The sequence below is a fragment of the Onychomys torridus genome, chromosome 18 (assembly GCF_903995425.1).
Source record: "Onychomys torridus chromosome 18, mOncTor1.1, whole genome shotgun sequence".
In the NCBI taxonomy this organism is placed as follows: domain Eukaryota; kingdom Metazoa; phylum Chordata; class Mammalia; order Rodentia; family Cricetidae; genus Onychomys; species Onychomys torridus.
The window spans coordinates 64524563-64595160 of NC_050460.1; the positions used below are offsets into that span (position 1 = coordinate 64524563).

Sequence of the window (70598 nt, forward strand, 5' to 3'; positions counted from 1 at the left end):
TATTTTTTATGCAGTGCTGGGGACTGAGTCCATTGTACATGGTAGATAAATCCCCAGCCCTCTTGACTGTAGCACAAATTGGTAAAGGGTCTTATTAATAGAAAACCCAGAGCCAGATAATGGGTGAAAGGTGAAAGATCAGAGAAACAGAACAAGCCAGCCACAAAGTTCTAAACTCCACGAAATCCTCAGCCTCAAGAGAGACTTCCTGTTTACTCATGCCTTATGTACCTTTCTGTGCCCTGCCATCTTCCTTCCTAGTGCTGGGATTTAAAGGCATGTGCCACCACGCCTGCCTCTGTTCCCAGTGTGGCTTTGAACTCACAGAGATCCGCCTGGCTCTGCCTCCCGAGTGCTGGGATTAAAGGTGTGTGCCACCACTGCCGGGCCTGGCTGGCACTTACTACATAATCATCTTGTATTTACTACACTCATTAAAGTCTAGACGGTTCAGTAAATAAAGGCACTCACCACAAAGCCTGACAACCGGAGTTAGATTCTAGACCCATTCAGTGAAAACAAGGAACCATCATTTCCACATGTACTCTGACCTATGTGTCCACACTTCTCTGGGCACCAAGCACATATGTGGTGCACATATAAGCCAAGCACCTGTACGATAAGATGGATAAATCTGACTACCTTTAATCTGTAGTCAGTAAGAATGATGGTGGTGGCACCTTTAATCCTGGCACGCTAGGATTTCCAGCATTCCAAATCTACAGAGAAGCCTGGTCTCAAAAAACAAAAGCAGAGCTGGGTGTGGTCGTAGCACTTGGGAGGCAGAGGCAGGCGGATCTCTGAGTTCGAGGCCAGCCTGGGCTACAGAGCAAGTTCTAGGATAGGCTCCTAAAGCTACACAGAGAAACCCTGTCTCAAAACAAAACACCATACACACACACACACACACACACACAAAGATTTATCAGTAAGTGCCAAAGTATTTGTGTGTGTGAGTGTGTATGTTGTGTGTGTGTGTGTTTGTGCCATGATGCTTGTGTGAATTCTTTCTCTCCCACCATGTAGGACCAGGAGACTGAACTCAAGCGGTCAGGCCTGGCTGCAAATAACCTTACCGGGCCATCTGGGTGTCCTTTTTCTTTTGTTTTTTTTTTTTCCGAGACAGGGTTTCTCTGTGTAGTTTTGGTACCTGTCCTGAATCTCATTCTGTAGACCAGGCTGACTAATCTTCATATCCTGCCAGTATTTTCTAAACATTTAGTGGATGGTAATGGTGGTGGGTTTGGTGTAGGGAAGCTGAATCTCACTTTCATGTCCTCCAGGAGGGTCATCCCAATATATACCCACTGCCAAAAAGAATGTTTCATAATCGATGTACGTGTGCTGCGCACACACAGAGGGTTTCTCTTTTTCTCTTCTGCTCTTCCGGTTTACCTTAGGAGGTTGCATTTGCTTTTCCTTCCCTTTTGTAATGCTGCAGGTCGAACCCAGTCCTCAACCATGCCAGGCAAGTGGTCTGCCCCTTAAGCTTCACCCCGAACGGCTTTTGCCCTTTTTTGTACAAATAAATAACTGCAGGACGCACATACGTTATGATGGCCACCGACTGACTGCAAAAAGAGCAAACAAACGCCTCGCCCCACTCCTGATTCCCAGCAACTAAGGTTGCCGGTCTACGGCGAGACACAGCACCCAGTTTTCAGCAGACCTGCGCCGTCACATTCACTCGTGGCAGCTGAGAGGCGCGACCTTGGGTCAGGCTGGGCCGTTCACCCGTTGACCGTGTGCGCGTGTGTGTGCTTGTGCGTGTGGCGTGTGTGCTTTGCTTTCTTTCTGTTGACCGTGTGCTTGTGCGTGCGTGTGTGTGTGCGTGCATGTGTGTGTGTGCGTGCTTTGCTTTCTGTCCAGCGACACCGCGGACCATGGGGTCTCCCGCGGTGCCCACGCGCCGGGACTCTCCGGGCTTCCGCCGTCTGCGGTCCTACGCTGTCGGCGTAGCGGGCGCGCCAGCTCCCGCCGCCCCTCGGTGCAGATGCTCTGCTGCGCCCAGCGCGCGGGGCGGGCGCGATTCCCGAACGCCGCCTGCGCTGCGCACGCGCGACGGTCCCGCGGGCCCGCGTGCCCTTACGCAGCGGACGCAGCGCGCCCAAAATGGCGGCGAGGTCGTCGTCGGGGGCGGCGGCGGTAGAGGGGGCGGTGGCGGTGGCGACGGCGGCCGTGGCTGCGGCGCAGGTCCTGGGCCGGGGGCAATGAGGCTGGCCCGCCGCGGAGCCGTGTAGCGGACACACAGACCCTCCTCCCCGCCTCGGCCAGGCCGGGGACGCGCGCGCGCGCGACCGTCCGCAGCAGGCTCCCCTCTCCGGACTCCGAGGCCCCCCGCACGGCACCCCCACCCGGGCCCGGAGGATGATGAAGCTCAAGTCGAACCAGACCCGCACCTACGACGGCGACGGCTACAAGAAGCGGGCCGCGTGCCTGTGCTTCCGCAGCGAGAGCGAGGAGGAGGTGAGGCTCCGGGGCGGGGGTCGGGGAGTGCGGGGTGCGGCCCCGAGGGCTTCCGACCGGATTTCCCGAAGAGGAAAGGCACGGGGGGCGGGGGGGACGCGGGCCTGCGGCCGGGGGATGGCACTCTGCGGCCCGGGCGTCGGGGCCCGGCCGCCGTAACCCCGGGCAGCAGCGCTGACCCGGGAAGGGCGGCCCGGAGCCTGGCAGCTCGGCGCCTGGCAGCACGGCACACGTGCACGAGGCGCAGGCCGGCCTTTGTGGCGGAGCCCAGGGCCGCCGGGGCAGCTTTGGCGCTGGCCGGGGCAGCTTTGGCGCTGGCCGGGGCAGCTTTGGCGCTGGCCGGGGCGTCGTGGCTGCCGGCGAGTCCGGGCAGGGACAGGAAGGAAGATCCTGGGCGCTGTGCACCAGCCAGAGCCAGCCGTTTGATTCTAACGTTGAGCTGATGAGGCCGTATGGTGGAGCCTGAAAAGAAAGGACACTGGATCCCATTGTGCGTGTGCGTGTGCGTGTGTGTCCCGAGAAATTTCACAAACATCCAGAGCTGTATTTATTAAGATCTTTATCCCGACACTTTTCTGTTGTGCCCTATAGGATAGCCTGTAGGATATGCTAGGAAAATAGAAAATTTTAGAATCTGTTGTTTCTTTTTTCTTAAGAAACTTAAAAAATAAAAAAAATATCTCCACTTCACAAAGCCGTGTCTGTGGTGATGAAGGGAATTCAGAAAAGGCGCATGCTTTGTAAATCCACAAAGAATAGCTGCTTTGGAAATTCATAAGATGCCTGTGAGAACACATTTCTGTCGTGTGCGTGGTGGTAAAATGGCAGTTAGCTTGGTAACAATGAAGGACAGTGAAATTGGATGTGTTTTATTCCGGCCGTCAGCGGTGGGCTGTGGCGGCGGGGTTGCCGTGCAGGGAGGGAGGGAGGGCATCGTGTTGGAATTGGTCGGGGAGGAACTTGACCCGTTAGTTTTGAAAAGCTGTGATGAAAAAGACAGATGGATTGCCAGGAGACACGGTCCCGAGATATTTAGGGGGTGGAGGGAATTTAAATTACGGCCTGAAGAGAATCAGTGAAATCATTCATTGTCGTGTTGAGGGATTGCCTGTGCTATGTTTTCGGCAAAACAGTTCGGAAGTGTATAGTTTGTTCCTTTGCTTTCATTACAAAGGTCCTCAAAAGAGATGCTTTGTAAGCGGAATCCTGTTGTAAATGATGACCGCATTTTAGAATCCATTCTTACCTTAGTAAGTAAAACTGTCATTGGTGATTGTTCTAGAGGCTTTGTTCTGTCCGTTATCACATGGGGAGTCAGATGGGGTCTGGTCCTATTAACTGGAGGGACAACCAGTTAGCATAATAACATCCCTTCCCACAGTACTGTGGTTAAGTCTGTACCCCAGTTATAGTAGACGGTTGTATAATGTGGTCACATGAATGCAGCACGACTTTCTGTTTTAAAAAGATCATCTTAGAGGTTGAAAAATGTGAGTATTTTGGATACATACTGAAAACTTAAGATCCTAAGCAAAGGAACAACCAAGTTTGCCTTTTTTGGTTAAAAGTTTCGTGATGGACTGACAGCAGCTGTGATGTTCATGCTTATTTGAGAGTTTTGGCCACCTATGTCCTTGTGCAAGTCAGACCAGGCATAGGACTTGGTTTTTAGGAGCTTAAAATTTTAATGTTAAAAGAAGAATTAAAGCATTTGCTTAATGGGGAGTTTCCTTTATCGAATCTCCGTTTGCACGTTGGTTAATGAGCAGAGCAATCTTGTAAGTCATGAATTTTGATTCAGTGGGTACTGTAGCCATAGTCTGGTAAGAACAGTAACGTTAATGGACACAGGCTGGTGTTAGAGACGCTGGTAGGTGGGATTTACAGCTCAACACTGTGAGAGTGTAGATCTGTCTCTGCCCAGAGGGATTTTTGATAGTCTCTTAGTTCGGAGGATTTTAGACCACAAAGTAATCTCTAGGGTACTGTTTAACTCTCAGATTATATAATTGTGTTGGAAGGGAAGTGATTTGTTATTCCAGGGAAACCTTTATGTTCTCAGGAGATGTGCCAGAGACTGGAATTGTTAGCTGCCACCATTGTGGGGAAAGTGAAAATTCACACTTAAGAGGGCATTCAGCCCAATTTTATTTTATTTTTTAATTGGCACTAATGGCTTTAATCAAGAGAATTGTTTACAGAATATTGTTAGCACAATGCAACACTAATGTAAATGTAAGCAGGACCTTGATTTTTAAATTTAATTAGCCAGTGTCGAGAAACATACATACAATGTGAAGAAAGAGGTTAAAACATTAAACACTAATTTGACCAAAGCTCACTCAGCGCCAGGAAGCCACAACTACAGGCCCAGCATGAGAGCAGCAGGGGCAGGTCTGGTGGGGTGGGAGTGTCCTTAGTCCGCAGTTATTGAGCGCTCCTGAAGGTGAAGTTCTCTGTACAGTGATGGGAGAGGTTGGTAGGCGTGAGCTCAGTGGGAGCTGGTGAGCTCTTTGTGCCAAACTGGCTGTTTTTCTTGTTGATAAATTGAAATTAACAGGGGGAAACGTCCCCTGCTTGTGGGCGCTCCTGGCTATTGCTGGCAGTTCTGTAAATGGTATTGGGTGTAGCTGACATAGCTGTTGTGATACTGTGCCGTGGGGTGCCTGGCCCTGGCTCCCCGGGGTTGAAGTGTGTGCTCATGAAGACTAGGCTGGACTTAGTCCTGTGTTGGTCTAGGTTTGTCTGTCGTTCCTGTCATTGTGGAACTCAGCTCAATATGGAGCTCTGGTTCAAAAAGGATTGCTTTGTGTATGTGTGTGGGAGGGAGAGAAGCCTTTCAAATACTTTAGAAAGACTGCAAGTGTGTGTCATGAAAGAAGCCACTGCTTAGTTATGTGCACAGGCCAACTGCAACAAAGGGCTGAACCGCTACTTACTGTAAGACTGCCCAGGGATACCTCCCGGGGCTTTCAGATTTTTATTCCATTTAGAGGCGAGACCTAAGACTAGGTCAGTCATTTATGTGGGTGGCATAGGAGACAAGTCAGCCTGTAGTTCCATACTTCTTTTTGTTTGTTTTGGTTTGAGACACATTGGAGGCCAGGCTGGCCTTGAACTACTGTTCTTCCTGCCCCTACTTAAGTGCTGGGAACACAGGCCCATGTAAAATACTTAAGATATTTCTCCTCCTCCTCCTCCTCCTCCTCCTCCTCCCCCTCCCCCCACCCCTTGAGTGCTGAGGATTGAATCCAGAACCTCTTGCATGCTGTGCAAGTGCTCTACCTACCACTAAGCCACATCCACAACTCACAGTTCTGTTTTTATACTGAAATCTTGTCTTTCTTTACAAAGGTCAGTAAGCACATACACCTTTACGAATTTTGAATGAATTGGGTCCTGAGATACAGCTCTTCCTCACTCTTCTCTTTTGGAGTCTTGGTAGGAGGGCTGAGGAGTGTGGCTCTGGCTTTTCAAACAGCTGAAATCTCTCAGAATAAACAATGATGGACACAAACCTGTGAGAACGTCAGTGATGCTGAGTTGACACCAGGTGACATTCTAGTGCTTGGGAGAGTCAGGGCAGCCATCACCTGAAGGTCTGCATTAGCCCAATGAATCTTTATGTTGTTTTGTTTTTCTGTCTTTTTTTTTTTTTTTTTAAATAGTTTATTTTTATTTCATGTGCTTGCTTGTTTTGCCTACATGTAAGGGTGTGAAGCTGTCACATGCCTGAAACTGGAGTTATAGGAGTTGTGAGCTGCCATGTGGGTGCTGGGAATTGAACCTGGGTCCTCTGGAAGAGCAGCCAGTGCTTTAAATCGCTGAACCATCTCTCCAGCCCCCTTGTTTTATTTTTCAAGACAAGATTTCTCTGAATAGTCCTGGCTTTCCTGGAACTCACTCTGTAAACCAGGCTGGCCTTAAACTCAGAAATTCACTTGCCTCTGCCTCCCAAATGCTGTATTTAAAGGTGTGCACCACCACTGCCCAGCACAGCCCAGTAAGTCTTAATAGTGAGTCAGTTAGATTTCCCTCCATGTGTTTAGTGTGTGTGTGTGTTGTAAGTGTGAATGTATGTGAGCATGGGGGCCTGTGTCTGCCATGGCTCTCTGTAGAGGACAAAGGACAAGTATCAATCCTTGTTTTCACCTTTTTGAGGCATGTTTCTTTGATGCTTAGCAAGCCAGGCTAGCTGGTCTCCACCTCCTGTCTGACTGCAGGAGTGCTGGGATTGCACATCTGGCTTTATAAAGTGAGTTTGAGGGATGGCTAGCACCCCAAGTGCCTTATCCACCTCATCTCCCTGGCCCTGCCTATTTCTTAAAAGACAGGTTACCACCTAATGGCTTTCCATGGTGAGGTGTTAGGTTTGCCTGGCAGATTGCTGTTTGTGTTTTCTCAGATCCTTGAGCTCACCAAGTCGATGGCGAGTGGACTGACTCTGGAGATCCTCAGTGGGTAGAGGACTCTGGTGGCCTGAGTGTTTGTCTCTGAAATCCCCCAGGGATCTAGGTAGAAGGATGTCGCTGCAGACCACACCCTCCAGCAAGCTCAGGAGAGGGCAGGAAAGCACTGGTGGCAGCCTCTCTCGGGTGGGCCGTCTCTCTCCTGGCAGAGGGCTTCAGCAGACGGCAGGCTGCTGGGGAGTCCCTGTGCTGGGTGTCTTGGCTGTGGTCCAGCACTCCTTTGTTCTGAGGTTACGCTGGGGCATTTCTGCTCTTCCTCTCTCTAAACTGTTATAGTGGCTTTTATCTAGTTCCCCTCCTTCCCAGGCTGTGGGTTTGGCCTGATCTGTGGTCATACTGTACCTCCTTTCTTCTTTTGTTTTGTTTTTTAATTTCTTCTCACACCTCAGCCATGTTGTCTAGGGAGGCCTCTAACTCACTTCGTGGGCCAGGTGGTCTTGAACTCTGATCTTCCTGCCTTGTTCACCCTCCCAAGCACTGGGATTGTAGGCACTTACCCCACAACCAGCTGCCCTTCTGTTCCACTTAAAAGCTGTTCCTTGCCCTAGCCCTGCTTCTTGCTTTTAGATGACTGTTACTTCTCAGTCACAAGTTACACATCTACTGTGTGCAACCTGTATCTTTCTTCACCACTTGCTGCAAGGGAGAAGGATCTCTCTGTGGGAATACACTTACCACTTGTATTTCTTCAGTGTGTGCGCGCACATGTGTGTAACTACACCCGTGGAGGCCATGGCTCAGCATGTCATTCTCATTTCCTGTCCACCTTATATTGTCTTTCGTTTTAAGACAGGGCCTCTCATTGGCCTGGAGCTCAATGATAAAGGTTAAGCTGTCCTGCCAATGAGCCTCAAATCCACCTGTCTCTACTTCCTCAGTACTAGGATTATAAGCATGTACATGATGTTCTTTAAAAAAAAAATAGGGTTCTGGGTATTGAACTCAGGTCCTCATAGCTGTTCAGCAAGTATTTTACAACAGTTAAGCTAACTCCCCAGGCATGCGTGTGTGTGTGTGTGTGTGTGTGTGTATGCATGCATGGGTAGAAATATATGTATACACACATAGTGGGTGTGTATGTGTGTGTTTAAAACCAGGTCTTGCTATGTAGTCCAGGCTAGCCTCAAACTCAGGTAACCTTCCTGCCTTAGCTGCTCTAGGCTAAAATTACAGGAGCACATCACCATGCCAAGCTAAAAGTGTATTTTTTGAGAACTTTGCTGTGGATTACTTCCTATGGTCACTCATAAGTCAACCTTCCTGTGTCTGCCCTTTCCTGCTGTGTCCAGTGAGCTCACTCCTACAGTGAGTCTCTCTCGCCTATACTCTTGCAGTGATATTCTCTCTCTCTTTTCTGTATTCCTGCAGTGATGCTCTCTGCTGTATTCCTGCAGTGATGCTCTTTGCTGTATTCCTGCAGTGATGCTCTCTTCTGTATTCCTGCAGTGATGCTTTCTCCTGTATTCCTGCAGTGATGCTCTCTCCTGTATTCCTGCAGTGATGCTCTCTCCTGTATTCCTGCAGTGATGCTCTCTGCTGTATTCCTGCAGTGATGCTCTCTCCTGTATTCCTGCAGTGATGCTCTCTTCTGTATTCCTGCAGTGATGCTTTCTCCTGTATTCCTGCAGTGATGCTCTCTCTCCTGTATTCCTGCAGTGATGCTCTCTCTCCTGTATTCCTGCAGTGATGCTCTCTCTCCTGTATTCCTGCAGTGATGCTCTCTTCTGTATTCCTGCAGTGATGCTCTCTCTCCTGTATTCCTGCAGTGATGTTCTCTGCTGTATTCCTGCAGTGATGCTCTCTCCTGTATTCCTTCAGTGATGCTCTCTCCTGTATTCCTGCAGTGATGCTCTCTCCTGTATTCCTGCAGTGATGCACTCTCTCCTCTATTCCTGCAGTGATGCTCTCTTTTTCCTGTATTCCTGCAGTGATGCGCTCTCTCTCTCCTGTATTCCTGCAGTGATGCTCTCTCCTGTATTCCTGCAGTGATGCTCTCTCCTGTATTCTTGCAGTGATGCTCTCTCTCTCCTGTATTCCTGCAGTGATGCTCTCTCCTGTATTCCTCCAGTGATGCTTTCTCTCTCTCCTGTATTCCTCCAGTGATGCTTTCTCTCTCTCCTGTATTCCTGCAGTGATGCTCTCTCTCTCCTGTATTCCTGCAGTGATGCGTTCTCTCTCTCTCTCTCTCTCTCTCTCTCTCTCTCTCTCTCTCCTGCAGTGATGTTCTCTGTCTCCTACACCATCAATTTTCTTTTTGGGAAGTGGAGATTGAGAAAGAGTCTCACTGTGCAGCTCTGACTGGCCTGGAACTCCCTGTTTACACCAGGCTAGCCCCAAACTCATGGGGCTCTTCCCTCCTCTGTCGCCCTATTGCTAGGATTAAAGGCCACCATTGCTTTTCTTTCTCACTTTATTATTCTCAAAGGAGAAGATTATTATGTTAGGAAGGGTAAAGGTGTTGGACAGATGGCCCCGACAGTTAAGAGCACTGGCTGCTCCTCTAGAGGACCTGGGTTCAATTCCCACCTCATAACCTCTCCCTCTTCTACCATTCTCTCCTGGACTCTCCAGTTCACGTTTACCGAAGCACTCTGGCAGATAGTCCAAAAGTTTTCAGATCCGGTGACCAATTTGAAGTCCTCATGTTACCTGATCTTTTTTTTTTTTTTTTTAATTTTATATATATATATAGTCCTTTTGGAAACAGGTTTATATGTAGCTCATGCTGGCCTGGAGCTCAACTTTGCAGCTGAACATGATTCTGAGCCTTGCCAGTGCTAGTGCTAGGGACTACCACACCCAGCCCCCTCCCTCCCTCCCTCCCTCTCCCTCCCTCCCTCTCCCTCCCTCCCTCCTTTCCTTCCTTTTCTGTTTTTCAAGACAGGGTTTTTCTGCGTCAACAGCTCTGGTTGTCCAGGAACTCGCTCTGTAGCCCAGGCTGGCCTAGAACTCACAGAGATCCTCCTGCCTCTGCTGGGATTAAAAGTGTGCACCACTGTCCAGCTGCTGTGAACCTTTTCTTCACCGTACTTCTGTGGTGTCTCTCCCATGGTCCTTCTTGTGGAGTCCTTCAGCTTTCTGACTTGGTTGCAGTGTGTGAGGCACAGTCTTGGACGCTTTTCCTAAGTAGTTGGGACTTTACACTGATTACTTTCAGAAGTCTATTTTTAGCTCTGAACTCTTCTGAAATCAAGACTAATGGCCAGCGGTCTACTCCATAGTTCCATTTGGGAACCTGATAGACATCTCAAGTTTCAGATACTGGAAGGATTTTGGTTTTTTTTTTGACAGGGTTTCACTGTGTAGTCCAGGCTATTTTGAAACTTGTGATCCTCCACAGTCTTCCAAGTGCTGGGATTATAGACATGCCTAATGAACCCTGCTTTTTTATTTTTCTTTAGTGAGGGCGGGTGGGTTGGAAATTGAACTTAGGCTTCATGCATGCTAGCTAAGCATTCACTTTTCTGGCTGTAATGTACCCTCAGTCTTCAAACTGAGATTTTTATTCCATTCTCAAAATCTCCAAACAGCCAGCTACAAAAACCTGCTTCTCCTATAGCGTGACCAGACTCTGAGCACTCAGGAAAAGAAGTCTCCTTGTATAGTCTCCTTTTCCTTGCTGTGTAGCTCAGGTTAGAGACCTCGGGGCCACTCTTGGCTTTTCCTATTTTGTACTCATACCTAATCTGGCTGGAATCCCAACTGCAGCTGTATCTCTCCAACCCTCGCTGTGCTGTTCAGCCTAGCCCATTCCTCTTCCTTCCTAGACTGTTGCCATGGCTTCTTAACCCCGTCCCCCTGCTCTGCCCTTGCTCCTGTATTATTCTCTACCCCAGCGGCAGGATGAGTCTTCTAACCCAGAAGTCAGGTCGTGTCCCTTGCAGAGTAAGTCCAGTAGCCCTGCTCTGGCTCTAACATCATCTCCCTCTCTTCCTCTTGCTTGTCCCTGTTTCCATGTTCATGGCCTCGGTGTTCTTTCTCTCGCTTGTTGTCGGCCAGGCTACCCCTCATGCCTAATCCTTTGCTCAATCATTCGACCATCTTTACAAAGCCTGTTAAGCTAGACGGTGGTGGCACATGCCTTTAGTCCCAGCACTCAGGAGGCAGAGGCAGGTGGATGTCTGTGAGTTCAAGGCTAGCCTGGACTACAGAGCTAGTCCAGGACAGCCAGGCTGCAGAGACACTGTGTTGGAAATCAAAGACAGCAGCGGATTCACTAGTCTCCCTACTGCTGCTTTCCTCTCGAGGAGAGCACCGTCTCCACTAACTAGAATGTGCATCTCTGGATCGCACGTTTGCTCTAGACTGCACACTAGGCCTAGGATGGGGGCTTTGTCTTTCTTATTTACTTATTTTAACAATTGCTTTTCTGTCCTGTGTACTTAGAATGAGAGATGCTGAGTACTGTTCGTTAAATCTCAGAGTGGATGGATGAGCCCTGAATAGTCAGTCTTGGCCATCAAGCTAATGTGTAATGGAAGCATTAATAACCCAAACTCAGGAAATGCTAGTATTTTAATGAGTGTGTCCTGAGAAACCTTCCATCTTCCCATAATTCCATACTCTTAGTGAGAAAGTGTTTGGTAGTGTTGAATATCAGCCTAATGGAGTTTATGTTCCTTATGTTGTAAACTTTTTAGGGGGAGAGAAGAAATTTAAAATTTATTTTTATTATTTTTAGTTACATTTTGGATGCAGGTTCGTGCACGTGAGTACAGGCGCTAACAGTGGATAGAGGCAGCAGCTCCCTCTGGAACCAAGTTTCAGGTAGTTGTAAACTGGGTGTTGAGAATCAATCTTGGGTCTTCTGGAAGAACAGTACACACTCTGAACTGCTGAGCCATCTCTAGCCCCAGAAGGGAGGTTTTTGAGACAGGGAGTGCTCTGTAACCCAGCCCGTCCTCACACTCTTGTAGCCTGGGCTGGCCTTACACGTCAGTTCTCCTGCTCTTAGCCCCCTGAGTGCTGGGATTACAGACATTTGCCACCAGGCTCAGCCTCTTCTCGGAATCTTACTGGATACTCTTCTGGAAGAACACACAGGATGATTTCTTTAGACATTGAACTGTGCCATCGGAAAGGATCTGTGTGAGGTGATTGACGTGTCATATGCTAGATGCCAAGCCTAGCAGTGCAGTACCTAAGGCCAGGGGATCTTTTTTGTGCTGACATCCTAGAATCTTTTGTTTTTCTTTCTTTCTTTTTTTTTTCCCCCTGAGACAGGGTTTCTGTGTGTCTAGGCTGGCCTTGAACTTGAGATCCACCTGTCTCTGCTTCCTGAGTTCTTGGGATTAAAGGTGTGTGGCACTATGCCCAGAAAAAGAAATATTTTTTAAAAACGTATTTCTTATGTGTTGGGTAGGGGCATATGCATGCGTGTCAGGATAACTTTCAGGAGTCGGCCTATTATCTGCTGAGCTATTCCTCCAGCCCCAAGAAGCAGTTAGCTTTTATGATGTGCTTTTTTGTGTGACTTAATGTGAACTCTGGCCATGGTGCTCGCCCTGAAAGTTTATGTGGTTATTAAATACTTTCATTTGATGTTCCTTTACCAAGATGATTCAGTTGCTGGACTCGTATTCAGCCACCATTAACTGGAGACACCTGAGCCTGGTCTGGTGAGGCGGCTCAGTGGGTAAAATCACTGCTGTCTGCTGATCTGAGTTGGATCCCTAGGACAAAGCTAAGTCGTTAACTTGCCCTCTGACCTCCACACACAGGCTGTTTCTTCCCATGTGCACACTGTGTGCCTTCTTGGGCCAGCACCCATGAAATAAATAAAAACTTAATAAAGAAAATTGAACTCTAATAAAATAAGAGCATATTCCAGGCAGAAAACCTCAGGCCAGCCAGGTCATGGAAAGCCACAGGTCTGGATACCTAGGTTATTTTTTGTCTTCTTTTTTAAAAAAAGAAAAACAAGAAAAAAAAAACACAGAAGATTTGTTTAAAATTTTTATTTTTAAAAATTATGTATATACCTTGTCTTCCACACAGCAACTGCTTTAAGATTTTATTATTTACAGTGGTCCCTGTGGGAACTGGAGAGATGATTGCTCAGTGGCTTCAGAGCATGCTCTGTTCTCTAGAGGACTGAATTTGGTTCCCAGCACTCAATAAGGCAGCTCAGAACTGTCTGTAACTCCAGGCTCTAGGGGATCCGTCCCACATGCTCTTCTGAACTCGGGGCCCTGAGCTCTTGCACCCTCATGTGTATATGTGGATGCCTTGAGAAAAGCTTGGGTCGCTATGTGGAAGTGTGTATTGAATGACTGAGTTGGGGGGCACAAAATCAAAGCATAGAATGTTGTTCAGCGGGTAATTTTAGAAGTCTGTGACTGTAGGGAGAGGAACATTTATGACGTCTGGTATCTCTGGCCAATCCTTTCTTCAGAGTGTCCTTCTCTTCTTTTTGGAGGAAGTCCATTTGGGAACAAAGCCCCCTCCCCTCCCCCAAGCCAGGTCATATAGTGGACTGGCCAGTAGCTAGCTCCCTTCTCTTTTTGGTTTTCGAGACAGGGTTTCTCTGTGTAGCTTTGGAGCCTGTTCTGGATCTCGCTGTGTAGCCCAGGCTGGCCTCGAACTCACAGAGATCCGCCTGGCTCTGCCTCCCGAGTGCTGGGATTAAAGGCGTGCACCACTACCACCCGGTGAGTGATCAGTTCTGGAGAAAAGATGGAACTCGAGATTTTGTCATGCCAGGCTGAGGTATGATGTTAGTATTTGTGACAGTAGTTGATGTGGAAAAAGCTGGAAGGGAATCGAGTGTTGTGGTGGGGGCTTTAGAGAGGAAGGGAGAGCTAACATTGCACAGGAGGAACGTGGAGTGGGGGCAAGGGGGGGGAGAGACACAAGGAGATTGGTTTGGTTGGCTCTCATGGGGGCTGGAGAGAGAGACCTCAGTGCCCTCTACACTGGGGGAGTGGGGAATCCTCAGTGCCCTCTACACTGGGGGAGCAGAGGACCAGATAGCTGCTTAGTCGGAAGCTTGACACCTCAGCAGTCCTATTGTGGAGTTCCCCAGATGTGGCTGATGTTGAGTGCACTTGTCAAAGCTGAAGGAGCTGAAAGATGCCAGTGAGGACTAGGCTGCTCAGGAGGAGAAAGCAGACATAATGCTGCTGCTTTCCTGAGACTTCTTTCTGTCTAGGCCGCCCTTCAAAGATCTTCAGCCTCAGGCAATCATCTTTGGATGCTGCCCACCCCCGGAGGTGTGTCTCCTAGGTGATTCTGAGGCTTTTCAAGATGATGGTACTAAACAAGGCTTGCATGTTGGTGCTGGAGAAGATGGGAACTCTGGAAATGTCTCCAGGTTGGGAACTTACTTTAGAATATAGTATGAGACCCAAAGTTGGATGTGTTATTATGTAATCTTGGCTAGCCTTGAACTCAGAGACTGGCCTGCCTCTGCCTCCCAAGTGCTGGGATTGAGGGTTTCTGGCCCCACCCCATGGGAGTTTGTTTTGTTTGTGAAGTGGGGCTAAGTTCTTTATTTCTGAAGTCCTGAGAGAGAAGTGCCTTTCAAGGACATGGTGAGAGCTTAGTTAGGAAAGGTTAGCCCCCAGTGCTGGAACCAAACCATCCAGGTGATTGAGAGACAATGGCAGGACAAGAGGTTTGGAATGGCAGGAAGGCGGGATGAGAGGGTAAGGGGGGTTTGCAGTTGCTGAGTGTAGATTCTGCAGGCATAAAAGTCCTTACATGTCTAGAGAGCTTCAGTTCAACTGTACCACCGAAGTGGAGAAATCCCAGTTCTGCTACACAAGACCGATTTCATTGTGGCTTGTGAGAAGAAAGGAGAGATTTATTGGTTTGAAAGGGCTTTCTTTCTGGAAGAGGGAAGACTGAGCTTAGGCAGTCTTTAAGCCTGTCAGCCTGGAGGTAACTTTAGCCATGACCTGTCTATTCACCTCAGTAGGATACGGGAATTGAAACCAAGAAGGCCATTTCTGGTAAAATAATGCGAATAAAAAAGGGCATGCATTTTATTTTAGCAAATCCACAGAAGGAACTGAACAAGTAAAATGGAAAAGACTTGAACAAAAATATATTTCTAAAGTGGACTCAGATACACAAACTGGCGGCATGTACAAGTCCAGCAACAGCCTCTGCTGCTGTCACCATAGCTACAGCTGATGACGAATCTTGGCACCAGTGCATGTGAGTTGTGGGCAGGAGCTTAGTTTGTCAGAAACATGGCTATTTGGGGCAAGTTTCAAAACAGACTTGAAGTCCACTTTACTATTAGTTTTGATGTTTCACATTTGTTATACAAATTATTTTTATTTTTTGGTTTTTCAAGACAGGGTTTCTCTGTGCCTTTCCTAGAACTCCCTTTGGAGACCAGGCTGGCCTTGAACTCACAGAGATCCACCTGGCTCTGCCTCCCGAGTGCTGGGATCAAAGGTATGCGCTACCACCGCCCAGCACAAATTATTTTTTATTAATATTTTTATTTTATGTGTATGGCTATTTTGTCCGTGTGTGCCTGGTACTCTTAATGTGTGTGTCTGGTGCTCTTGAAGGCCAGAAGAGGGTGTCAGATCCTCTGGAACCTTAGTTACAAACAGTTGTGAGCCACAATGTGGGTGCTGGGAACCAAACTGTGGTCCTTTGCAAGAGCAGCAAGTGCTGTTAACTGCTGAGCTGTCTCTCTAACCCCCTCTTTTTATTTTTGAGATAGGGTCTGATAATGCGGCTATCTGGCCTGGAACTCATTATAGATCAGTGTGGCCTTGAAGTCACAGAGATCTCCCTGCCTCTGCTTCTGGAGTACTGACTCAGAAAATACCGTTTTATGAGTCTACCAGATTGTGACTTACTTGGATTCTAAAATGTTTCTTTCATGTGGTTTGTCCTTTGTGGCATTGTGTGGTACCCTCTTCCATACCATTCAGTCTCCACTTAACATCCTCTGGTACATATGAAAGATATTCCTTTTTGTAGTCAGTAGATTCATTTTACATTGTGAATGATTTATGTGTATTTTTATCATGTCTCAGTATATGTAATAAACATTTTTCTAGTCTATATTCTGTACTTGCTTTTAATGGCTTTGTGCTCCTTAAACAGGTGAACATCTGATTTACAGGGATATAGAGATGCTCAGCAGTTAAGAGCACTGGCTGCTCTTCCAGAGGATCTGGGTTTATTCCCAGCACCCACATGGAGGCTCACAACTGTCTATAACGTCTGCCCTCTTCTGGCCTTCAAGGACATCAGGCACACATGTAGTACACAGACATACATGTAGGAAAAATACCCATATACATAAAATAAAATGTTTAAAAAATCCGATTTACCTGTTCTTTGGAGTTGGTTGTGGTGACTTAGTTCTGTCTTCCCAGAACCCAAGAGCCTGAGTCAGAAGCATTGCTGTGAGTTTAAGGCCACCCTGAGCTACAGAGTAAGTTCCAGGGCAGCCTGGGCTGCAAAGTAAGACCCTGCCTCAAAAATAAATAAATAAATAAATAAATAAATAAATAAATAAATAAATAAATAGAAATGGAAAATAAGGGGATAATTGAACATCTTAAATGAATAACTCAGCATTTCTCCCCGTTGTGAATAACATCATTACATCACAAAATATGGTAGTGTTGCTAATCACAATAATTGCTATTTTTCCATCTCACAAATTGTACATTTTTAAAAATTTATGTGACACTTAACAAATTATCTTTGAAAATTGCTGTCGTCTGGACTGGAAGTAGAGCTCAGTCAGTAAAATGCTTGCCTATCATGCACAACACCCTGGGTTGGATCCCCATGCTGGGTAAAAAACTGAGCATGCAGTGAACACCTGTAATCCAGCACTTGGGAGGTAGGACCAGGAGGATCAGTAATTGAAGGTCCATAGTGAGTTTGAAACTAGCTTGAGCTAATTGAGACCCTGTCTCAGAAAAACCATACATTTACCATTGCATTCACCATGCTAGGCGTGGTGGGTATATATATAACTGTGATCCTAAAACTCGGGAGACTGAGGTAGTAGGATCATGAGATCAAGGCCACTGGGCTACATAGTGAGACACTGTCTTAAAAATAATTAAGAAAACAAACAAAAATAACTATTCTCTACCTTCCATCTTCTTCCCTTACTGCTTGTAAGAAGTCTGGTTTTCATTTAAACAGTGTTCAGTGTAAGCTGATAGAGAAGGGGTATCAGACATCATTACTACATGTCAGTAGGATTTACTAAGTGAAAGCCAGCTCTAATGATTTCAGAAAGGACCTGGCATAGATTTTTTTCAACAGAAAATCAATAACAATCTGGTAGATTGTCCCTGTGTTGCCTCAGCACCTGCTGGGTATGGCCAGACTTGTTTTGTAGAATTTTGTAGCAGTCCTAAATGTTCTTTGAAGACATAGAACAGTGGTAATAGACTTATCTGAGAGTCCAGCTAGCGCTTTCTTGCTCATGCCCCAGAGACAAGGGGAGCTCACCTAACATAATTTCCTGCAGCAGGCCGACAACCACATCTATGAACTCTTCATGGACTGCTCTTTTTCTAGACAGTATCATCTCAGTCTGTGACAATGTTTCTGAGTTGGTCTTGGTGTTTTCATAAGGACCTGACAAGAAACTGGTGCTTTAAAACTAGTTGTTGCCAGATGTGGTGGTGCACGCTTTTAACCCCAGCACTCGGGAGGCAGAGGCAGACGGTTCTCTGAGTTCGAGGCCAGCCTGGTCTACAGAGTGAGTTCCAGGACAGGCTCCAAAACCACACAGAAAAACAAACAAACAAAAAACTATGGAATGCTTCACAGTTTTGCGTGTCATCCTTGCACAGGGCTGTGCTGATCTTTTCTGTAACTGTATCTGTGTTCTCAACCATCTGGTTATCCTTCTGACAGTGGAGGGCAGGGCATGGTGTACACATCTGTAGTCCTAGCTTCAGGAGGCGGAAACTTGAGTCAGTTTCTACAAGTTCCAGGCCAGTAAGGGCCATGTAGTCTCAAAAAGAGAGAGAGAAATGGAAATAGAGGGAAATGGGGGGGGGGGGGCGCGGGGCGATGGCCCAACTGGGAAAGTCACTGTCACCAAGCCTGCCAACCCGAGTTCCTTCTGAGGGACCCCCATGGTAGAAGGAGGGTGCTGACTCTCAACTCCATTCCTGTTTTCTGCTTGTGTGCTGTGCATGTTCTCACACACTATGCATAAATAAATGTAATAAAATACTTTGGAAGAAAGAAAGGTAAAGGAGATATTTGAAAGGGTTTAATAGAGGCCAGAGCAGTTGAGACGGTGAGCATAGACTTGCTGTGAAAGCTGATTCAGGCTGCAGAAGAGATCGGAGGAGACAGGACCTGTGCCGGGTGGAGGCCAGTTAGCCAGTTGCTCAGTCAGGAGGGTGACGTGAGTCATCTTAATGGTGGTGAGCAGAAGAACGCTGACAGCCGTCAGAGATTCAGATGGGCAGAGGAGTGACTCGTGGGTTCCTGACTTGAGCATTGGGGTGGTGGTAGGCTTCAGTGTGAAGGCCCAGCACAGGGAAAAGAAGCCAGGCAGTTTCGCCCTCAGGTCATTGGATTTTTGTTTTGTTTTGTTTTGTTTTTAAAGAGAGTCTGATTGTATGGCTTTAGCCTTGGCTAGTCTAGAACTCCCATTGCAGACCATGGCCTTCTCAGTGCTGGTGATCTGAAATCTTTTCGGCTTTATTTTATCTAGTGTGCCAGTGTGTGGGGGCCAGCAGAAGCTGGGTGGGGCACCGGGCATTAGATCCTTTAGAGCTGAGTTACAAAGTAAGACCCTGTCTTAAAACAGCACACACACCCAAACAAACAATGTAGTTAAGTTTGTCTTGTTTTTATTCAGTTAATTTACTTTTGTGGCACTGGAGTATGTAAAGGCCACACACTTGCTAGGCAGCTTAAACTAGGTCATTCTGGATGCCGCTTATGCTTAACCTTTTTATTTATTTGGTAAAGCATATCAGTGCAAACTATTTCTAATTTCTTTAGGGTTTTTTTGGGGGAGGGGGCATCGAGACAGGGTTTCTCTGTATGGCTTTTGGAGCCTGTCCTGAAACTCACTTTGTAGCCCAGGCTGACCTCGAACTCACAGAGGTTCACCTGCCTCTGCCTCCCAAGTGTTGGAATTAAAGGTGTGCGCCACCACTGCCTGGCTCTTTAGACTATTTTAAAATTGTGGCAAAATGTGCACAACATAAAATTGTTATTTTAACAGTTCTGTACCAATCACCACACTCACATAGCTCTGCTTCAGACCCGTCCCATTTCCATGCTGGAACTTTGTGTCCTCTCCCAGTAAATGCCTGCTCCTTCATTTCAGAACCCTGGGCAGCCACCTTTCTGGAGGTGGTGACTGCTGGAGGTTCCTCTCAGAAGTGAGTTGGCGCACTTTAGTCTTTCAGTCGGCTTATTGCATGTAGCATAGTAGCTTCTGGGCTTGCCCATGTTACAGCGTCAGAGTTCCCTTCATTCTCAAGCTTACGTTCAGGCCCTTGCTCGTCTCTGCCAGCGTAAAAGTCTGGAGTCACTTGTCAGCACTGTACCCTTTCAGTCCTTACTGATTGATTTGACATGAGTAGTGAGTGTGTTTCAGATGCACTCTGAGCCCTACAGATTGACTTGGGCCCCACCTGGAAAGGCTTGTGATGTCATAGGGAGAGAGGCTCAGTGGTTAAGAGCAGAGGCTGCTCTTGAGGAAGACCTGGGTTTGATTCCTAGCGCCTACATGATTGTTCACAGTCACCCATAACTATGGTTCCAGGGATCTGACACCCTCCTTTGGCCTCCTCAGGCCCCAGTCACACACAGTGCACATACATGTACAAAGGCACACAAAGATGGCTAAACAGCTAAGAGCTTGCTGCTCTTCCAGCGAGTCAGGTTCATTTCCCAGCACCCGTGGCCAGGGAGAGGTCATACTTTATCACCACCCATAATTTCAGCTCCAGGGGATTGGATGTCCTCTTCTGGCCTCTGCGGATGCTTGCAGTCGTGTATAAACCCATCCACTACATAGACACACATTCACATGCATTATTAAAAAATAATTACAGCCGGGCGGTGGTGGCGCACGCCTTTAATCCCAGCACTCCCAGAGGCAGAGGCAGGCAGATCTCTGTGAGTTTGAGGCCAGCCTGGTCTACAAAGTGAGTTCCAGGAAAGGTGCAAAGCTACACAGAGAAACCCTGTCTCAGGGGAAAAAAAATTACAAAATAAAATGGACAGCAGGGAAACAACTCAGTGAACTTTTATTAAAAACATTAGAAGTGACTTGGGAGTTTTTCTAATGCTAAAAAACAAGTGTAGTTTCTAGATGAGGCCAGACCTTAGTAAGTTTCTCCAAGTTCAGTTATAACTGCAGTAAGCTGAAACATGTTCCTCATCCAGCTTCAGTTTTTTGTTTTTTTTTTTTTAAATTTTTTATTTTTATTTATTATCTGGGAGGTGGTATCAGTCACCTTTAATCCCAACACTTGGAGGCAGGTGGATCTCTTGAGTTCCAGGACAGCAAGGGCAACACATAAATCCTGTCTTTAGAAACCCTCCCCCCATTTTTTTTTTTTTTCAAATTTATTGTACCAGGCATGGTGGTGCATAACTTTTTTTAAAAACTTTTATTATTATTATTTGTTTTTATGTGAAGCTGAGGACCGAACCCAGGGCCTTGCGCTTGCTAGGCAAGCACTCTACCACTGAGCTAAATCCCCAACTGGTGGTGCATATCTTAAGTCCCAGCATTTGGGAGGTAGAGGCAGGTGAATCTCTGTGAGTTAGGATCTAGCATGTCTATGTAGCAAATTCCAGGCCAGCTAGAGAACAGGTCTCCAAAAATTTATTATGTATGTATGTATGTATGTATGTATTATTTAATGCATGTGTGTGTGTGCCATAGTGCATGCATTCTCTCTTTCTGCTGCTACCCTGTGAACTGCAGCTGTGTGTCGTCTGGTGAAGCTCTGTTCTAGTCAGTTCTGCTGTCTTTCTATTCCCTCACAGTGTGGGAGCCAGGATTCCAGAGTCACGACACCCCATCACCCTCTCTTCCCTAATTCTGATGTCCAGCTAAAGCAGGTTACAGGGTACTGTTTGGATGTGGGTTGCGCTCTGATAGCAGTGCGGGAGCGTCTGTCATTTCTGGAAGCTGTTGGCTGGATTAGTTTGCACCTGGACATGTACAGATTGTAAGTATTCCATTACTAAAAATACACACTGCTCAACCCCCCCTTAGCTGTACCTAGTGCAGTCTATTTGGGGCCCTTCCCACTGCCAAGACACCCTGACCTCCCACAGCTGCTGAGTGTGCTTCTCACCCTGTGTGACCAGCGGCTCCCTCACTCCATGCTAGCTGGCACACAGGTGAGGTGGTTGTGTCTTAGTGCTGCAGGTGCATGGTAAATCTGCCCTTTGTTTCCTTCCTGCTGGCTGTTGGTCACTTTCGGGGATCTCTTCGGTATAGCTGTCTTCTCTAGTGGAAGTTCTTAAAGGCAGTAGATGATGGAAAGTCAGTAAACAGAGTTAACTTGGGAAAGGACCCAAGTAGCAGCAGCCCTGGCTGTCCTGGAACTCTTTGTAGACCAGACTATCCTCCAACTGAGAGGTGCTCCACCACGTCCTGCCAACTCTATAATCTTCTAGTGGTGAGGTGTGTCCTGGAACCCAGTGAACCTTGGCGAATATAGCACACACCTCACAGAAGTAGCTTCTGGAAGGGAAGTCTTGCTTATGGTTTCAGAGAGATTTCAGTGGGTCACAGTCAGCAGCTTCGGGCTATTTGTAGTGACAGGAGTTTTTGGTCCTCACACTACCATGGCCCAAGAAGCAGAGTGCAGGAATCAGAGAAGAATGAAGGCCAGGCCCCAGTGGGAACCTAAAGGCCCTCACAGCCTTCAGTATAGTAACACAAAGCTGGGAACCAAGTGTTGAAAGCGTGAGCTTGCAGAGGACATTTCAGATTCAAACCTATTTGCCATGTCCCCCAAATGCTTGTCATAGCATCTTCTAATGCAAAATGAACTTAGTTCCTCCTGAAGTCTCCAGTCTCAGCAGTTCCAAACACTGCTGTGAGGTCCCGTCTTGGCCAAAAGCTGTGGTTCAGTGACAGAGCAATTGCCTGTTCTGAATAAGGTGGCTGACTTGATCCCTGAGGCTGAGAACAAAACAGAGCACTCAAGTCCGGGGGGTCTCCTGAGGCTCCAGGGAAGATAAGAAAGAATGTTACAAACTTGAGTGTGCAGGACACAGTAGACATTCCCGGGCAGACCTCAGTAGGAGTGGTGCGGAGAGATTGCACAGCAGAGCCAAGCGGATGCTGCAGTTGGGTGTGCAGCATCTGGGGTAGGTGGTGGGCAGTCCCACATCCTGGCCTCTGCAGTTTGCAGCACAGTAACCTGGACCAGCGTCACTTGCAGCTTCCCTCAGCAGACGTCCTACATTCCTGGCATCTCCAGGACCCCAAAATCGCCATTGTGACTTAAGTGATAACCACCACAGCTTCATTCACAGCCTAAGTGGGATCCAGAAGGAAATCTCACCCTGTAGTGTGTTGCTTGGCTTTACTTTCTTTTCATTTGAATCATAGTGTAAGCCTTCATCACCCCATCACTCTTTAGTTTTGCCAACCTGTAAGCTAGCACCACATGGGTAGTATCACGTTTGTAGTTGGGCCCTTGTGAACAGTGGCTGCAGTGTCCTCAGAGTTTATATGACAACATTTTCTAAGCAGCCGCTTTCTATCAGTGTACCCCTTTGCTGTCTCTGATTGATTGATTGGTTGATTGGTTGAGACAGGGTCTTTGTATATTAGCCTGGGTTAGAATTTTTTTTTGTTTTTTGTTTTGTTTTTGGAGACAAGGTTTCTCTGTGTAGCTTTGTGCCTTTCCTGGAACTCACTTGGTAGCCCAGGCTGGCCTCGAACTCACAGAGATCCGCCTGGCTCTGCCTCCCGAGTGCTGGGATTAAAGGAGTGGGCCACCACCGCCTGCTTGGGTTAGAATTCTTTCGCTTCAGCCCCCTGAGTGCTAGAATTACGGGTATGTACTATCATGGTCTTTTCATTTATTTTTTATGTGCGTTGGTATTTTGCCTGCATGTGTGTCTGTGTGAGGGTGTCAGATCTTGGAGTTACAGACAGTTGTGAGCTGCCATGTGGGTGCTGGGAGTTGAACCCGGGTCCTCTGGAAGAGCAGCCAGCAAGCACTCTTACCCACTGAGCCATCTCTCCAGCCCCAGCCATTTTTTTTTTCTTTCCTTTTCTTTTTTTGGCCTTTTGAAACCAAGTTTCTCTGTGTAGCCCTGGCTGTCTCATGGAACTCTCTCTGTAGACCAGGCTGGCCTGGAACTCACAGAGATCCACCAAAGTGGCACACGCCTTTAATCCCAGCACTTGGTGGATCTCTGTGAGTTACTAACTAGCTCTTACAACTTAAATTAGGCTGTATTTCTTATCTAAGTTTTACCATGTGGCTCATGGCTTGTTACCTCATTTTCTTTTTTCTTTCTTTCTTTCTTTCTTTCTTTCTTTCTTTCTTTCTTTCTTTCTTCCTTCCTTCCTTCCTTCCTTCCTTCCTTCCTTCCTTCCTTCCTTCCTATTTATTCATTCATTCATTTATTTGTTATGCACTGTTCTGTCTACATGTATGCCTGTATGCCTGCCGGCCAGAAGAGAGCATTAGATCTCATTTTAGATGGTTGTGAGCCACCATGTGGTTGCTGAGAATTGAACTCAGGACCTCAGGAGAGCAGTCAGTGATTTTAACCTGAGCCATCTCTTTAGCTCCATTACCTCATTTTCCACACATTCTGCTTCCTCTGTGCCCGGCTCGAGACCCCTCAGACTGTGCCCTTCTTCTTCCCAGCGTCCTCCTAGTTTGCCTCTCTAGGCCAGTCAGCTCTTTATTAACCAATGAGAGTAATACATATTTACAGTGTATAAAGATTGTTCCACAGCAAACAACATGTCCTTTTGTCCCAGTGCAAAATGTGAGGAGGCTTGTTTCACCTAGAGCTTTAAGTCTGTGCTCCCAGACTGTATTCTACTGCTTCCTGCTTATCTTTTTGCTCCACATTCAAATTAAAAGCTAAAAGCAGCAAGCAGTGGCAAAGCCATAGACTGATGTATACTGTCTAGAATTTCCTCTACTTAATAAATTTGGGGTATTTTTTTTCGGGGGGAGCCCACAAAGGTTTCCTACTGAGATCTGAGCTTGCTTTACCTGGCAGAGCTGCATAAGGGGATGATTTGACCACAGGCACGGTTACCAGGTATTTGGAAGGGTCTGCGGTATGCTTTGATCTAGCAAGAGGGAGTTCTTTTGCCCTGCCCCTTGGTATTGTTATAAAAAGCCCCTTTGAAGAGACAGAAGGGGCTGGTGGATTTTGATCTAGGTCCTCCTGAAGCTATCCTGTGTTTCTGTCTGTCTCATCTCCACTATCGTTCTATCTACAAATTCCTTATGCCTCTCTCCTCCTCATAGGAATCCTGTAAAAGGTGGGAGCTGGCCTCCCACTTCCTATGTAGCTGCACTTGAACTTCCTATGTAGCTACACTTGAACTTCTGATCCTCCCACAACCGAGTGTTGGAGCTGGGATGAGGAGCGTGTGCTGGGACCAAATTCAGTACCTCACACATGGTGGGCAAACAAAGCCAACTGGGCCATGCTTTTTAAATTCAACCTCATTTTTTGGGATTTGAACAAAACTTAGCTAGGTTATTTGTGAAAAAGTAACATGAGATTGTCTAGCTGAGTTCCCAATGGTATCCTGTTCCCCACTGTGACCTGGTGAGCATAGTTTTCACTGTTCACATATCTTTTGACATACAAGTCTTCTTAACTCACAAAAGTGAGGGTAATCCTGCTGCAGGATATTTGATCACACAGTGAACCCTGAGGTTGTGTTATTTGCTGGGAAAACCTGCTTCTAGTTGTGGTGTGGCTCAGCCCTGGCACACACCTTTAATCCTAGAGCTTTCTGCTTGGATATTGTAAACAAGATTAAATAAAGTCAACCGTAGGTCAAGTGTCGGAACAAGGAACCAGAGGACAGGAAAAAACCATAGAGAGTAAGAGGGAGTAAGGAGGATGGATAGAGAGACACGGGAACCTGGGGCGTTGGCAGAGGAGGAAGGTCAGAGGTGCTTTCTCTAGCCCTCCGAGTTGGCCAGCTTTCACCCAGCATCTGGCTCCTGAACTTTCATTGGTTAAATTGAACAATTGATATTTAGTTAAAAAATAACAGCTTACAGTGGTCCAGGATTTCTAGCCTGCGCGTCCAACTTCTTCCACTTTCTTCCTACAAACCAGAGGCCTGAGAACCAACATGATGGTGTTTAGTTGCTGCGTTGACCTGTCTCCGGGAACCAGTTTTGTGTGTTAGTGTATTTGCATTACTCTGACCATGCACTTGGCAGAAGTCACTCCCAGGTGGAAATGTCATGATGGCTCATGGTTCCATAAGGAGTTCAGTCCATGATGCAGAAATGTGAAGAATGCCACAAGCAGGGGACCAAGTGCTGTGCAGTACAGATGCTGGGGACCATTCCGTGAGATCAGACACGGTGGTTTGGACGGGAATGGCCACCGTAGGCTCTCTGTCTGAAGGTGTGCTTTCTTCAGTTGGTGGGACTGCTGGGGAAGGATCAGGAGGTGTGGCCTCTCTGGAATAGGTATGACACTGGGGGTGGGCTTTGAGGTAAAAGTCCAGGCCACTCCCAGTTAGCATGCCCAGTAGCTCTCTCTCTGTCCCTCTCTGCAGTCGTGAGCCTGAAATTGAATGCTCTCTTGATCTTGGTGTCTCTTCACAGCAGCAGGAAAGTAGCCAAGACACCTTAAGGTCCAGTAAGAATTAGTTGGGAAGGACTGGGGATTTAGCTCAGTGGTAGAGCGCAAGGCCCTGGGTTCGATCCTCAGCTTCAAAAAGAAAAAAAAAAAAAGAAGAATTAGTTGGGTGAATTGTGGAGTCTACTAGAGTATTCACATGTGGGAAGTGGTTGGTGTAAATTACAACTTGGTTTTAACAGCAGAAATTGGAAATGCCCAAGGTCTCCATTAAGAAAGCTAGGGTTGGCTCAGTGATGGAGTGTTCATCTAGCATGCAGAAGATCTTGGTTTTGAACTCCAATGCTGAAAAACAGGAAACTTGGTTAAGTAAACTGTGGTATGTGTTAATAAAATCCTCGGCTGGGCGGTGGTGGTGCACGCCTTTGATCCCAGCACTGGGAGGCAGAGGCAGGCGGATCTCTGAGTTCAAGGCAGCCTGGTCTCCAAAGTGAGTCCCAAGAAAGGCGCAAAGCTACACAGAGAAACCCTGTCTCAAAAAACCAAAAAAAAAAAAAAAATTTCCTCAGAGGGCCTGGAGTTCTTACTGTTCTTCCAGAGTTGCTGGATTCAGTTCCCAGATCCCATATGGCAGCTCATAACTGTTTGTTACTCTAGGGGATCTGATATCTCCTGCCTTTAAACATTTATTTATTTTTGTCTTATGTGAATAGGCATTTTGCCTGCATGTATAATCATGCAGTGCTCACGGAGGCCAGAAAAGAGTTTTAGATCCCCTAGAGTTAGACTGATGTGGGCTGCCATGTGAGCGCTGGGAATTGAACCAGGGATCTCTGGAAGAGGTGCTTAGGAGGAGCAGTGCCCTTAATTGCTGAGCCGTGTCTGCTGCTCAGTGACACCCTTTTCCAGACTCTGCTGGCACCAGGTACCCATGTGGTACACAGACATGCATGCAGGCAGAACACTCACATGGTAATTGGTGTAGCTCTGGAACAAGCAGAAGTCATCCTTGCTGGAACAGAGTCCCTGACAGGAGCAGCTGAAGGAAAGAAGGTTTGCTAGACCAAGGGCTTGTTGGACAGGTCACTGTGGGGAAGCCTGGAGGTAGCATGGCAGGCAGCCGGTTACATTGTCATGGGTCAGGTGACTGAGAGCTGTGTGTTGCTGGTCAACTGGCTGCCTCCTTTCCCTCTTTTAGTTTAGCTGGGAACCCAGCTTGTGGGATGTGCTGCTCATTATCCAAGGTGGGTGTTTCCACCTCGGTGAAACTTCTGGAAATCTTTTCAAAGACACACTCAGGTAATCCCACATCTAGTTGGATTGCCCAAGGTTTACCTTCATGGGACATAGGTAGGAAAGAGGTACAAGAATTTGCCAGGAGCTGGGCGTGGTGATGCACACTTTTAGTACCAGTGCTGGGAAGGCAGAAGCAGGTGGATCTCTGTAAGTGCCATCAGAAGTTCTAGGACAGCCAGAGCTGCACAGTGAATTCTAGGATAGCCAAGGCTCCATTGTGAGACACTGTCTCAGCAATAAAAGACAACACTCAAAAAGAGGGAAATGGAGCCTCGGCATGGGGGAAGGCTCATGTGGGCGCTCTCATCAGGACCACACTTGCATTGACAATCCTCATTTCAGAGTATGCAAATACATTCCAGTTTCAATAAAATGTGGTCCTTAAAAAACATAAAACAGGGTTGGGGATTTAGCTCAGTGGTAGAGTGCTTGCCTAGCAAGCGCAAGGCCCTGGGTTCGATCCTCAGCTCCAAAAAAAAAAAACAAAAACCAGAAACGTAAAACAATACAAATGAATTTGATTGCAGGGCAGAGGGACAAGCTTTCCACATAGTAGTATCTTTTATGTAACCTTGAAAAAGTATTTGATAGACTGTCTCTGGTATCTAGCTTTGAGCTAGGAACTACAAAGTCATCTTAAACTGCGCTTACTTGTTTTATGGATAATAGTGCAGTTAATTCCAAACTGTTGATTAATTTTATGGAGTAATCAAATAATTAGATTAGTAAAGTTTTCAGTGTAATGGAAAGGTAAGTATCAAGCCCAGGGGTGAACTCCGGTACTAAGTCTGAGTGGGAACGTGTGCAGTCACGGCTTGCTTTCTGTCCTGGCACGTTTGCTGACAGTGGAGTGTGTAGTAAAGCACTAACGACACGCCGGCAGCCGAGCCCATGGAGGTCTGCACACATCACTCCTCCCTGAGAGGAGCCAGGCGCTCCGCAGAGAAAAGCTGGGTTCAGATCTGGGCCAGGGATGCCTGCCGTGAGCCCGGCTAGCTTACAGTGACCAAAACCAGACAAGCAAGCCATGCAAAACTCAAGATTTATGTCAGAAAGATGCAAGGTTTATGGCTGGAGAGATGTCTCTGTTGTTAAAGCATTTTCCATGCAAACATATGGAAAACCCAAGTTCAGTCTCCTCTGCCCACCTAAAAGCCAAGTACATATTTGTCATTGGAGCGCTGAGGAGTCAGAGACAGGGGGGTGGATGCCAGGAGCTGGCCAGCCAGTAAGCAAGCTCCAGGTCCTGTAGGAAACCTCATCTACCTCATCTACACACACACACACACACACACACACACACACACACACACACACACACACACACGGTTCACAGCTTGTGAAAATGACTGGTAAAATAATGTAAGTGTTGGTAGGTATAGGGTGACACTTCCATTTTAGCTGTTCATTCAGAATTTTTATAATGACGCAGTCTTTTCCAGGTAAAAGACATAACCCTGACTGTCCTGGAACTCTCTCTGTAGACCAGGCTGGCCTCGAACTCAGAGATTCACCTGCCCCTGCCTCCTGAGTGTGCTGGGATTAAAGGTGTGTGCTGCCGCCGCCGCCTCCACCACCACCCAGCACTAGCTAACTAAATAAAGTGATTGGCACCACAAAACTGCAGTGGTTACTTAAGCATCATCAGTATTTTCCAAGTTAGTAACTAAGTGTGCCAGCTTCTCTTGCCTTTGCTGTGTTAGGGAACTGAAGGTGATTTCAGCTAACTAGGATTTAGATAGAGAGGGACAACAGGGCTACTTAGTGCTGCTTGCGCCCTGTGGAAATCCTGATGATAACCTGGTCTGTAGACAGGCATTGTAACTAACATTTTGTGTTCCCATCTCAGAAATCTGAGTGTGGTCCTGTTCTTAGTGCATAAGGAACTCTCTGCTTTGCTATGTGCATGAACGACATTATGCATATTGTGTTAACTCGTCAATTAAAGAAGGGAAACCAAAGTATTCAGTAATAATCTATTAATGAGTTTGCTTCAAATACTCACTAGTGGGGGCTTTAGGCCAGTTAAATGATATTGGCAAAGCCTTAATGATTATTGAAGGTGGGTGGAAGTTACTTGGGAATCATTGTATTTTTCTATACTTTTAAGTATATTTGAAAATTTTCTGTAAATTAAAAATTACAAATGGGGGCTGAAGAGATGGCTTAGTGGTTAATAGCACTGGATGTTCTTTCAGAGGACCCAGGTTCAATTCCCAGCACCCACATGGCAGCTCACAACTGTCTTTAACTCTAGTTCTAGGGGATCTGATGCCCTCACACCAGTGCACATAAAAAAAGTATATTTTTTTAAAAACCACACACACACACACACACACACACACACACACACACACACACACACACAAATTACAAGTGGCTTAGAAGCCAGGCAGTGGTGGTACACACCTTTAATCCTAGCACTCAGGAGGCAGAGACAGGTGGATCTCTGTGAGTTTGAGGCCAGCCTGGTCTACAGGAGTTTACAGGACAGGCGCCAAAGCTACACAGAGAAACCCTGTCTCAAAAAACAAAACAAAACAAAACAAAAAAACAACAAACCAAAAAAACTGAAAAGGTCTGGAGGGATGAACATTTTTCTTTTCACGTGTGGGACTGATGTGTTAGTAGCAGTCTGGTGACAGAAGGCTGCGCAGTGTCCTGTTGTGTAAAGAAGACAGCAGCCCGCCTGTGGTTTAATTTTCATGTCTTAAGGTAGGTTGAAGCATGAACAGTTGATTGATGCTTGCCTTTGTTTCAAGTGAACTTGTCTTTCCAAGAACATAGAGAATTTGGCAGGACAGAGTCGGCCGCGCACAGCAGGGCTTTTCCGGTGCACTCCTACAGCTCAGCCCTGAGGGGAATACCTGAGGTCAGGAATGCTGTTGCTTATGTGTTTCAGTAATGTTGAGAAACCAGAGTATCCAATATATTTAATTCTCCCAGCAGACATTGCTTAGAAAATTGAGCTGAGTTCTTCTTGGCCTGCTAGGTTATCCCTAGTGCTTTTTCCAAATTCCCCAGGCCATGGAGTCAGCCATTGTATCCTGTACACCCAGACATACTCTGGGCAAGCTCAGTGCTAAAGAATGATTCTCCATATTGTTTCTAACACACCATTGCTCCCAAGGTAGAAATGGTGGGAGTTACTTGGTGACTACCCACAGCACTCCTCTGGAAGAGGCACCGTGTCACTCTGCTGTCACAGACAACCCTGCTGTCTGCAGGGTTTTTTAAACACAGAGAGACCTTGTCTCAAATAACTTTAAAAAAAAAGAAAAAAAAGAAAAGGAAGAATTTGGTGTATCTTGCTACATCTGAAATTACAGAGATTTCCTCTGTTTTCTTCTCAGTGCATCATGGTTAACTTAACCATTTCGAGTTAGTGTTTGTATTTTAATCTAAGGAAGGAGCCCAATGAGAACTTCTGTTTTTAATGATGAATTTCATGGCCTGTCCATGTTACATTTTTTTTTAACTACATATAAAGGATATGATTTGAATGCAAAATGTTCCTCACAGGCTGTGTTTGATATTTGGCCCTAGCTAGTGGGACTGTTTGGAAGGTTGTGGAACCCTTTTGGACATGGATCTAATTGGCAGATACTGGGCTCCGTTTGTCTCTGCTTCCTGGCCACCCAACATCCATGGCTTCCCTGCCATGATGAACTTGTCCCTTCAACTGTAAGCAGGAGGAAAACAAGCCCTACTCTTCTTGTTGAGTATTTGGCCATGACAACAAGGAGAGCAGTCTGTACACACAGCTAAAACTAGCAGGATCCTGTAGTGTTTTCATTACCAGAGGAGTACATCACATTACTCAAGTCTGAACTTACATTTTCCAGATAGTGCTTTGTAAGCACATGATATTAGTGTGGACTCTTCCTTGGTGCTGCATGTGAACTTGTGGACACCTTCCCAATTCCTGGTCTTCTCGTTGTCTGCACATGACAGATTTATAGATGAGTGTCAGGAGACTCTCTCATGACAGGGAAAGGGAAATTCAAGGACGAGTTTCTAAGAGCCCTCAGGAGGAAAGGAGGGGGCTGGCTGGAAGGTCAGTACCCAGAAGGCCTTGTGACATCTGTGAGGGCCAGAAAGGCAGAAGCACATTGCAGCAAGGATGGCTGCTGGGTGGAGAGGCATGTAGAACAGGACGAGGCTCAGTCATCACCAGAATGTGAGGTGTGAGGAACAGTTGGCCTTACTTTAGCTTTGGAATTAATGGCAGTTCATCTGCACCTTCACTGGAAGTCCCAGAGAGTGCATGGTGTAGGAACTAGAGGAATTAACATTTTTATTTCAGCCATCATCAGAATACTGGTTAAGTTAGAATTAGTAAAACTGTAATCCTTAAAGGGTTATTTTTATTAGTTTTTTTAAAGCTTCTGTGTATGTATGTGTGGGTATGTACACATGAATGTGTTCCCTGCTGAGTCGAGAGGAAGGTGTTGGAGGTGTTGGAGTCCCTGAGTTATAGGTGGTTATGAGCTACCCAGTGTGAGTGCTGGCAACCAAACTGAGTCCTCTGAGAACAGCAAGCCACTTAAATGCTGAGCCATCTATCCAGCCATGTCTTCCCATTCTTCTTTCTTTCCCAGACAGGGTCTCTCTCTAGAGCCTTAGCTGTCTTGGAACTCACTGTGTCATCTTTCTGTTGCCGCCTTCTTCTTCTTCTTCCTCTTCTTCTTCTTCTTCTTCTTCTTCTTCTTCTTCTTCTTCTTCTTCTTCTTCTTCTTCTTCCTTCTTCCTTCTTCTTCCTTCTTCTTCCTTCTTCTTCCTTCTTCCTCCTCCTCCTTCCCCTCCTTCCTCCTCCTCCTCTCTCCCTCCCTCCCTCCTTCCTTTCTCTGGTTTTTTGAGACAGGGTTTCTTCTCTGTAGGCTTGACTGTCCTGGAACTCTCCCTGTGTGGTGATATGTTGTGTACCCTAATAAAATTTGCTGAAAGATCAAAGATTCAAAGGGACAAGCCACTGCCACGTCTCACCTAGACAAACTCCACAAATCCTCTGACTGAACGCCTCTGAGTCTTCAGCCAAAAGTTCTCCAGCCAGAAAGCCTTCTAATTCCTGTCTCCTCATGCCTTATATATCTTTCTCTGCCCAGCCATATCACTTCCTTCCCAGTGCTAGGATTAATGGCATGTGTGCTTCCCAGATACTGGGATTAAAGGTGTGTGACTCCCAAGTATTGTGATTAAAGGTGTGTGCCACCACTGCCTGGCTCTTTTTCTCTTCTAGACCGAATCAATCTCATATAGTCCAGGGTGGCTTTGAACTCACAGAGATCCAGACAGATCTCTGCCTCCCAAGTGCTAGGATTCAGGGTGTGTGCCATCACTGCCTGGCCTCTATGTTTTATCTAGTGGCTTGTTCTGTTCTCTGATCTTCAGGCAATTTTTATTAGGGTACATAATATATCACCACAATCCCTTAGACCAGGCTGGCCTCGAACTTACAGGGATCCAATTGCCTCTGCCTCCTGAGTGCTGGGATTAATTGTGTCAGCCACCCAGAACTTAGAATGCATTGAAAAAGAATGGCTCAGAGGTTAAGAGTACTGGCTGTTCTTCCAGAGGTCCTGAGTTCAATTCCCAGCAACCGCATGGTGGATCACAACCATCTGTAATGGGATCTGATGCCTTCTTCTGTCCTGCAGGCATACATGTAGGCAGAGCACCCATACCTTTAAAATATATATATATATAAATTAAATTTCTAAAAAAAGGAATACAAAAGAACTCCAGGGGTGGAGAGATGGAGAGAGAGTTCAGCAGTTAAGATTATTTCTGGCTGCTCTTCCAGAGTGCCCTGGTTCATTTCTCAGCACCTCACAGCAGCTCACAGCTGTTTGTAAATACAGCTACAGGGGTCCAGCCTCCTCTTGTGGTCTCTGCACAAGGTGCACAGACATATTCTACACGAGCTGGTCACATGAAATGATGACATATAAGAATGAATAGATCGCTAGAGCTCCAGCCCAGGCTGTCGTTGCGTTGAGTGAGTTGCGGAAGGACCGCTGCTCCAGAGCCAGGCGCCAGCTCAGCCCTTGGAGTGTGCTGCGGGCTCAGGACGGCGGTGCGGCCTGTGGTGCGTCCATGGTCCTCTGGGCGCTTCCAGGCTGTCACTTGCACCTGCTTACATGTCACCTCAGCGCTGTGTTCTGAGGGCTTCAGAACCAGAAGAGTGGAAGGGGGAGGAGGAGGGGACAGACAGCTGAGTGTGAAGGAAGGGTACACACCACAGCCCGCAGTGGTTCCCAGCAGATGCCCTTGGCATGTACTGGGCAGAGTGCCTGCTGTTCCCAACACAAGACACTGCCTCGTAAAAAGTTGTTTGGAGGTGTAAACAAGAGCTAGTTCTTAGTTACTGTGGCGTTTGTTTTATCTGGACTGATTTGTGAGTGTTTCCTTAAATGTTTAACCTTCCCTGTGACCTCTGACTCCAGGTGTTGCTCGTGAGCAGTAGCCGCCATCCAGACCGATGGATTGTCCCCGGAGGAGGCATGGAGCCCGAGGAGGAGCCCAGTGTGGCAGCGGTCCGGGAAGTCTGTGAGGAGGTATGTGCCGAGGGCCTGTCCTGTAGGTACCCACTGAGTAGTGTGCTCATGAGCACAGAGAGAGAGCATTTAATGGTCACCACATCCTCACTGCTGCAGTCTTGTGACATGGCAGTGAGTGTCAGCATTCTCTGCAGGAGGAAGGCTGTCAGTAGTGACTGCATAGTGATATCTGCCAGGACTTTGTGACCTCTTGTGGCTCTCTGCCAGCATCATCTCTGGTACTTGTCATAGATCAAATATCAGTGCAGACAGGAGCCAGCTGCTCAGTGTAGCTCATTCTGTTACCCACAGGAGGATGAGGCCCTGGCTTCTGTGCCTGTCACCCTGGCTAGTGAGCTAGTGCTGAGGGATGGTCCAGCTTCAGAGATGACAGGATGTTAGTCATTGTGTGTGGCATACACGGACTGATTTCCTTGAACACACCTCTCCACCTTCCTAGATATGATGGGATAGACAAAATCCAGATCGTGAGCTCTGAACTCCCTCAGTTTGAGAAGTTCTTAAACCTAGGAGGGCTGGGTGTGGCTCGGTGGAAGAGTGCTTTCCCAGTATGCGTGAGACCCAGTTCAGTCCCCAGCCGTTCTTCCCTTTCCAGACAAGCTCATATAGTCTAGCGGGGGAGAGAGAGAGAGCCAAGAAGGAGGAGCTTGCTCAGCTCTTCATGTATAGCCTCACTTAGAACCTGGGGCGATGCAGCGTGTGAGTTTCATGACCCCATGTACTTCCTTGCCACACATAGTATTCTTTAAATCTATTTGCTTGTTCTAGAGGGAGTTAAGCCTGGTTTTATGGGCATATAAAGTATCACTCAAGACATACCAAGCCTGGAAATACAGTTCAGTGGTTAAGTGCTTGCCTAGCACACGCAAGGACCAACTCCTAATACTACCAAAACCAAGCAAAAAGATTCTGTAGGCTGGGGACGTGGCTCAGTTTGCAGACTGGTTACATAGCATGCCTGAAGCCCTGAGTTCAGTCCCCAGCACTGTATAAGCTGGGATCCTGGTCCATGCCTATAATCCTAGCACTAACAAGGTACAGGCAGGAGACTCAGAAGTTCAAGGCCCTCTTCAGCAGCATAGTGAATTAGGTAGGAGGCAGCCTAAGCTACATGAGCCCATGTCAAACAACAGCAGAAACCTGCCTGGCATTCCTATTGGCTGAACTCTTGGTGAAGCCATGTGAGTTTTCTTCTCCTCCTCCTCCTCCTCCTCCTCCTCCTCCTCCTTCTCCTCCTCCTCCTTCTCCTCCTCCTCCTCCTTCCCTTCTTTCTTCCTCCTCCTTCCTCCTCTTCCTCCCTCCTCCTCCTCTTCCTCCCTCCTCCTCCTCCTCCTCCTCCTCCTCCTCCTCCTCCTCCTCCTCGTTTTTCAAGACAGGGTTTCTCTGTAGTTTTGGAGCCCATCCTGGATCTCGCTCTGTAGACCAGGCTGGCCTTGAACTCACAGAGATCAGCCTGGCTGTGCCTCTGGGATTAAAGACATGCAGCATCATCGCCTGGGTGCCATCTGAGGGATTTTTTTGTTTTGTTTTTTAAATTTTTTAATTTATTTGTATTTTATGTATGAGTGTTCTGCATGTATACCTTCATGCCAGAAGGGGGCATCGATTCCACTATAGATGGTCGTGAGCCACCATGTGGGTGCTGGGACTTGAACTCAGGGCCTCTGAAGAGCAGCCGGTTCTCTCAACCTCCGAGCCGTCTCCAGCCCCGAGTTTCCTTACCCAGAGCCTCTTTCTCCACTTCAGGCTCTGGCACTCCTGTCCTGCCGCTCTCCGCAGACCTGAGCTGCTAAAGTTACAGCTGGACTGAGTCCATCCTTCTTTCCCACTGCTCTCACTTTGGCCTTTGCCTTGGCTTGTCTCCTTATGGTGGCAGCGTGGCCGTCACCGTTGTGTCCTCACACCCTTCAAACACAGGGTCTGCATGTTTTCCTCAGGTCTCTCTATTTGGGGGGAGAGGGTCCTTCCCCCTGAACCCCGGCAGACTGTTTGGTGTTACAGAGCTGTTTCACATGTCATGCTCAAACTAGCTTCTGCCTGAGGTTGACTGCTCAATCTAGAGAGCTAATCTCCTGCTGTGACTTGGCTTTGAGAAGAATTAATAAAGACACTGATAATCTATAACTTTAGTCAGTTAGACAGCAGCACTACACAGGTGTCATAGAACCAATCTCTATTATAGAAGTAGCCACGGAGGGTACAGCGTGTAAACATATGGGCCTGTGTGTCGGTAAGGCAGCACCTATAAAAACAGGATTGGGTCATAAATCCCTGCTACTGAGAGTGTGGTGAGGAGACTAGCACCTCAGCATTGGCCAACATCTGCTTAGAATTGGGGAGTCCCAGCCCAGTCCATCCTTCTCTGCAGATCTGGTGTGCATAGGATTCCTGGTGACTGCAGCCCCCTATGTTGATGTGTATGAAGTGGTGGTCTAAGCTTCCTGACAGGGCAGGACAGTGCTCTGGCAGGACTTGGCTCTATGTAGGCCAGGTCCACAACCATTCCAGTCCTCTCAGTGCATAAGGAACCAGAAGGCCAGAGAATGCTTTTTCCAGACGCTTAGAGTAGATGCAGCTCAATTTCCTTTGGGAAACAGGCTCTAGTATAAAGCCTCGCATAGACTTTCTTGTTCATGGGCAGAAGCCAGGGGCAGAGAAGGGAGCGGCCTGTTTTGGGAAAGGAGAGAATCATGCACTTGGCAGCTGTCATGTCCGCTTCCTGAGCTGGCGGATTCTTTTCTTTTATCTGGGCCCATCCTAGAGGCAGCAGCCCCCTTGGCAGTCCAGTTGTAAAGTGTATTTTAGGGAATTGCTTCTGGAACCTTTATTATTGCGAGTCTGTTTCTTTATATGTCCCAGTGATTCTGTGAGCTGTTCTTATCCCTTAGCAAATCCTTCTCTTAACCTAATCTGACTGGTGTCTGCTCTGAGCAGGTCCAGAGTCCTGTGAGTAAAGATCACTATAGTTGTGTCTGTCACCTTTCCCTGCTGGGCCCTGCTATCCTCCAGGGGAGTAAGATGTGGGGCCGAGTGTCTTCCTCTAGCTGAGGGGATCCATCAGCTCCTGAGAGAGCCATTGTGTGTGATAATCAGATGGGCTTGAGTCCATGGGTTGTGGAAACAGGACAGGTTTCACTGCAGATCTGCACCTCCTTTAAGCTCTTTGCCAACTGAATGTTATCAGGCTATTCAGCAGGAAGGCAGTATGCCTTCTGTCTTGTAACAAGCCCTGAGCCGCCTGCCAGAAATACAGAAATGCACAACATATTTCAGTTTTGCCCTTAGTGCCTATAATCTGAAATTTTGAAGATTTGAGAGAATAGTATGACATGCTGTGGGCCTTCCTCTAGGGCGAGGTCTGGCTGGCTTTAGACCTCCCATTCATTTGTGAATGTCACACATGTCAGCATTGTCCTGAGTGGGAGTGTCGTGGTCCTTTCTCTGACTTCTCCCTGAGGGAAATGTTAGTAGGAACATGGAGAACAGCTTTGATTTTGCTCTGGAGCAGAAAGGGGGTCTCATATCTTACAGGATCTGAGGTCTTGGGATGTTCAATGTGCAGGCAGGTCTTGAGGGGCAGGATGACTTTGTACTTTGCCTCCCTAGGCCTGGGACTGTCAGAAACTTTGCTGATTTCAAGATGGGGCTGTGGGCCAGTTAAGAGGGTCTGAGTCTAGTTGCTCTGTCATTCATGATGCCTAAGGCACAGTGACGGTTGAGTTGTCATCATGCAGTCAGGGACTCAGGCGGATGACGAAGATCTGAAATAGAGTGGTGGCAAGAGAGAAGGGAAGATCCCGGGACCTGGGGGTGTGCTTGCCTTGCGGTGGGTGGGTAGCTCTGTCCTGGAAAGCACATTCGTTTGATGTCTAGCTTTGGAAAGCTCGTCTTTCTGTTGTATGGCTGGATTTTCCCCTTCCCTTCCATCCCACCATGTAAATGTATATGTAGGCTCAGCCATACTTCTCATATGTGTGAGAGTCCCAGGAACTGGTTCTGAGGATTGAGCTCAGGTCCTGAAGCTTGTCAGCAAGTGCCTTTACCTGCTGAGCCATCCCACTACCTCTGTGTTTTTTGAGACTCACATACGGAGTTGTTTCTAGTTACACAGGTGCAAACAAAATACAGCAAAGTAGGTGGTGTTGGTAGGAAGTGTGGAGAGGAGTCAGGGTGGATGCAGGACCCTCTGCTCGATGTTTACTCCCTGGAAACTACGCACCATCCTTTTGGAGACAGAGGGGAGAATGAAGTAGGTATAAGATGCTTGAAAATGGAAATGAAAACTTCAGTGCCCGTCACTGAAGGACACTCCTGAGTTAGCATTTCATCTGCTGTCAGTCATCTGTTTTGAAATTAAGCCGACTTCCATCATAACTCGACAGTCCTGCCTACGCTTCTGTAGACAAAGAAGTTATCATACCCCATACTGTATTCCAGAATTATTGAGAGGGTTCTGGTGTGTCTAAGGGCCGGGTGGCAGTGACTCACACCTTTAATCCTAGAACTCGGGAGGCAGAGCCAGGCGGATCTCTGGGAGTTCGAGGCCAGCCTGGGCTACAGAGCGAGATCCAGGACAGGTTCCAAAGCTACACAGAGAAACCCTGTCTGGAAACACACAAAACAAAAAGGGAAACCAGCAAAACAAAGAAAAAAGAAAGAATGTCAGGGTTGGGGAGACACGTCAGGGATTAAGAGCCTGGGGCGTTGAGTCACGTGGCAGCAGTCAGGAAGCCGTTCTCTCTCCTTTTCACCGCGTCCAGGACCCCACTTCCTAGATGCTGCCACTCAGAGGTACCCTAATCTAGATTATCCCTCCCCGAGTGCCTAGATCTCTCTGAGTTCCAGGCCAGCCAGAGTAACAGTGAGACCCTGTCTTTTAGAAAAGAAAACAAAAGACAGCAGAAGAAACTCACGCTAAAAAGTGGATCGAGGAAGGTGTGATCTGACCACTACCCTCACACACAGAACACGTGAGCACACAGGGCAGGAGGCAGGGAAAGAGGAGCTGTGCTGTGGCCTCTGCACACGCACTGCAGTGTCAACTTCTCCCCCACCCCGTGTTGCTCATGCTGACCTAACTCACCTTCTCTAGAGTAAACGTGTTGTCACTCATGTGTTCTCAGCGCTCATCTTCACAAACTAGAATAGCGTTGTATTCTAGGCTTTGAGAGTTGAAACCGGGTTTCCCACCCACGTAAGATGCGTGGCAGGACTTGAGAAAGAGCCACTCTTGGTCTCAGACTGACCTTTGTATTGCATCTAGCAGTCTTGGGCCCTTCCTACTGTGTGCCAGTCACACCCCCATAGCACCATCATCACAGAAAGCATAAACACCCTCACACATCTCCACACTTGTGCAGGATACTGGGCCCGCAGGGTTTGCAGTTCCTTTTGTCCTTGCAGATCCTCACTGCTCAGTTACTCATGCTCATGGCTCCTGCTCTTCTGTGGGCATGGAGGGAAAGCGTCGCTTTTGAAAACAGAGGAGGGCTGCACAGTCTGCCCAGGAGTCAAAGGAGTGCACAGTATTGCCCAGTGAATCACAAACCTGTGGATGGCCCTGAGAGGTAGCCATGGTTGTTCTTCATGGGCCTTCCCACTTTTAGGAAGAGAGGAAGTTGTAATAACTGGTATCGGGTTGGCGAAATGGAGAAGCCAGGTTCCATTCCCAGCACCATTGCTGCTAACAGCTGTGGTGACTCCAGACCTTGGGGCTCTAATGCCTCCTAGTAGCCTCCTTGGGCGCGCACACGCGCACGCGCGCGCGCGCGCACACACACACACACACACACACACACACACACACACACACACACACGAAAAGCCTTCGTATACATTTGTTGTTGTTGCTGAGGCAGGGGCTCACTCTGTAGATAAGGCCATTCTACATCTACCTTTGTCTCCACCTGCTTCTGCCCCCCTGACCATTGGGGTTAAGGGCCCCAATTCCAGCATGACCAGCTAAAATATATTTTTGTTTTTATTTTTTGAGACAAGGTCTCCTCTATTAACTCTAGAATTTACTGTGTAGACCAGTTTGGCTTTGAACCTGCAGAGATCCACCTGCCTCTGCCTTCCAGGTTCTGGGACTAAAGGCATGCACAACCACACCTGGCCAAGCCTTTGTTGTTTATTATTATTATTATTATGATGATGTTGTTGTTGTTGTTGTTTTGGCTTTTCAAGACAGGGTTTCTCTGTGTAGTTTTGGTGCCTGTCCTGGATCTCACTCTGTAGACCAGGCTGGCCTCGAACTCACAGAGATCCGCCTGACTCTGTCTCTCCAGTGCTGAGATCAAAGGCATGTGCCACCACTGCCCAGCCAAATGTGGACATTTGGAAACAGGAAATTAAAAGGAAATACATGTTTTTATACCATCAGTAGCATTTGTCTGTTTCCTTCCGTGTTTCCCTGCCGTAGCCTGCCTTCTCCACTGTAGGCTTCTCAAGGCTGTCTCCAGTAACAGTCGGAGAGAACCGAGAAGGTGGTTAAACACATAAACAAGGAGGTGGGAAGCGGGCTCGGCGGGTGGGGTCCCTGTTGTCAGGACCACGGCCTGAGTTCCATCCCTAGAATCAATGGTAGGAGTTGAGCAGTAGTTCTCTTGCACGTTGTCCTCTGACCCCAGCGTAGGAGCTGTGGTGCACTCACACAGATTAATAAATGTAATGAAAAATGGGCAGAAGCAGGCATCTACAAGTTTGAAGCTAGCCTGGCTTACATAGCAAGTTCCAGGTAGAAGAGTTGCTTGCCTGGGCGGCATGAGACCCTGTCTCCAAGAGAGCGGTTTCAGCAAGTAAGGGCAGTCACTGCCAAGCCTGATGTTCAGCTCCCAGACCCACATGATGGAAAGAAAGAATCAGAATTTGCAAGTTGTTCTCTGACTCTATATTCTCAGTGTCATATATGGGTGTGTGCAATGCACTTTTGAAGTAATAAATAAAAATGTAAAAAGCCAGGCCCAGCATGACAGTGTACATCTTCCATCCCCATACTCAGGGGCAGGTGGGTCTCAGTGAGTATGAGGCCACCCTGGCCTACAGAGTAAGTTGCAGGTCAACCAGGGCTACATGATAAGCTCTTGGCATTTAAAAAAAAAAAAAAGAATTAAAAGCCTTCTCTTCTTTGTTTTCTTTTCTGCTTCTCATTTTTCATTGGTGATTTCAAGGTTTTAAGTATAATGTGAATGGTTGGTTAGTGGGTGTGGAGGGAGGGGTGGGTGGGTGGATGGATGGGTGGGTGGGTGGATGGATGGGTGGATGGATGGGTGGGTGGGTGGATCCTCACTCTTCAGCCACAGCTTTCCTTCCCATCACCTGCCCACTCAGAGCTGCCATTTACAAGGCCAGCGGGCTCTGTCCATAGACACCCCATTGCACTTCCTTTCTCTAGACCCATTCCTCCAACAGCCTTTACTCAGGTGTGTACCTGTGGTTTAAGAAATTCTTCTGGGATGAAGAGGTTGCTAAGCAGGTAAAGAACTTGCCACCAAGCCTGCCTCGAGTTCCTGCCCTGGCCTCTGGTGATGGGCTGTAACCTGTAAACCACATAGACCCTCTCCTCCCAGTTGCCTTTGGTGGTGACGTGTCATCACAGCGACAGAAACTTTCATTTGTCTCCAGACAAATGGACAACAACAGTGGACACCAAACCCAGGTCCTCGGTAAGAGCGGCAAGCACTCTTGACCACAGAGCCACCCCCAGCCCTCCCGACCTGTCACTCCCTTTTATTTTTTAAGTTAGAGCCGCTCTGTTTTCCTCGTGCTCGACAGTAGTGTTGTAATTATTTTGTTTCTCTAAACTAAGCACCTAAGATCCCCAATAGAGTTTTCTTTCTGCCGATAGTTAAATCTCCCCCACCTCCCAATCACATGTAGGATGAATTTTATAAGTTTGATCATTTGGTGTTAGTTGCCTTAAAGGCTAGCAGGTCCTTAGTCAAAGATATGGCTAACTTAATGGAATTAGCCTCATTTAAAGGTAGCACTGTTAGCGCACTTTCAGTGTAAATAACTACACAAATTATCTTTCTGTCGCTTTACAACTGAAATAGCCAGGTGTGGTGGAGGCAAAGGGAGGAGGAGGAGGATCTCTAAGTTCAAGGCTAGCCTAGTCTATGCAGCAAGGTCCAGAACATCCAGACCTACATAGAGAGACCTTGTACAGAAAACAAAATCAACCGACCAAAAACAAATAAAACAATACATGAGCTGGCGAGGTTGCCCACCCCTGTGTTCCCAGCATTTGGGACAGTGAGGCAGGAGGATCAGAGTTCAAAGTTATCCTGGGCTGTCTCAGAACTCTGAATCAAAAACTAAATAAAAACTAAGGAAAGAGGCCAGGCGGTGCACCTTTAATCCCAGCACTCGGGAAGCAGAGGCAGGCGGATCTCTGTGAGTTCGAGGCCAGCCTGGTCTACAGAGTGAGATCCAGGACAGACACCAAAACTACACAGGGAAACCCTGTTTTGAAAAACAAAAAAAATAAGGAAAGAAAAAAAAAATCTTTTTACTCAGTTTATCACACATAATTGAATACCACCCATTGGTGAGCAGTTAATTCAGTAGCTAAGTACAGAGATTAGAATCTGCTGTTCGAGAGCCTTGTACTGTGTTTGGACTAACTTGTGTTGGAACCCTGTTGAATAGAGGTTGAATTACTGGGATGACAGCCAGTCTCCTGTGAAGTGAAATGAGTCCAGCAGAGTCTTCCAGAACAGTTGTGTTTGCTTTCCTGCCCAGCTCCACATTCCAGGAAGGATCTTGAGTCACTAGGGTGTGTATGAGTTCACAGCGACTTCAGCAAATACTGACTGCAGCCCCTGCCTCCAGATCCTCCACGACCAGGACACTGGAATTGGATAAGGGTTTCCATCTACCTGAAAAGCAGTGTCAGCAGCTTTTTCTTAGCTCCCGAAATTAAAGAGACCAGCTGCCCAGCAGAGCTTACTGCACAGAGAGTCAATCTAGAGCCTGGTTGTATCTTATGTCATAGAGATCTCTTATGGTGCGTGCGTGCGTGCGTGCGTGCGTGCGTGCGTGCGTGCGTGCGTGTGTGTGTGTGTGTGTGTGTGTGTGTGTAGGGGTGTGTGTGTTCCTAAGCTATCTACCTTGTGTTTTAAAAAGGATCTCACTGAGACCTGTAGTGAAGATCCTGACTTCTAAGCTAGCCTGAGCAAGCAAGATCCTGTCTCAAAGCCCAAACGGTGGCAAAGATGCATTCTGTTGGAGACTGGCCACCTGAGTTCAATCCTAGGAGCTCCATAAAGGTAGGAGAGAACCAGGCATGGTGGCACACTCCTTTAACCACAGAAGTTGGAAGACTGAGGCAGACAGATCTTTGTGAGTTCGAGGCCAGCCTAGTCCACATATTGGGTTCCAGGACAAGACAGGGCTTCGCAGAGAAACCTTGTCTCGAAAGAAAACTCAAGGTAGAAAGAGAACTGGCTACACAAAGATAGCCTTCAACCTCCACGTGGGTGCTGTGGCATGCACATGCCCTCATTCCTATAAACACATCAGTGCACAGACACTAGAATACAACTTTTCAGTCTGGAAAGAGCACTGAATTCTCACATCACAACACAAATGCTGAGAAGACACGGCAGTGCGTACCTGTCATTCCAGCACTTGGGAGGGAAAGGCAAGGGGTTCAGATACTCAAGGTCGTCCTTTGCTTCATAGCAAGTTCAAGGTCAACTTGGCAAAGCTTAGTAGCACAGTGCTTTCTACAACGGATGAACCCCTGAGTTTAAGCCCCAGCACCACACACACAAAACCAACTGAGTGTTTGTTGAATATACAGAAGGGTGTGTTATTTCAACTAAAAACAACGGTGTGGTGGTGTGCATTTGTGATCCTAGCACCAGGGAGGTAGAGGTTGGAGGATCATGAGCACAAGCACAGCCTGAGCTACATAGCAAGCCCCTAACTCAAAAACTCAAGGGCTGGGTTTTAGCCAGCCCAGTGGTTAAAGGCTAAGGGCACAAGATCTTGGGTCCATCTTCAGTACCATGAAGTAAAGAAAACAAGAAGTTATACGATACCGTGACTGAATAGGGAGGGTGGACTGTCGGTGAACACTGCGTGTGGAGGAGGGATAGCAGCGACACCACTCCCAGGAGGGCACGTGTGCTTCGGCTGCTGTCACACAAACTGTCCCCAGTCAGTGGCTTGGCGTAGTAGGATTTCCTGTGGCTCACCTGTGGTATTAGCTTTTGGTCCAGCTTCCCTCTCCAGGTTAGTGACAACAAGCCATAGACCCGAGAAACTGTGGTTCTCCATCCTTGGGAGTCTAGCAAAGGCATAGTCACATGACCGTGGCAGGATTCCAGGAAAAACATCGGGAAGCCCATTGAGGCCTCAGTGTGGAACCACTGTGCTACTTGGCCAGAGTAAACCCCATGGGAGGCTAGATCGGGGAAGCAGAGTCTCTGGATAGGAAGAGCTGCACATGGCTTGTCAGTCAGAGGGTGTGGGCCCAGGGAGAGCTGGGATTGGGAGCTGATCTGCAGTGCTCTACTGTAGTGAGCAAGTTGATGGCAAGTGTTCACTCCCAGGCTGGAGATTGTGACTTTTGGTCCTGCAGGAACTCTATGACCATTGGATAGAAGAAGCACTTGTTGTTTTTATGTGTTTCCCCACGTGTGAAAGTGCATCACATCCGTGAATTATATACAGGGCCAGAAATGGGTGTTGGACTCCCTTGAAACTGGAGTTATTGATAGCTGTGAACTACTATGTGGGTGCTGGGAATTGAACCTGGGTTCTTGGCAAGAGCAGCCAATCCTCATAACCACTGAACCATCTCTTCAGCCCTTTACAGTATCTTATAATGGAACTTATAATGGAACCATACTAAACAGATAATGGTCATTTCCTAAAGCAGGTCAAGAGTATTAAATTAACTAGAGCTATGTGCGTCAGCATAACCAAATCTCTCTAATATATATATACACACACACACACACACACACACACACACAAAATGTGTGTGTGTGTGTGTGTGTGTGTGTGTGTGTGTGTGTGTAGACAGAGAGAGGAGGGAGAGAGAGAGCGCGCGCGAGCTGCAGAGAATGCCATAGCTGTTACTAGCAGGTGCAGGCTTGAGCAGTAGAGCACAGTAAGCAGAACAGTGAGCTCCGTGGCACCAGAGGCTTGGCTTTAATAGTAGTGATAATATTATTATTCCTGGGGCCAGCAAGATGGCTCAGTGCACAAAGGCAGCTGCTTGCCACCAAGTCTGACATCCTGTGTTCAACACCTTGGATGCACATGTTGGAAAAGAGAACCTACTCTCAAGAGTTGTCCCATGTTCACACATGCTGTGGCTTGGCACATACACAAACTAAATAAGAAATAAAGTTTTTTAAACCTTCAAATTTCATTTTATTATTTGATAATGTCCAGCTAGTGACAATAGGAATATGTTACTAATTTCTCTCTCTTTTTAAACAATCTTCACATGGATGTTATTTTTTTAAATTATGTATACTGTGTTCTGCCTGCATAAATGCCTTCACACCAGAAGAGGGCACCAGATCTCATTACAGATGGTTGTGGGCCACCATGTGGATGCTGGGAATTGAGCTCAGGATCTCTAGAAGAGCAGTCAGTGCTCTTAACCTCTGAGCCATCTCTCTAGTCCCCCGATTTCCCTTTCTTAAAGATAATTATTTTTTATTTATGTGGGTGTAACTACATGAATGTGTGTGTGTCATAATGAGTTTAAGTATCTAAGTGTGCCAGGAGGCACACTGCCTTGAGTTACAGGCAGTAGTGAGCTCTCTGATGTGGGTGCTAGAAACAAACCCAGATCCTTTGCAAGAGCTGTGTGGGCTGCTAATACCTGAGCTAGCTCTCCAGCCCCATTTCCCCTGTTTGATGCTTAAAACCCTGTGGGTCGCTTCCCTGGTCCTCTGCTGGCCTTTTCTTTCTAGGTGTCCTCAGTGTGGTCCTTTTCCTGTGTAGCTGCCGGTGATGCACATGCCAGTCAGTCAGGTGTGCTGATGTGCCCGCACTATCTCTGGGTGTCCTGCAGGCACGTGGAGTAGAGTTGCCCCCAGAAGCTCCTTTGGGGACTAAGCTTTCTGCCTTCCACAGGGAACTTCGATACACAGCTCTCATTGTTCCCACTTTTGTCTTTAGAGTACTTCATCTTCCACATCTTTTCTGGTTTTTTTGAGAGAGAATCTCTGTGTTACATACAGCTCTGGCTGTCCTGGAACTCACTCCATAGACCAGGCTGGTCTCTGGCTCAGAGATCTGCCTACCTTTTCCTCCTAGTGCTGGGATTAAAGGTGTGTGCCATCACTGCTTGGCTGGAAAACTGCTTTTTGAATCAAGAAAGAGGTAGCAGAAGCTGTCAGCCACAGGTGAACATTCCTGACTAGAGCTCACTTCCACCCTGAGTTATCCAAGGTTGGCTGCTTGGCTATTGGCAGCATTGGTTCTGGCTTTAGGTCAGCTTCTCACTGGGTTTTTTTTGGCCTTTGCTTTAGGGTCACAAGGTATCTGCATTAGCTCCAGGTTTTAGGTCCCTGTCTCATGTTAAAAAGATGTAGTGTTTCTTTAGAAAGAGCTGGCCCACCTGGGTGGTAAAGCAGGGTTCCTTGTGTTCATATCTGTTTGTGCTTTGCCTGAGCTGTGTACCCACATGGGAAAGACAGGCCCAGCCTTTTCCAACACTTTCATATGAGTACAAAACATTCTCAAGGAAAATTATACTTTATCTTATATATTTATATTATATTAATGATATATTATGGGGCTGGAGAGATGGCTCATCAGTTAAGAGCACTGACTGCTCTTCCAGAGGACCTGAGTTCAATTCCCAGCAACCACGTGGTGGCTCACAGCTGTCTGTAACTCCAAGATCTGACACCCTTAAGTCACCCTTTATGATGGTACACACCTTTCATCCTAACACTGAGAGGCAGGGGCAAGAGGATCTCTGTGAGTTCAAGGCTATCCTGGTGTATATAGCAAGTTTCAGGACAACAAGGACTACTACATAGAGAACCTGCCACAAACAAATAATAATAATAATAATAATAATAATAATAATATTAAAAGACAGTTGTTTTATTTTGTTAACTAGATAGAAAATACTAGAATGGGCACAGTATATTTGGGGTGGGTTTGTGTTTGGCTGCCTTTGCACTATTGGAATTAAATTGCAGGCCTGCCACATGCTGGACCAGCACTCTAACCCTGAACTGTACCCAGCTCTGCACCGCATGCTGTTGAAGTTCTGTGCTGAAGACAGGGAAGCGCTGTCTCTGCTTCATGGGTGGTGAAGGGCAAGTCCTCACCAGTGTTAAAGCAAAGGCTCCTTCTAGACTAGGATTTGACGTGGAGATGACTGAGCAAGTCCGCCGCATCAGTGCCCGACCGCACTCAACTAACACGTGTCGAGTCCAATGTTGGAGCCAGGCGGCTGTCAGGTGCTGCGCTGACGCCTGTCTAGATCTGCATTCGAAGTCATATGAGTGGTAAAAATACCCAGTTCACACTGCTGCCAGCATTTGAGACTGCATAGTTGAGAGCTGGCTTCTGAAAACTGTGAAAACATCAGATAGTTTAAAGGAATGGACCCAGAGGATCTCTCCATGAAGAGCCTTCCTCTATTAGCATTAGGCTGGACCGAAGTCCGTCTGTTCTGTATCACTGTATGTGATGCTGGAGATCACACCTAGCCTCCATGCTAGGCAGACACCCCACCTGAGCTGCTCTTCAGCCCTGAGATTCTCTTTTTTATTTTCCTCACTGTTATTTTGGACAGGATGACCCAGCTTGTCCTCAAACTCATGATAATCCTCTTTTTTCCTTTTGGTTTTTTCAAGACAGGGTTTCTCTCTGTAGCTTTGGAACCTATCCTGGAACTCGCTCTATAGACCAGGCTGGCCTCGAACTCATAGAGATCCACCTGCCTCTGACTCCCAGAGTGCTGGGAATAAAGGCGTATGCCACCACTGCCCTACTCTGCCTCAGTCTCTTGAGTGATGGAATTACAGGCATGTGTCACTATGCTTGGCTTCTGAAATTTCTTCAAGGGCATTTTCTCTAAGAAAGTACTAAGGCTCCCCCTCCCTTTTTTTTTTTTTAAAGATTTATTATATACATAGTATTCTGCCTGTATGTATGCCTGAAGGCCAGAAGAGGGCACCAGATTTCATTATAGATGGTTGTGAGTCATGGTGTGGTTGCTGGGAATTGAACTCAGGATCTATATAAGAGCAGCCAGTGCTTTTAACCACTGAGCCATCTCTCCAGCCCCTAAGTCCCAATTTTTAAAACTGGTATAAAAAGGAATGTTTTTATATTTATTATTTGTTTGGGTTTATTGCTTGCTTGTTTGAGATAAAATTTCACCATGTAGCCCTGGCTGGCCTGAAACACACTGTGTAGCCCAGGCTGGCCTCAAGCTCACAGAGACGTGCTGGGATGGATGGCATGACCCACCATGCCTGGCATGCCTCTGCTTTTAGCTGTAGAATGATGGCGAGCTCACTTTAGATAGACTTCGGTAAAGTGGATGGATGCCCTGTTAATTTCAAAGTACAGGCGACAACACTATTTGAAATAGACTAGACTTTGCAAGAATACATCTCCCTCATTCTGGAAAACGCCTTTATACTGTTTCCAGCCTCCTGTGACGGAGCGAGTCATTCATGTTGTTGCTGGGTAAACAAACTACTGTGGTTACTGTCGAGGGCCGCTCAGGCGACCGGTGCTCCTGTAGCATGCATGAGACCCAGGTTCCATCCCTCACCACACCAACTAGAAGATCATGCCTATAACCCCAGCATTTTGGAGGTGAAGGCAGGAGGGTTAGAGTTCAAGGTTATCTCAACTCTAGAGGGAGTTAAAGACGGGGCTATATGAGTCCTTGACTGAAAAGGGGGAAAAAGTTGTTATTATTTGCCTTGTCAAAATCATATGTTGAGGGGCTGGGGAGGTGGCTCTGGCGTTAAGAGCACTGTTGGAGCAGGGAGGGGGTGGCACATGCCTTGAGTCCCAGCACTCGGGAGGCAGAGCCAGGCGTATCTTTGTGAGTTCGAGGCCAGCCTGGTCTACAGAGTGAGTTCCAGGAAAGGCGCAAAGCTACACAGAGAAACCCTGTCTCGAAAAACCAGAAAAAAAACCAACCAAACAAACAAACAAAAAAAAGAGCACTGTTGGGCTTGCAGAGAAAACCAGGGTTCAGGTTCTGAGTACCCATGTGGCAGCTCACAGCAGTCTGTATTGTAGCTCTAGTTCCAGGGCATCTGATGCTTCTTCTGACCTCTGCAGGCACTAGCATGCATGTGGTTCAAAGGCATGCAGGCGGATATTCATATACATAAAAATAAATGAATAAGCCATTAAAAATACCTTAATCACAGGCTAATTTGTAGTTTTAATGTTGGAGATCACTTCCATTAGCAAATTTTTGACTTCATGAAGAAGGGGTCCATCAGCTCGCTGGCAGCTGTTGGAGAGAGGAGGCACACCAGCGGTCAGACAGGCCTTGGTCAGAAGGAAGGTGCACCACGGACGTGCACAACCACACCGACGCTCCCTCCCCGTCACTCCACACTGCTGATTGTGTCATGACAGGTCACTGGGACAGCTGCATGTTGCTGGTTTCGTTGGCTTACTGTTGTGGGTCCTGTAGGCGTCTGAGCTCTGCTGCAGTCTTTGTACACAGCCAGACAGCCACGGGCATGCCAGTGAAGGCTCTTGCTGTCAGGGGTCATGCTTATGCCCCAGCCTGGGCATAGCTACCCCTCTGGCACTTGCCTTGTTTCCTGGCTTTTTGTTGCATGAATGAATAAGTGAATTAACCCTCAGTGTTTGGTATAGCTATTTGGTAAGCTCTTCCACAGGGAGAAAGACAAGAGACGGGAAGGACTCTCTTCCTCTAGTGTGGCTTGCTGTGACCACTCTGTGACATACAGGAAATCTAGGTATAAATGAGCTCACAGGCCTGAGTCTTCCCAAGCTGCTGCAGTTCATGAATTTTTGTTTGTTTTGTTTGTGTGTGTGTGTGAGTGTGTGCGTGCAAGACTGTGGAGGCCGGGGGAGGGTTTTGGACTGTGTGGAGCTGGAGTTGTAGGCAGTTGTGAGTCACCTGCCATGGGTGCTGGGCCCCAGACGCAGGTCCTCCGGAAGAGCAGCGGGTGACACTGTCCACTCTTCCTTCTCTCCTTCAGGCTGGAGTGAAAGGGACGCTGGGAAGACTGGTTGGAGTTTTTGAGGTGAGTCTTAATACCTTTGCTCCAGAGTCGTTCATTAATAACCACGCTGTCCTGACTGGGAGGCCTTCTGTGTCCCACGAGCGTCAGAGCACGCAGCACAGCAGAGCAGTAGTCTCTTTTTCCTTTTACTGTTTTGTATTTATGTGTATGCATATGTGTACATGTCTGTGGAGGCCTGAGGGCAACTTCACATGTCATTCCTTAGGCGCCATCTAGCTTTTTCTTTCTTTCTTTCTCTCTCTCTTTCTTCCTTTCTTTCTTTCTTTCTCTCTTTCTTTCTTTCTTTCCTTTCGTCTTTCACTTACTCATTCATTCAGAGAAAGGGCCTCTCACTGGACTGGAGCTCATCAGATAGGTTGGGTTGAGTCCCAGGGATGCCCTTGTTCCCACCTGCCCAGGCTGAGATCACAGGCTTAATTACCCTCTCTGCCCGGCTTCCTTTCTGGGCCCAGGCGTGTGCCGAGAACTGTCTCCTCTTCCTGATGCTCCTTCTCTCCAAGGCGAGAGGAAGAGGAGAGCAGAGAAGACAGGGAGAGAAGGAGAGACAGGCTGGGTGTGAAAGGAGGTTTCAGAAGTCACTCAGCTCCTTTGCACAGTGGCTCTGCATACCCCCAGTCTGTACACTCCCTTTTTTCCAGATCACAACATTCCTGTGAAGTTGTGGTTAGTAAGAGAAGGAATTGTGTAGATTGGACTTGAAGAGTCTGGACACAGACTAGACAGATGGCTCAGCACATTAAGAGTGCTTGCCAGCCAGGCATGGTGATGCACACTTTTAATCCCAGCACTCATGTGCCAGAGGCTTGTGGATCTCTGTGAGTTCAAGGCCAGCCTGGTCTACAGCGTGAATTCCATGATAGCCAGAACTATGTAGAGAGACGCTATCTCAAAAAAGAAGAAGGAGAAAAAGAAGGGCTTGCTGCTTGAGCATGGTGGCATACCCTTTAATCCCCACACCCCCAGGGAGACAGAGGCAAAAGGATCTCTGTGAGTTCAAGGCTGGTCTGGTCTACAGAGCAATTTCCAGGCCAGCCAGGGCTACACACACATACATACACTAAGAAAATCTTAAAAGTTGGGCAGTGGTGGCGCATGCCTTTAATCCCAGCACTCAGAAGGCAGAGCCTGGCGGATCTCAAGGCCCGCCTGGTCTACAGAGCAAGATCCAGGACAGGTTCCAAAGCTACACAGAGAAATCCTGTTTCAAACAAACAAACAAACAAATTGTTCATAGGGTGCGCTCTCTCTCTCTCTCCATTCTGGTAGAGCCTTATTCAGACAAAACAGCAAAATCAGAGGGCATCATACTTCTGGGCAGTGTCTAGCAATGTTTCTTCAAGCATCTCAGCCCACTGAGGTGAGCCTCCCTTCTGTCCTTTCTGTGCCCTTCAGAACCGGGAGAGGAAGCACAGGACGTATGTGTACGTGCTCATTGTCACAGAAGTGCTGGAGGACTGGGAAGACTCAGTGAACATTGGTAAGTCACCACAGGACTCGGGCCAGCTCCCACACCCGCCTGTCATGTCCAGGCAGGCTAGGAGAAATGCTAGCGTGGCGTACTAAATGAACAAGCACCTACAGACAGAAGCTGAGGAAGTTAGGATTTAAGGTGTCTAAAGAGAAGCTGAGGCTGGGCAGTAGTGGCGCATGCCCTTAATCCCAGCACTCGGGAGGCAGAGGCAGGTGGATCTCTGTGAGTTTGAGGCCAGCCTGGTCTACAGAGTGAGTTCGAGGACAAGCAGGACTACACAGAGAAACTCTGTCTTAAAAAACCAAAAAAAAAAAAGAAGAAGAAGAAGCAGCAGCAGCTGAGTTTGAGAATAGAGCAACAAGTGGGAACATGTACCAAAATAGGATTGGATCCTCCTCAAAAGGACTATACTGCTCTCTTTTGAACAGATACTGGCCTGGGCCTCTGCCATGCTGGGCCACTATTGGCCATCAGGACCCAAGATGAGAGCGAGATGTAGTCTTGTCTTAGGCTCTTACTCATACACTGGGGTTGGGGCGTGCAGAAGCAGAGTACTTGTGAGCATGTGCAGGGATGAAAAGGAGACCAAGATGGGCATGTTGTGTGCCTGTTCTTGCCACTCAGCCTGGCAGGAGCCACACCCAGGTTTAAGGTACCATTGCTCGTTAGTACCCAGACGAGCCTTTTCTCGATTCTCAGCTTTGCTCGGTGTGAACTCCAGTGAGGGCATCTAAAGCACAAGGAATGAGCCCGTGAGACTGGTTATATTATGTGTGCAGTGCTCTGCCTGCATGTATGTCTGCAGCCCAGATGAGAGCGCCAGATCCCATTCTAGATGCTGTGAGCCACCATGTGGGTGCCGGGAATCGAACTCAGGACCTCTAGAAGAGCAGCAAGTGCTTTTAATCACATAGCCATTACTCTAGGCCCTGTCTTTCCTGTCTAGCCACTTGAATGCTGAAGGCACAACTGTATACCATCCCACCCAGCTCCCCGTGACTCTGCTAGTGAAAAGTTGGGTCTTCAGTGTAGATCACAAGTGAGCAAAGCTGCATTTGTCTTTGAAATGTTAAATATCTTCGTGGTGCTATCACGGGAAAGTGGCTGATGTGCAGAAGTCGGGGTAGAGAGTGTGTACACGAATTGGAGCCTCCTCAGAATGGGAAGTAGACAGTGGGTGTGGTGCCGCACACCTGTTACCCTGTCTACAAAGATCAAGGGAGAAATAAGTGGCGGAGATGAGTCTAGAACTGTGGCTGTGTGGTGGAGTGCTAGCCTAGTGTGTGGAGGTCCTGGGTCCTCTTCTCTATGCCCTGAGTGGGCTGGCAGTGGAAGCCGTTCTGGGAAGTACTCCAGCAGCAGAGCTTTGGAAGGCTGGTGTTGCTTGGGGTAGTCCTCAAGCCCTGGATCCTCTCCTGGAGAAGTGAGAACAACAGATGAGTGTCTTTTCTTCACCCGGTGCTGGAGCATTTGCTCATCACACGTCAGGCCCGGGTTCCATCCATCTCTCTCTCTATAGACGTGTGTAGAGGTAAATATAAATAAAAAATCGTGCCACCAGTTGGTGCTGGCACACACCTTTAATCCAGGCACTTGGGGAGGCAGAGGCAGGTGGGTCTCTGCAAGTTTGAGGCCAGCCTGGTCTACAGAGTGAGTTCCAGGAGGGCCAGGGCTACACAGAGAAACCCTGTCTCAAAAACAAAAGCAAAAAAATAAAAGAACAAACCAAAAAAAAAAAAAAAAAGTTTAACCCTTGGGGGCCAGAGAGATAGCTCAGTGGTTAAGGGCACTGGCTGCTCTTCCAGAGGACCAGGGTCAGATTTCCAGCACCCATGTGGTACCTCACAACCCTCTCTGGCTCCAGTTCCAGGGTTTCTGATTCCCTCTTCTGGACTTTATGGACACTAGGTACGCATGTGGTATACATACATATTCAGACAGAACACTCATAAATAAGTAAATCTGAAAAGAAAAAAAAGCAGACTCCTCCTGTCAGGTACTGGGTGCTGATAGTATTGAGGAGCTTTCGGTAACTGATCTTGAAAGCAGTCTAGGAGGTGAGTCCTATTTATTATCCACCTTATAGACAGGAAAATGGAGCACTGAGGGGTCTGTGACTTGACCAGGGCTCCCCAGTTGGAGCCAGTGATGTGCTGGGGTCCAGCACACTGACTTCATGGCCTTGCCCCTGGCCAGGCCGCTCTGTTGTGTTCACTTGTGTTCTTCTGCACTGTTGCACATCGAGGCCTCCACCTCACACTTACACTCACATCCAGTCACTGAGCGCACCCCATCTCTGCTTCTCCTTGTCCAAGCAGTCCTATTTGACTGCTCACAGAACCAGAAGAGAGTGTTTATAAGGAAAGCAGGCCAGTCGTGGAGGGCACACCTTTAGTCCCAGCACTCGGGAAGCAGAGGCAGGAGGATCTCTGTGAGTACAGGGCCAGCCTGGTCTACAGAGCGAGTTTAGACACTGGGGCTGGATCGAATGACCATGCCTCAAAACAAAACAAAACAAAACAAAAAAACAAAAACAAACAAACAAAAAAATGGGCTGGAGAGATGGCTCAGAGGTTAAGAGCACTGACTGTTCTTCCAGAGGTCCTGAGTTCAATTCCCAGCAACCACATGGTGGCTCACAACCATCTGTAATGAGATCTGGTGCCCTCTTCTGGCATCCTGAAGGCAAAGGTGCTGGCTGTGTAGGCCTGGTGACCTGAGTTCAAGTTCTGAAACTACATAACAATGAAGATGAGAACTGATTCCATAGAGCTCTTCTCTGACCCCATGGGAAGAGCGCACCACACAGGCAGAACACTGTGTATATAATAAGTAAATAAATAAATCTTAAAAAACCATAAATTTTAATAAAAGTAGGCTCACATACTAATTTGTTAAGTTGGGTGGTTTTTATTTGTTTTCTTTTTCTAAATTAGCATGTATGTTGTGTGCACCTTTGCCTCAGTCCTCTCAGCAGACCCCATCACTTACAGAGTTCTTTAAATAAAAGAAGAAGTATGATAGCAGATTATAAGTCCACCATCATGAGGATCCTGGCAGCTGATGCTGATGTTAATGTTTGCCAAAGATGAGGATGTTGGACCCCTCCTTGGAGGTGCAGGCTGACTGAGCTCAGAGCCCTGGAGAGGGTGGCGTGCAGAACAGTGCACGCAGTTCTCGGTTTGGGGCCCAGACCACCTGTCCCCACAGTTGGCTCTGTAGAACATTTGAATTGGATAGGACGCTGGTTTCACTAGTGTAAGGAAATAAAAGTAGTGAGAAGCATTGCTTTGGGACGTGGGCTTGACATAGGCTCTCGGGTAGCGTAGGCTGGCCTTGGGTTCCCTGTGTAGCCAAGGATGACCTTCCTTCCATTCCTGATCCTCCTGCTTTCCCCTCCAGAGTGCTGGAATCACAGGCACTGCAGCAGCCGTGAAGCCTGGCCTGCGTGTTCTCCTGAACTCTCCCCGAACTGTCCTCGCTGTTCCCAGCCTGTGTTCATCTCTCCCCTCTGCCTCCACAGGAAGGAAGAGAGAGTGGTTTAAAATAGAAGATGCCATAAAAGTGCTGCAGTGTCACAAGCCCGTGCAGGCGTCGTACTTTGAGACGTTGAGGCAAGGCTACTCCGCCAACAATGGCACCCCTGTCGTGGCCACCACCTACTCCAGCTCTGTGTCAGGCATCAGATGACTGCAGACCTCCTGGAAGAGCCGGAGAGTGGAAAGCAGACTCAGTGTGGCTCTCCTCACCACCCTTCACCCTCCTCCCAGCCTCCTCTTTGACCCAGGCATGGTGGGCAGCAGAGGGTACACTGAGGTGCTGCTGTGGGGTGTGGGGTGATGTGGGTGGGGTGTGGCGTGGTGGGAACTTTTCTCTTTCTCTTTTTCCTGAGGTGGGGACTGGGATGTAACTCACGAGTACTTTCCTGCATGCTCCATCCCCCTCGCTCACCCTGCCCTCAGAGAGGGATCCCGTTCCCACTCCCTGGGTTCTCAAGTGTTCCCATTCGCCTCATCCCAGTCTGGCCAGATATTTTCTCTGACTTTTTTTCCATTAAAAGACACCCATGTGAGATGAAACTTTGTAGGGATCTGTGCTGTGATGTGCTGTTGAGCCTGTGGGCTGGCTGTGTCCCCTCAGGATGCATTTGTCTATACATGATCCCCTGACCTGAGATGTAAATGAGTGATTTAGAAAGAGGATCCTGACTGTTGGGTTTTTCAGTTTTGCTTTTTGTTTTTCATTTTTATCTTATTTTATTTTTTATTCCAGGTATTTCTAGTTTAAAGCCCCTCACACTTTACATGTTTGTTCCAATGCTAAGTGACTAGGCAGGTTTTCCCGTCCTGTATCCCCCAGCTGCGGTGAGCTTAGCCATCTTCCTCGTGCACCTGGGACCCTGGTCTTCTCTAGGCTGTTTCCATGCCAAGGAACCTGTTTTCTGTTCCCAAGCCTGGAGCAAATGGCCTCAGCCCAGAGCCAAAGAGACAGTGATATAAATTGAACTCTGCCCGATATGTTCACAGCAGGCTTAAACTGGATACCGTCACTGTCTCAGAAACTGGACCATCAGGCACCATGTCTATCCTGCTGGCTGGGAATTTTTTCCATAATGCTATTCATTGCTGACATGGCCTCTCTTACCCTTGTATGCCTTACACCACGCTGACCTGGATATGGCCCCATGCTCTGAAGCCATCCTGCACAGTCCTGTCCCCACGCTGAGAGGCCCCGCTGAGGTCCTGAGAAGAACATGGGGAAAGTGTGTGCCTGTGTCTCTGAGGTCTGAGCATGGGCCAAGGGTTGCACCAAGAGCATGCTCAGAACATTAGCTTGCTGTCTGCCCTGTGTGAAAGGTCATCTGTAGGAGGGGCTCACTTAGGATCCTCTGGCTTGCTGCAGACTCCTGTTGGTGTTTTGTGCTGAACTCATCTGCCAGTTGTGGTGTTTAGGTGGGACTTACAGGGGCTTGGACAGGGCCTTGATCAAGGAGGGTGGGAGGGAGCTGATTCCTGGCTTAGTGTGGGCCTTGGTACTCTGTGGCACTGCCTGTGTTGAAACGTAGCCAAGATGTGAAATTAAAATAGTACTTCTCTTTATTTGAAATCTAATAAATACTCAAACTTTGCAAAGTTTTTGCTCTGCGCCCCACTTAAGGAATATATGTGATAACCTGGGTCATCAATATTCAACATCTTTTGGGTATCAGCTGGTGAACTTTAAATTTTACATGTATCTAATTTGCCTTTTGTCCCCCAGTGTTGACACACTGACCCCAAACTTGGTGGGGTCGGGGGAGTGGTGGACGCTCTCAGACCTCTGAGACAGGAATGGCCTCCCAGGGTAGAGGCGCAGTGTGTAGAAAAAGCACCATGGGATTTGAGTCCAGAGACCAGCTTGCTCTCTCTGTGGGTCATGCTTGTAGACAAACACTGCTGCTTGTTGGCTGGCTTAGAGCACTCTAGAGTCCTGTCTGCACACACAGAGGAAATTTAATCCCAAACAGCATTGTTTTGGAGTAGCCCTGCTTGAGCACACAGCCATGGTGCTCTGCTGGGACCTGCACTCTGCAGGTGTGCTGGCTGGGCTGCTGTTTTGATATCGGCCCCCAAAGGCCCATTTTGATTGTTCTTGGAGTCACTAGGTCAGGAAAGTGAAGGGTGCTGAGTCCCCTTCAGTGGCACCAGTGGTCCTGTTACAGCAGTCAGCAGCAGCGACGGGGCCACCACATTCACTGACAGAAGCCAGCTCTGAATGGCCCCACTATAGTCAGGATCTGGTGCTTTCCTGGGCCCCAGGAGCAGGGCTGGTGTTTTTCCTTCCTGGCACAGTCAGTGTGCTGGCTGTGCCTGCTGGCCCAGTTGGAGATCTTGTGATAGATTGGTTAGAGCCACAGCCTTTAACTTGGTGAAGAAGATAGAGAGAAGAAAGTAAAAAGAAATCCAGGCTCCGTGGGAACGAATGCCTGTGCTCAGTCTCTGGCTCACAGTAAATTTGCATATCCTAGATTCTGTTACTACTGAAATACCCATTAGAGTCCACCATACTGGGTAGAAAAAGATAGTATAGAGTCTTTTTAAATTTTTTTTTAAAAAGATTGATTTATGCTGGGTGGTGGTAGCGCATGCCTTTAATCCCAGCACTCAGGAGGCAGAGCCAGGCGGATCTCTGTGAGTTCAAGGCCAGCCTGGCTACCAAGTGAATTTCGGGAAAGGCGCAAAGCTACACAGAGAAACACTGTCTCGAAAAACAAAAACAAAAAAAATTTATTTATTTATTATGTTTACAATGTCCTGTCTGCATATATTCCTACACCCTAGAAGAGGGTGCCAGATCTCATCGTAGATGGTTGTGAGCCACCATGTGGGTGCTGGGAATTGAACTCAGGACCTCTGGAAGAGCTGCTGGTGCTCTTAACCTCTGAGCCATTACTCCAGTCCGCCCCCCTCCCCAGGGTTTTTAAATTAAAAAAAAAAAAAAAAAAGCTGCTTTGTTTATGATTTTAGACATTGGAGAAACACCAACAAGGTCATGTGATCTTTTTAAGCCAGGAATTAACTCTATGCATATGTGACAGCAGAACAGGCAAGAAGCAAGAAGCCAGGCAGTTTACTCCCAGAAGAATGCTTATAATCTCAACATTTGGGAGGATTGTTGCCGGTTAAGGCTAGCCTGGGCTCCATAGTCTTTTTCTGAGGGGCGGGCAGAGAAATGAGTCAGCCATGTTATATTTTCTGTAGTGTTCCAGACTCTGCAGCCAGTCTAACAAGAGTTAGACAGTTCCACAGGGTACTCAAGCCTAGAATCCGGGTACGGAGGACTTCTGTCCTCTGCCTGGTGCTGCACAGTCCTGAGAACAGGGAGGCCCACTAGAGGCCTTGCTGCCTGCAGCCCCAGGGAGCATGGTGGGTTACTGCGCCCAGGAGTGGGTCAGAGTGGGTGTGCGGTAGGAGCTGGCCTAGGAGCCTCAGGAAAGCTTGCAGCTGCCCCTCAGCCCTGCCCCTTTCTCCTCTCTGCATTCCCCCTGGAGGCTGGTTCTGCAGCTCAGCTGGGCAGGGCCTGTGGTCACCCTGTCCTGTGTTTGGCATGTTGTCCTTCATTCATTTCTCATTTCTGTTCCATGCTGACACGTGCCTAGAGTCCCATCTTCATTTTAAAAATAGCTCAGCCGGAACCATGTGCCCCTCCCGGGTCACAGAAAGGCCTGAAGGAGCACTGTGATCCCCCCCCCACACACACCCACACACACACACCCCACACACCCACACCACACACCCACCCACATACCCCCACACCCCCCCCCACACACACCCCACACACACATACCCCCCCACTCCCTCACCCCCCCACACCCACACACCCCACACACACACACCCCCACACACACCCACACATACACCCCCACACACACCCCCACACACACACTCACCACACTCACACACACACAGCCCACACACACACCCCTCCACACACACACACACACACACACACACCACACACCACACACACACAGGGTTTCTCTGTGTCGCCTACGCTGTCCTGGAACTCACTCTGTAGACCAGCCTGCCCCTGCCTCCTGAGTGCTGAGACTAAAGACATGTGTCACCACTCCCAGCCACGCAGTGTGGTTTGTGTTGCAGTGGGCTGATTTTGCTATTTTTGAAGTGTTCTCTCGGTGTGTCCTAGTTGAGGTAAGATTTAGAATTAAAGGGGAAATACCTGGAAAAATTTTTTTGAAGAAAAAGGAGAAATGGCTGTAACCAACAATACTTCCAACTGTGTTTCAGAAAACAGTCCTCTTCTTGACAAGGGGGTGGGGGCAGGATGGGGCAGCCAGACAGCATGGGGGTGCAGGGAAGCCATTTGGCTCTTTGGAAAGGTCCTTCTGCCTGCTGCCGAGCGCGGGGTCTGCTCTCTCCTCCACCTGTGTGGAGCCTGTTTCTCTGAGTGCAGTGATGGCCCAGCAGTGACCCACCTGTCATTTGGAGTGTGCAGACGCGGAGCCCAGTGTCCAGGGAGCTGTTTTCCTTGTCACAGTATAACATTGATGCAGGTTGACTGCCATCTGAGGACGCTCCTTACTCTGGGCCTGCAGCTCCCCTTCCCCACACTCTGCAGCTTTGTGCTGTGAGCGTGGTATTTCCCTGGCCCAGAAACTTCTTAGCCAAGTGCTGGGAGAATCTAAGAAGCTTGATCAAGGGCCCGAGAGTGATGCCTCGCCTTTCCCGTGTCACCAGCTTGTCCTGACCCCTTCTCGCTTGTGGTATTTGGGTACACTCTTTGAAGTGGGTCCAGTAGTCATGGGAGTCTGGCTGTCTGTGATGTGAAGCTTTGTTAGACTTGCTCCTGTCCCATACCATGATGACTCAGGGAGCATTAGCTTGTCTTAGCCATTGGTGCATGCCCTAGGAAGGAGAGCACAGTAGGAAGACAGTTCTTTCACAAGCCAGAGCGCCGTTGCTGGGAAGGAGGAAGTCGTGGTGAGGCCCTCTCCAAGGCGAAGTCATTGCTCCTCCTTCCCTAGTGGTCAGTTGTCAACCCAGGGTTTTCATCACTTAACCAAGAGCCAGTTTTGAGCCCTAACACTTATCTGACTTAGTAGATAACGCTGGAATAGGCCCCATATTTTATTTATGTTGTTTTTTCCAGACAGCGTTTTTCTGTGTAGTTCTGGCTGTCCTGGAACTCTCTTTGTAGACAAGGCTGTCCTTGAACTCACAGAGGCCTGCCTCTGCCTCCTGAGTGCTGGGATTAAGGGCAAGCATCGCTGGTCCTGTTCAGAGCAGTCTTTCTAACTGAGTAGGGAAAAGGATGAGGGGCCTCAGTCCTGGGCATTTGGATTCCTATGAAGTGGTTGCTCATAGGAAATCTTTGTGCCTGCAAACTCCTGCTGGCCATTTCTTGATTTGAACTGTGATCCTGGCTCTTTGGCCCTGAGTTAAGCAATCTCCTAATGGTCAATAGCCTCTCCCCTCCTCTGTACAGTGAGAAGCTCTTGAGGGATAACTGAGCCTTGGTTATCAGTCCCTCTGGGACGGAGAGACGCACCATTTAGGAGAAGACAGTAGGGTGGGTTATTCTTTGCCTATAGTTTAACAGGACAGGACCACCCAGAGAACACTGATGAGGAGGCCATGTCCTCCTGAGAGAGGGAGGGTAGACTTCCAAACTGCAGCCCACAGACAGTCTGTACCTGTGGCTGTGAGCCTTGTCCTCAGAACTTCTGAAGGGGCTTCTAAGAACCATAAGAGAGGGCTGAGGAAGTGGCTCCATTGGCTGAATGCTTGCCCAGCATGCACAAGGCCCTGGGTTCTGTCCCCAGTACTGAAAAGCAAAAACCTGCATAGCTTAGTCTCTTGGGCCTCAGCAAACAGACGTGGGTGTGCTCTGCAGAAGAGCAGAGTGTGGTTCTCCTGGTGACAGAAGTCACTGGGCCAGTCTGTTGTAAAAGAGCAGCCTGTGGGATGGTTCTGTGTGTATTGGCTGTGTTCTCCTGTTTTTATGGGCTGAACACTTACAGCTGGTAATAATCAAAGAAAAGGGTGGTGGTTAAAAGTAAAATTTCAGTTAGCACAGATGGCTCCCAGTTGGGTGACTGCTTAAAGGAAGTCGGAGCACTTGAAGGTGTCAGAAGCCACTGTGAAATGAAAGGCTGCTGCCCTACCTGCCTCGTTGAGGCCAAGCAGGAGCGTCTTGTGTCTGCCTTTCTGGCTCTGCCTGGCTCAGGGATCTTGCCTTCATCCCATCCAGAACTCCGTGGGAATGGATCTGAGGGAGCAAGGCCCTCGTGTGTGGTGACTGCTGCTACAGAGTGCCTCCACCACAGTGCAGCCTGCTCCACTCAGCAGCAGAAGCTATGGTGGCCAGGACATTCCGTTTAGATGGCCTGATGTGCTTCTCCTGCTGTGTGTGTGCTGTCCACACATGCTCTCCTCATCCAGGAAGCCCACCAGAGGGGGGCAAAGTCTCCAAGACACGCTGAGTTTGACTCTTTTTGCCCTGTTAGACCTTTTAGCTAAGGCGGAATGGTCAGGTTTAGCAGCATCTTCAAAGTGAGGCAGAGTGAGGCCAGGTACCCAGGGCTGCTTCATAGGGTACATCGGGAATGACCGGCATACCGTAAGTGATGCCACGTGAGCTGGAGGAGAGATGGGAGGCTGGTGTAGACCTAAAGCTCTTAGCATTGTCAGGAGAAGGGGGATGTGGATGATGGCGCCCTTCCTTCGAGCTAAGTGGGCCTGCGGGGCATGATCATGGGTTCCATTTTCCCTGACAGCCTTGCCTGGCACTTGGTGGCAAGTCCAGCATTTCTTCTTGCTTACTCTTGCCACCAACCCAACCTGGCCTCTTTCCAGTGTCCTTACAGCTCTGCAAAGGAGGTCTTGGCAGTGATCTTAGGCACTGTGAGAAATGGAATCCTCTCCTGAAAAAGCAGGAAGCTGAGTTTTTCTCTGCTTTTCTTGATGCAGTGCCCTCCCACACCTCTCCCTGGGCAAAGGTTGGCATTAGACAGGTACCCTCTTTACAGCAGTCAAGGAGCCCTGCTTGAGTCTCATGCTGACCCCTCCCCTGGTCCAGAGAGCGCTTTGGCACTTGCCTACCATCCCCAGCCCACCCCTCCACAGCCTGCCTCTGTGAGTGTGGCCCTTGCTCTGCTGACCAGCCTTCTTCCTGCTGAGCTGGCCCGAGCCATGCAGCAAGGGCACTGGGTCTGTAGACTGTAAGCCAGTGTCAAACAATAAAGCCAGTATTTGACACGTCTGTCTGGTCTCTTCTTTCCCTGTGGCTTCCTGGAGTCCTTTTTGCCATCTTTTTAAAAACGTTACTGTTTTTGTTATTATTATGGTGGAAGGGAATACACACGCATGTGACAGCAGATGCCTTTCCCCACTGAGTCATCTCGCTAGCCCTGTATTAATCCTCTAACCCCCACCCCTAACAGGGATCTTGGAAATAGTTCTAGAGGTCAAAGGTGGCCCATGAAATGACTATTCAGAGAACTGGAGAAGGTAGCGGAGGAGCCCGAGCGGCTAGGGTCTGTTTCGGTTTCCCGGTCTGCATTGCTGAAGGCAGTGGACTGCCAGTGCCTGGTGCTGAGGGCCAGTCCTCCCCACCCGGCCAGGACAGGGAGCACAGCCGAGTGGCTGTCCTTTGGATGGGGTGGAGTTGAGAGGGTGGACAGGATTTAAAGGTAACAAAACAGGTTGGCGGTGTCAGAGGTGAAATAACATTTAGCAAGCTGTGTCCTCCTGGCCCCAGTGTGGAAAAGGGCCTTCATTGTTTGCCTTTTGAGATGAAGGTCTTGCTGTGTAGACCAGGCTGACCTCAAACGCAGTTAGATTCTCCTGCCTCAGCCTCCCAAATTCCAGGTTTATAGGTCAGACCACCATACTGAGAAGCTTGAAGAACATTTTTATTCTAATGAGCAACAGTATAAACAGTATAGTGAGGTCAGTTTGTAGAAAACCACACACACACACACACACACACACACACACACACACACACACACACACAATAAAACCAGGCTGGAAAATAATGACTTCATACACATGGTGCATTCCTGAACCAATGGAGATCCTGTGGCAGCTGAGAACCTGGAGAGGAACCTGGAAGCTGCACCCTGTGAGGTCCTGTGGACTAGGGAGAAGGCCTACAAATAGATGGGACAGCATGCCATGGTCACATAAACATGCCCCCCCCCACACACACCTGCAAAGACTGGTCAGTGGAAGTGAGGCTTCCAGGATGGAGTGAGGAGAGCCTGGCACAGAGGCCGAAGGGCGGTCTCTGAGAGGTAATGATTAACCTCACGGTGGGATGGTGCCTGTTGCATCCTCAGGCACCCTGCTCCTGAGTTGGGATTCTGTATGCTTCCGTTGTCCCTCCTCCATTTTGTACGTGTAGAGGCCAGAGGCCAGCACCGGACCTTCCTCCATCACACTCCACCATTTTTTTTTTTTTTTATTTTAATTTGATTTTGTGTGCATTGGCTTTTTGCCTACATGTAAGTCTGTGTGAGGGTGTTGGATCCTCAAGTTACGGACAGCTATGAGCTGCCACGTGGGTGCTGCGAATTGAACCTGGGTCCTCTGGAAGAGCAGCCAGTGCTCTTAACTTCTAAGCTATCTCTCCAGCCTGCATTTTACTTTTGAGATTATAATTGTATTATTTCTCTCTACCCTCTAAATCCTTCCATATGCCTTTCCTTGCTCCCTTCCAAATTACCACCTTTTTTTCCCCTCTATTTTTCATGACAGGGTTTCTCTGTGTAGCTTTGGAGCCTGTCCTGGAGCTCACTAGACTGGGTGGCCAGCAAGCCCTAGAGATCCTCCTGTTTCCACCTTCCCAGCACTGAGATTTCAGGCATGTACCACTGTGCCCAACTTTTGTGTGAGCACCAGGGATCAAACTTGCATGGTTGTGCTGCAGAACCATCTCCCAGTACCTGTTTTTGAGACAGGATCTTGTGTAACAGGCAGGCCTTGAACTCGTGATCCTCTTGCCTCAACTTCCTTAGCTGGCATTACAGTTGTGAGTCCCTGGCTTAGCTCCTCTCTCCCTCAGAGGGATGAGCTAGCTGTCCTGTGCTTGTACTTGGGGTTTAAAAAAAGACTTCTCGGCAGGGCGGTGGTGGCGCACACCTTTAATCCCAGCACACGGGAGGCAGAGCCAGGCGGATCTCTGTGAGTTCGAGGTCAGCCTGGTCTACCAAGTGAGTTCCAGGAAAGGTGCAAAGCTACACAGAGAAACCCTGTCTTGAAAAACCAAAAAAAAAAAAAAAAAAAGATTTCTCTCACCCACATTATAATGATCACCATGGGCCAGTCAACAGGCTGCCCAGGACTCTCCTGTCCCATCAGTCACTGAGATCATTCTCAGCGTAAATGCAAAGTGTAGGGTTGTCTTCCTGCAGATTGATCCAGCAATCTCCAGGATTTGTCTCTAGGAAAGAGAAACATTAAAAGGCTCACAAAGAAGCCTGGGTTATGGGAGGGAAGTCACCCCCAAAGATAAAGCAGTATGGTTCTATGGCTCCTGACACTGGGGCAGGCTCCGTATTCCAGCCTCCATTTGTTGACATTTGCCATGGTAGCTCTGCTCACCCATGTCCAAGTTTGGTTTCCATCCCCAAAGATCTGATTATTGTGCCTGAAAAAGCCTGTTGTTAGAAGCCACGGCCTTTCTGATTTCAGGCCAATTTGGCTTGTGAAGGATTTGTTTTCTCGTCGTGGTCTTATGACACCCAGCTAATACCTCAGCATCTGAGGCTACAGCCATGAGCCTCTGTGTCCAGTGTCCTGAGTACCAGCAGTGTGCTAAATATGGGGCACACAGTCCTCATGCAGGCACCTGTTTGGGTGACAGATGGCAATGTGGACAGAGTAAGCCATGGGAATCAGGACAGGAGGGCTGCGTCAGGGAGGACCATAGACACGGGTGTAGAAAAGGGAGGTTGCTGGTGTGGCGGGAGCTGTGAGCTCAGGAGTCAGACCAGGGTGCAGCTCTGCTGTGGATGGCCTCTGATTTTGGACCATTTACCAACCCCAGTTACTGTATTCATAAGCAAAATGTGTATGGCACCGGAGCTGGAGGGTTCTACAGTGTGATTGTGAATTATCCCCCACAGATTGATGGTAAAAGCACAGGTCCCAAGCTAGTGGGAGGATCTGGAAACCTGGAAACTTAGCTGGAGGAAGCAGATCCCTTGGGAGCAGGTTCTTGGGGCTCTCCTGCCCCTGGCACCTTGGGGACTTGCTCTCTTTCTTGTCCACCATGGCCTGAACAGCTGTGCACATGCACACGCCTCTGGAACTGAGAAAGCCACCATTCCTGGCTCTGTTGTTCCTGTCGAGTGTTTGCGACAGCTCCACAGGGCTGCACTCAGCTCAGTGACACTGCAGCAGTAACATGACAGCAGTCGGTGCAGTGAACAAGACCCAGGGAGCCAAAACAGAACGATTGCAGGTTTAAGGGTAGCCCAGACCACAGAGTGACTTCAAGACCTGCCTGGGCAAACTTAGTGAAACCTTGGATCAAAAATAAAAAGCAACCAGGCATGGCAGTGCATGTCTTTAATCCCAACACTGAGTCCCTGCCAGCTTGAAGCCAGGCTAGTTACATATGAGTTCCACATGAACGTAGCCAGGAATGCATAGACTACACACACACATACAGCATAGGGCTGATAAGATGGCTTGGTCAGTAAAAGCATAGGCCACCAAGCCTGGTGGCCTGAGTTTGATCCCCAGGACCCGCATGACGGAAGGAGAGAGCCAATCACTACAAAGTGTCCACTGTCCTCTACACATTCATGGTGGCATGCAAGCGTGTGCGCATACACACATGGGCATGGAAAATTTAAAAAAATTAAGCCAGGTATAGTGACACCATGCCTTTAATCCCAGTACTCAGGAGGTAGGGACAGGCAGAGCTCTGAGTTCAGTCAAGCCAGACTGGCCTGCATAGTTTCAGGCCAGAAAGGGCTACACAGTGAGACCCTGTCTCAAGAAAAAAAAAAAAAAAAAAGCAGGCGGGTACAAAGGTTGGTGGCAGAGCCTGCCTAGAGTGTGCAGGGACCTGGGTTTAGTCCCCATGTCGTGGGAAAGACTCAGGGGTGAAGTGGATCCTTCCCAAAGGAGGGACTCCCCTGAGGGTTTATGAGGATGAGGTATCCCTGGCTGAAGGAACAACTTTGGCTCGGCTATGCGTGGTGGCGGTGAGTTTGCTGGTTCTAGAACATGGTGGTGATGATGGGCAGTACTGAGGGAAAGGTAAGCTGGGTCGAGTGGCCTGGCAGGGAAGCCAGCTGGGACGTCACAGCAGCAGTGACTGCCCCTCCTGAGCAGAGCCCTCAGGGCTCCAGGCCCTGCTCACATTTGGTTCCTGCAGCCCTGTGTTGGAGCCTGGGGAGGCCGGCACCTTTAAAGGGACCGTGAAACCGCTTTCTGAAAGCTGATAGTGACCTCCAAGGACGCTAAGACCGTCTGAAGGTGCTCAGAGAAATGAGTGCAGGGGAGCTCTGCCCTTCACCAAGACTTAACTCAGGGCCAGGCATGTGGTGCATGTCTGTAATCCCAGCACACAGGGGGCTGAGGCAGATGGATCTCTGTAAATCCCAGGCTAGCCTGGTCTACATGGCCAGCCATGGGCCAGCCAGGGCTACATAGCGAGACCATATCTAAACAAACAAGTAAGAGAGAATATCCCAGGTAGCAGTGTTGCAAGCCTGCAGAGTCTGACCCCTGTACCTGCTGCCTGCTCTCCCCACCACTGGGCAACACTCCTGGCTATAATGTGGCCAGGCACGCAAAGACGGACGGTAAAGGCAGTGAGCGAGGGAAGACCAGAACTGTCTAGTCGTCACCCACCGTGGGAGCCCAGCCAACAGGAGAGGCAGTTGGCTATCTGTCCATTGCTGTAACAAACATCTGAGGACTTAGAAAGTTTATTGTAGTGTTCCCTTTCAGAAGGTTGAGCCTACGTAGTTGATCTGCTGCTCTTTAAAAAAAAAAAAAAATTAAATTTTATTTATTTATTTGTTTGTTTGCTTGTTCATTTGTTTATTTTGAGACAGGTTTCTCAATGTTGTCCTGGTTTGCTAGCCTCCAACTCACAGAGATACATCTCTGTCTCCAGAATGCTGGAATTAAAGACATGCACCACCATACCCAGCTTCATTTTGGATTTTGTTTTGTTTTGTTTTTGAGACCATGTCTCACTTTTGAGTCCACACTAGCCTCAAATAGACTTAGGAAGCCCATGGTAATCCTCCACCATCTAGTGATGTGAGGCCACTGACCAAGCCTTTTTAGCACCTAGGCCCTAGAAGGCGGTCCAGACCCACCTGAGCAGGCACCAGTGGTACCCAGACCTTGACAAGTGTCTGCAGAGACATCATCCAGCCTTCAGCAGCCACTGAGGTGGTTGTCACATGTGAAGGCCACAAGACAGCAGTAACCAGGTATAGTACTTAGGGCTGTAACCCTAGCACTCAGGGAGCAGAGGCAGGAGGGTCTCAAGTTTGAGGCCAGCCTGAGCTACATAGAGAATTGCAGCTCAGTATAGGCTATGAAGCAAGGCCCCATCTCATACACACACACCCAAAAAGGAACAGAGCCACTAAAAACGGTAGGTGACAAGTTCGTGAAATTATTTTCCTTGGACAAGCAGGACTGTGCCAACCTGTCACTCATGTGCCACTAATTATCCTTCTGAAGATCATAGATTGCAGCCCTGTCCAGTGACCACTTGTGTGTCTCCTGGCTTCACCGCTCCTTACACCACCCTCTGGTGGCTGTGGTGACACCTTTTTTCCTGTTGAATCTTTCAGGGTGAAGTCCCCTCCTTTGGCTGCTCAATACCTTCAGTGGGTCGGGCTCTGGCCCCGATGCCTTGCCATCCTGTGTCCCAGATCTCCTGCAGTTCTCCAAGTGCACTGGGCTCCTGCTGACATGTTCAACGCCCCACTTTGGGAACCATCTCAGATCTTTGCCTCTAAATGGGACTGTGTCCCCCTGGACATGACCCCATTCTGAAGGTGCTTTCAGAGAATAGAGTCCCTCCCCATTGCTGAATGTTGCAAAGTGGATTCCTGGGAAATTTGGGCTAGAGAAAACAAAGCCAAATGGCATCGTTTCTTTGTTTTGTTTTCCTTTTTCTTTTTTTTTTTTCCTTCCTCCGAGGCAGGGATTCTCTGTGTAGCCCTCCCTGGCTGTCCTGAAACTCGATCTGGCCTCGAACTCAGAGATCCACCTGCTTCTGCCTCCTGGAGTCCTGGGATTAAAGGTGTGCACCACCACCACCACCACCACCACCACCACCAAGCTGCTCTAGGAGAAAGGAGGAGACTATGGAGTAAGAGGCTGGGAGGGTGCAGCAGGGTTGGGGTAAGGACACCACAGACACACGCAGCCTCCTTAGCTGGAGGAGCTGGGGCAACATGGCTACAAGCCCAGGCGGAGGTAGATGTCCAGACCACATAGATGACCTGATGACCAGGAACAGGTCTAAAACAAAGGCCATGCCCTACTTACTCAAGCTTCCAAGGCCAGGGACTATGGCCCATCTGTTTTAGCCCACCCACCCTTTACCCCAGAGTGGGGTAAAGACCTGAAGCCAACCCTTGTGCCTAGACTGTACTATTCCCCAGCAGGGCTATAATTTGCTCAGTGTTTTGTAATAATGGAGCTCCTAATTCTAAAACAACCAATGATAGGATGAAGGGGTAGCCAGCCAGACATGGATGCACACACTGAGAATTCATTCAGGAAGATCAGGTGTTCAAAGCCATCTTTGGCTACATAGTGAGTTTGAGGCTAGCCTGGGCTACATGCAATCCTAATTCCATTTTGTTTTTGGTTTTGGTTTTTTTGTTTGTTTGTTTTTTGAGACAGGGTTTCTCTGTATAGCTTTGCACCTTTCCTGGGACTCACTCTGTAGCTCAGGCTGGCCTCAGACTCAGAGATCCGCCTGACTCTGCCCCCGAGTGCTGGGATTAAAGGCGTGCGCTTTTTGCTTTTTGTTTCTTTTCTTTCTTTCTTTTTTTTTGGTGTGTGTGGGGGCGTTGCTATCCTAATTTCAAACAAAGCAAAAAGCAAAAACAACAAAGAAACCTATCCAGGCATGGCGCAGCATGTAAGGGAGGCCTAGTGCTCACCAATTTTGCCTTCCTGGGCCTGGGCCTTGCTGAGTTTTGTTGTGGAATGTAGTGATGTCACCTGGTAACAGCCCAGCCTTCCTGGCTTTCTGGTTTATTTGGCAAGTATGGTGCAAAAGGGCACAGAGTGGGTAGGGCTTTGGATGTGGTTATACAAATCCCAACACTGACTGCAGATGGCAGCCTGGGTAAGGAGCAGGGCTGGGATGTCCCTCGGTGGCAGGGTGCACATGTGAGGTACCTGAAGCATGCATGCATCAGGCCTGGTTTGATCCTTAGCAATACCACACACACACTGTGCTGGCTAGCTTTCTGTCAGCTTGACCCGAGCTAAAGCCATCTGAGAGGAGGGACCCTCAACTAAGAAAATACCTTCATAAGGTCAGGTCGTAGGCCAGGCAGCGGTGGCACACACCTTTAATCCCAGCACTCAGGAGGCAGAGGCAGGTGGAACTCTGTGGGTTCGAGGCCAGCCTGGACTATAGAACAAGTTCCAGGACAGCCAGGGCTACACAGAGAAACCCTGTCTTGGAAAACCAACCAAGCAAACAAAAAGATCAGGCTATAGGTAAGCCTGTAGGGCATTTTCTTCATTAGTGATTGATGGGGGAGGGCCCAGCCCATTGTGGGTAGTGCCATCCCTGGGCTGGTGGTCCTGGGTTCTACAAGAAAGCAGGCTGAACAATCCATGAGGAGCAAGTCAGTAAACAGCATCCCTCTGTGGCCTCTGCCTCAGCTCCTGCCTCCAGGTTGCTGCCCTGTGTCAGTTCCTGTTCTGACTTCCTTCAGTGATGAGCAGTGATGTGGAAGTGTAAGTCACATAAATCCCTTTCCTCCCCACCTTGTTTTTTGATCATGGTGGGGCATAGCTAGAATCATAGCATTCTGTAGGTGGACGCAGAAGGCTGGAGATTTTGAGGCTAACAGCCTCAGTGAATCCTCCCAAGGATCGACAAACTGGGTATGTGGGTGACCAAGGGGGCCTCTAATCTCATGCTTGCTCTGACATCCCTGAGGGTCTGACAGAAATCTAAGGTGTCTTGTCTCTTTGCTGAGGGTGGCAGCAGATGCCTGGGACCTCCAGACTGAGGGATTTCTAGTCGGGGTGCTGTCTGAGGCAAGAGCTTGTCCAGGTTCCCATCTACCCTGTGCTTCCCTGCTGGGGCTCTACCTCTGCACTGGACCTGTCCTCCTCATGCAGTCTTCTCTAGAAGGAAAGAGGAAACCCAGGCCCAGCCAGACAGAGCAACTCACTCACAACACCCTTGCCAGGCAGGAAGTAGCAAGTGAACCTAGTTCTGGCCACCCCACAGCTGCCCTTGGGGTTCCTTGCAAGAATAGGGCACCTAGCCAAGCGGTGGTGGCACACGCTTTTAATACCAGCACTCGGGAGGCAGAGCCAGGCAGATCTCTGTGAGTTTGAGGCCAGCCTGGTCTATAGAGTGAGATCCAAGGCACCAAAAACTACACAGAGAAACCTTGTCTTGAAAAACAAAACAAACAAAAGCAAAACAAAAGGCACTTAGGCTATCCCTTGTCTTCATTACCATCTGATGATCCAAGAGGCTTCAGCCTGTTTGTTTGACTGCTACCAGTTTTAGCTGGTTTCCAACCCAGGCTGGAGTCTGCCAGTCACCTGTCACTCTGAGTGGGGAAAGAGGTCCAATGCAGAACTGTATGCCTACA

At 48.3% G+C, this 70598-nt stretch overlaps 1 protein-coding gene and 1 non-coding gene across 2 annotated transcripts; one reads left to right on the plus strand and one right to left on the minus strand.

The window, feature by feature from the left end:
• Positions 1-2158: 2158 nt before the first annotated feature.
• On the plus strand, positions 2159-56385 carry Nudt3 (nudix hydrolase 3). Its single transcript, XM_036167506.1, has 5 exons — positions 2159-2466; positions 33428-33538; positions 49738-49782; positions 51175-51259; positions 54777-56385. The coding sequence occupies exons 1-5, from the start codon at positions 2368-2370 to the stop codon at positions 54941-54943; spliced, it is 507 nt and encodes a 168-aa protein (XP_036023399.1). The 5' UTR covers positions 2159-2367; the 3' UTR covers positions 54944-56385.
• Positions 17684-17790, minus strand: LOC118570146. Its single transcript, XR_004943141.1, has one exon. It is a non-coding gene; the product is annotated as a U6 spliceosomal RNA (small nuclear RNA).
• Positions 56386-70598: the final 14213 nt, after the last annotated feature.

Bases quoted from the DNA above. Each gene is read 5' to 3' on its own strand.
- Nudt3 (XM_036167506.1), top strand. From the start codon at position 2,368: ATGATGAAGCTCAAGTCGAACCAGACCCGCACCTACGACGGCGACGGC. The intron at 33,539-49,737 runs GTATGTGCCGAG...TCTCTCCTTCAG, and splicing joins TCCGGGAAGTCTGTGAGGAG to GCTGGAGTGAAAGGGACGCT. The intron at 51,260-54,776 runs GTAAGTCACCAC...CTGCCTCCACAG, and splicing joins GGAAGACTCAGTGAACATTG to GAAGGAAGAGAGAGTGGTTT.